Raw genomic sequence first — 72,089 nt, forward strand, 5'->3', positions numbered from 1 at the left:
TAAAATAGCTGTAGTCCTATTATTTAGGCCTACTGTAAACCCTCACATTATGGCAAGGGTCTTTTCTTTACTTATAGGCCGCGTAAGCACATGCCTTTATTTAATTAAGCTTTTTGCGCAATTGTGCATCTTAAGCCTCTGGCAAGCTCAAAAGAGGGCAGCACGCAACTGAGCTTAGCTACGTGAGACCCGTGGTGTAAATATTAACTTTCAGTGTTTTACGATGTCTATGTAAATTAGGCCTACGTTTAGGCCTAATTAAAAAGTGTTTCTTGCGTGCGTTCATTCTCTCATTCCCTCTTCAAAATGTTCCTGTTCTAGGCTGACCAAGTGCATGAACCCAGCATCGGTGCGCACGTCACATGAATCACAATTGAGACAATTGACCTTTCGCAAGTGTTCTAAGACCTTAGATACTGTTGCTACGTCTGTCAAACATTGCGGAATTAACCAGGAAGTAGCCGTAAACAACCATTGACAACAAGGGGGGAGACCGAGTATGGAGGATTTTAATGAAGAATTAAGCGAAATATTTTGGAGAAATACATCTTTGATATCATCGAGAGCAAGGCAAAAGGGTTTGCAGTTCGCTGTGGAGGGCTATATTCACAATTTAGAGTTTACAAACGAGGGGGATAGTAATACAATCCGAGCTAAAGCCTATCGGTCCCAATGTAAAAACGAGAAGCCTCACCAACTTTTTTTACAATATACTAGTAATACTATTGTGGACCAGTCATGTTCGTGTACTGCAGGGTAAGTTAAAAAAAAGTACAGCTGGTCGCTTTCACTTAAAGCATCAGCTAAATGAATAGCTATCTTTGATGTCTGTTACATAGTGACTTAGGCCTGTGCTTGTACTTACGTTAATGATACCGTTAGGCTACAAGTTAGACTAACGGCTACTGTTCTAACAATGTAGTGTCACATACGAGCGAATGAATAAATAAAAAGTACACTACAGTGTGTGTGGCCACACGTAGCTAACCGAAACTAAGGATTTCTATATTAGCTTGCCAGGTTACTGTGCCCATGTTGTGGGTCTGGTATACACGCTGGACCTCTGGCGTGCGAAACAAGAAGAGGTAGCTTCAACAAGTGTTCCACAAACATGGCATCAACCAAGAGGGACCAAAATAGCAGCCACACCTGTAGTAAATTTAGTGGTTGCCAAGGCCAAAATTCAAAGAAAAAGGAAACCAATTGTCAATACCTACACACACAAGAAGTAAGATGTTTCTCTCTTCAGCACATTGTCAAAAACTTGTATTTACAAACAAACAATGTATTAATGTACATGTGAACTTTTTTTAGGAAAATGCTAGGGCCAGAAATATTCGATCTGCTGAGGGAAATTACAGATGCACCTATCAGCTACCTTGTAGATAAAGATGCACCTCAGCTAGAAGTGAAAGGCCAGAAATATGCCTTGGGATGTGGTCTAAGCCACCAGGTGAGAGAAATAACAAAAAAAGATGCAGTATCCAGGTTTATAATTTTTGTTTTATTATGTGTTCTTATATTGAGAATATATACATATATACATACTATAAGCATAGTCTTATTTATCACATTGCCAACCAACACATCACACTCACAGTTGTTACTTTCTCAAAATATGAGGCTGGAAATTGGACAGTACACTCACCACATACCAAATCTGATTAATATTTCCCAGTCTTGTGTTTGGAATTTTGTGTGACACTATTTTAAACTTTTTTATTTTGGCAATAGCCCTCTCTACATGCACCCTATGCTTTGCTATACGCTTTGTTTCAACAACATCACCAGCTGGCATCTGCATTTTGGACTTTGCAAAGGGTGGCATGTTTAACTGAATGCCTATTGAATTGAGTTCATCCTCTATAAGAAATCCTTTGTCTGCCATTACACCATCACCCTTATGCAAGTACCCTTTCTCAATTAATGTTTCCAGCTGTGGAATGATTCCACACTGTTTAACTATTTCCTTGTCCGACACGGAGCCTGTGTAAAGTGTTGATGTAAACATCACAGCGCCACGGGGGTCACACGCTATAAGTGATTTTAAAGTGTTTGTGCTTTTGTAATTTGAATAACTTTGGCTTTGTAAAACAAGAGAAGTCGGGCGTTCAATTTTTAATTCAGTGCAGTCTAATAGAGCAAATGTTGTTGGATAGTCTTCCTTATAATTAGTGGGCATGTTCTGTGCAATAATGTTTCTATGGGGCCAAATGGGCAATTCACCTAGTATGTTGTACATGTAATGGATCCACGAATTGAAAATATTGCTAGCACTTTGTACACTAAGGTTGAAGGACAAGGAAAGGTTTTGCAGATCTGCATTATTGCGTAGTTTCATTAAAACAAAAAGCAGCTGGCTGCGTATGGGCATCTCATCAGTGCTTCTGTCTTTTCTGATGTATGCTATGGGACTTTTCGGTAGACTGCACAGAGGATCTTTTGGAATGCCAAATAGGGCGCACAACTGATTAAAGCGGTCGTATGTAAAACCAGTGCTGTATTGGAACATTTTAGGGCTATGATTGTCTTGTAGCAGTTCAGGTGTTACCATCTTGTTTCGGAGTGTGTGTACGTGTACTGTCAACCTTACAATCTCTTTTTCTTTTAAAACCAATTTCTCCCTTAACTTTTCATTCTCTTCCTCTAACTTCTTCACTCTCTCCAGTTGTTCTTGTTGTTCCAGGGTATCCTGGTGTTCAGACTCTGGACTCTGAAGATTCTCTGGAAAGACAAATACATACATCAACTCCTTCCATTTCATTATATTTACCACTTTTCTTTTCTTTTTCACAGCTTCCCCTTGTTATTAACACAGAAATACCTACTGCTGGAGAATCTTCGGCCCAACAACCTGAATTTCCTGATTTCCCTTTACCACCCCAACCCTCTCATTTCACCACAGTAATGAGTCAAATTGCCATGCAACGCTACAACAAATTAACAATGCCATTATCAGCTTGTAAATTATTAGAATACAACACCAAACCTCAAAGTAGAACAACTCTGTGGTTTGATGCTAGATCACAGCGTCTTACAGCAAGTGATTTTAAAAGAATCTGCTCTAGGAGAGCAGATTATGAAAAACTTGCAACAAGCCTTAAGCACAAATCAGCAGTGCAGACCAAGGCTATGAGAAGGGGCTTGGAATTAGAGAGTGTAGCAGCAACAGAATACACAAAACTAAGTAACAATATTGTGTTACCCTGTGGGTTTGTTGTAAATCCCCATGCCCCACACCTTGGTGCTTCACCAGACTATAAAGTAATAGAGGGAGGACAGAGCAACTGCCCAGAATATGGACTTCTTGAGATAAAATGCCCTACTAAAGACAGCTTTAAAACCTTAACTTATCTTGCGAAGCTGGAAGATGGAAGGTACAAACTAAAAGAGTCCCACTGCTACTATTACCAGGTGATGGGCCAGCTTGGCATTAGTGGTTTGAAGTGGTGTGACTTCTTTGTACTGTGTGTACAAAACTACCACCTGGAGCGGATATGCTTTGATGAGGCCAAATGGGAGCAAATGAAGAACAAGCTTGACTCTTTCTTTTTCAATTACTACCTCAACTAGAGGGGAATAAATATCACAAACAATAAATATCACTTACCTTTGTCACTAGCATTGTTCTCTTCTTCTTCATCAGTAGTGAGGGAGATGGAGGACTGACCATCACTTTTCCATCTGTGCAAAAATAACAACAAAATAACATGTTCTTAATGCCATATTTCTATGTATTTTTTAACATACTTACCGTTTAGCTGGGGGCTTTCTGCAGCCTCCAAGGTCTCTGGTTTGGCCTGGTGTTGCTATGCCGACGGGATTTGGATAATCCGGAGTTGGTCTCCCATTTACGAAATGCTGCAATGATAACACAACACGTTGGTCCTTGTTTCTAAGAGTTACAGAGATGTCCGCTCTTTAAAAACAAGAAATATATGGTTTCGCCATATTTATAATGATACATCCTAGGCTGTCTTTGCAAAAGTTAAATGGTGCAATCAATTAATTGTTTTGACAAGACCAGAATAGATAGATAGCTAACTGTTGGTCTGCTGCAGTTAGCTACAGTTACAGCTGCTACGTTAGTTCATTGGGCACCCACTAGCATAACACTGGTTTCATACGCTAGCATATAATGTTATTACATACTAACTACATTACCTTTTTAACGATGTATAATAAAATCTAGTCGAACTATATGAACTAAACAGTGAGATGACAAGTTAGCTCGTACTATCAACAACTTACCTTGGAGCAGACGTAGGTATTTTTATTTATTTTCGTTGGGTTGAGCTGACTATGCGGTCTCCCACATAGTTTAATCCACTTAAGGCATCTCTCATGTTGGGTTTTGGGTTTGGGGAAGGGGAAAAAACAGACACCACCCTCCAATCTTTCTGGATATCTCGTATCCGAGTGGCAGGTACCGTATGCGCAGCGTTTAGGCATGACCGAAAAAATGTTTGACAGACCTTCCTTGGATGGCGACCGTTGCTAACGTAGGATTGGACAGTACGCGTTCTGAGGCGAAAGGTCAATAGGTTGACCATATTGTACAACTGCAAAGCCTTATCATAGATGTTACATTCATGACATGAAAAATGGAACTTATAGAACGAAAATGACAAATTAGGCAGTCGGCTAAACGTTTTAAACTTGCGCAAAACTGATGAACCCAGCATCGGTGCGTCGCATACATTAAAACACAAATTGAAGCAACACTGACCATAAAACCTTTCCATAGGCATGCAACGTGTATGACATAAGAAGTGGAATATGAACGCATTTCATCACACCTGACAATTAAGCGGAGCTGTGGCTGTTCGCGATTTGACTGATTCTTGAGCTTCAGCGCAGTGTTGTCTGTCTTGCATGCGCGTCTTTTTAATTAGATGGTGAGCGTAAACGAAGGAAAGCCCTCTAATCGGACGGGCAAGACTGACAAGTAGACGGGTCTAGGCCCGTCCGTGGCTACGCGTAGGCCTATATGTCAAACAGATGCTTTCTCTTCGACCTCCACAAATTAAGCTACAGTTAATTCCTTAGCCGTTTGAATAAATTTGCGTTTGCGATTGACAACACGACAGACAACGTTCCCAGATAGCAAATTCATTATGGGCCAAATTTGGCCCAAAACTGGCTTGCCATTTTGGCAGAGTTTTGGATGGATGTACGGCCCATATATGGCCCAAATTAGGCAAGCCAGAATCAAAACAAAAGGAGGCCAAAACTCACCCAAAACCAATTGTGGCATTCCAAAATATGGCCATAACCCACCCAAAGAGAGTCCAAAATCCCCCAAATCCAGCCAAAAAGTAGCCAAAACTGACCCAAAGTGATGCCATAATTATGCCAAATGATTGTTTCTACATTGAAACTCCACTTGGAAATCATTACATTTATTTAATTTTGCATTTTGCAATATGTCTACATTAGTTTCTAATGAATTGCTATGTCCTAGTATCCTAGGCTCATATTGTTAAATTAGCCTATATGTCAATAGAGATTTTTACAACAAAAAAACACAAGATTAAATGCATTTCATTGTAATTTGTATTTATTAAGTCATATCAGCATACTTATTACTGTAAACGGGTTGACTGTGCAGAGCAAACAGGATTTCTTCTCACAGCATCTGAAATTGACAACATACACACACAAAGACAAAAGAAACACAATTACTAAATCTACTCTTTAAAAAGCCTTGGAAATTGTTTAGTGAAGTTTAATTCAGATGCGGTCATTGAGTGTAGGGTAAAAATGAGGCTGTATTAGGCATACAGTGATTGAAACTTACCCATTACTATTGCCTTAAGGTGCAGCTCCACTGAATGCCTTATGCACTGAAAACAGAAGAGAAAAAGGGAAATAAGTGGATGTGTTTATTGAATTAAGTCTGTCTGTGTTTCACCTGCAGAGCATTAAGGTTAACATGTTAACTAGCTATACTTAGCTATCTATATTAGGGCAAAATGAGGCTTTATTGCCATGATAAAAACTTACCCATTTATACTGCTTGCTGCAGATTTCTTCTCACAACATCTGAAATTGACAACCTACACACAAAGACAAAAGAAACACAATGACTAAATGTACTCTTTAAATAGCCTTGGAAATTGTTTAGTGAAGTTCAATTCAGATGCGGTCATTGAGTGTAGGGTAAAAATGAGGCTGTATTAGGCATACAGTGATTGAAACTTACCCATTACTATTGCCTTAAGGTGCAGCTCCACTGAATGCCTTATGCACTGAAAACAGAAGAGAAAAAGGGAAATAAGTGGATGTGTTTATTGAATTAAGTCTGTCTGTGTTTCACCTGCAGAGCATTAAGGTTAACATGTTAACTAGCTATACTTAGCTATCTATATTAGGGCAAAATGAGGCTTTATTACCATGATAAAAACTTACCCATTTATACTGCTTGCTGCAGCTCCACTGCATGTCTTATGCACTGAAAACAGAACAGAAAAAAGGAAAATAATTGGATGTGCAATATTGGATGTGTTCAGTGATTTAAGTTTGCCTGTGTTTCACAAGTTTGCCACCTGCAGAGCCTTTAGATTAACAAACTAACGTTAACTAGCTACTTAGCCAGTAGGCTACGTTAACGTTACACCAGAGCCTGTCTTAGACATTCTCTGGTTACACCTACTGTAATAAGAAGACATGTAGATAAACAACGTTAACGGTATTGTTTCCATAGCGGGCAGTTACAAAGCTGTTCACCAAAACGAAGCTACAGGCATATCTGTTATAGAGCTATGTAGAAACACGGCTATATTTGTATACAAGTTAGACATGTTTGAAGACAGGAAAATGTTCTTACCGTCTGTGCTGGAGAAAGTGAGGTACTAGGCGTCTCTTCTAGAGAAAATTCCCGGTCTTTTGATCAGTCTTCTGGCAAACCACAAAGACGCCAAAATACACCTGCATACGTCAGTGAACCGTCCCGCTCTTTGCCCATTCATCTGGTTAACCAGACATTTGCCATAACTAGTTATCTACCGCTGGCGCCTTTTTATCTATTATGGTAAACCACAATTTTGCCACAGTTCAGCCAAAAGCATTTACTTTGCTGTTTCTATGCCAAAACAAACCCAAAAATACCAAACGTATGCCAGACTACAGCCAAAATGTTTGCTATCTGGTGATAAATAGGCTATAATACTAACTGTGTTCAAAATAGATACAATCAAGTTGACTTTGCAAAGTTGTGTAGGCTACCGCGCCAGTTGAAGTCTGCATGAACAGTTATTGCACAAGCCACCGTTTTGATTTGCTTAGGGGAGATGCAGGTTGAACCCGTTTGAGGGAGAGAGGCGCGGAGAGAGAATGTGTGCTGTAGCCTACACAGCGCACATCTCTATGAAATAGTAAGCCTGTTTGAGTTGTGATTCACTCGGATCTTTCACCCGTATCTTTAAATTAACCCATGAGTCGCGAGTCTCTAGTATCATTAACTCGGATCAGTTGAGTCCTACTACAATTCAATCTAAAACGATAAACAGCGCCACACACAAACCTCTTGCAACATTAGCTAGCCTCCTAGCCCTAGCCATCGTAACTGCCAAAAATTTAACAATTTCGTAGGCAACCACAACTCCACAAATCAACTCAAGCGACTGGGTGAGCAGGCAGTCCGAGATAACTGGTTAACTTCCCGCAGAGCCGGAAACATTGCAGACTCACAGACCATGGGACTCAGAATGGAGCGGCTGAGTAGCAATCCGGGTTAGTCGGATCAGCCGGCCGGTTAGGCTACGTTGAGTACGAGTCAGTCGAATCAGCCGGCTACGTTGTCATGAGTGGATCTGTGAGAGTAGCTCCTCCTCGAGGTAAAAAGCAATTCCACAACAAAAGCCATTTCTTTCACTTCTGAAATAACATTCAATGTTCTGCATGTAGCCTAGACATAATTAGATTTGGTGTATAGATGTAGCATATTAAAATGCAATTAGGTCGTGCAGACAGTCCGAACTGCACGCTCATGGAGCTGCTTGAGTAGCCTATCTACCCGGGTCAGTCGAGTCAGCCGGGCCGGTTAGGTTGTTATGAGTGCGAGTCAGCCGAATCAGCCGGCTACGTTGTCATGAGTGGATCTTTAGAGTAACTCCTCGTCAAGGTGAAAAACAAATCCACAACAAAAGCCATGATTTCACTTCTGAAATAACATGTTCTGCACGCATAGCCTACTTTAAAATGCAATTAGGTCACGAAGACAGTCCGAAACATTGCAAGCTCTGTATGGAGAGTAGGCTAGTCGGATCAGCCAAGCGGGCCGGTTATGTTGTTATGAGTGCGAGTCAGCCGAATCAGCCGGCTACGTTGTCATGAGTGGATCTTTAGAGGAGCGAGTAACTCCTCGTCAAGGTTAAAAGAAAATCCACAACAAAAGCCATGCTTTCACTTCTGAAATAACATATATTCTGCACGCATAGCCTACTTTAAAATGCAATTAGGTCGCGAAGACAGTCCGAAACATTGCAAGCTCTGTATGGAGAGTAGGCTAGTCGGATCAGCCAAGCGGGCCGGTTACGTTGTTGTTATGAGTGCGAGTCAGCCGAATCAGCCGGCTACGTTGTCATGAGTGGATCTTTAGAGGAGAGTAACTCCTCGTCAAGGTTAAAAGAAAATCCACAACAAAAGCTATGCTTTCACTTCTGAAATAACATGAGTGGATCTGTAGACGAGCAAGTAGCCTAGTTTCTACTCGTGTCAAGGTGATAATAATAATAGGCCTAATGAGAATAGTAGTAGTAGTAGTAGTAGTGGTGTAGTAATAATAATAATAATAACAATAATAATAATTTATTCACTGCAGGGCATTTCTACGTTCCTGTTTCTATGTCTACATTGAAAGTCAATTGCAAAGGCTAGGTTAAGACAATAAATAAACAGTCTGGCTCAAACTGCTTACTTTCCCGTGAGTGGGTGGAGGTTTTGATGCTATTATATTAGGCTATTTTATATTATATTATATTATATTATATTATATTATATTATATTAGGCTACTGTGGTGATTTTATCTAGACATAATAATAGTACTTATGTGTGTGTGTGCTGGTTTATTAGAAACATTCCATTTACTATAAAGGTGTTGTTTGTGCAACTGTTATGCAACATTTACTGGAAGTCATGAGACTGAACTGTCAAAGGCTAAGAGTGAAAGTAAAAACAGGGCCTGGGAGAGAAAGGTGCTTACCAGAAGGGCATAAATAGAAGGGGCTAGCAGAAGAGGAGATGCAGGGACCTTCCAGAGAGGGGAAGTGAAACCAAAGTTGAAGTGACACATAGAACCAAATCAAAACATACCCTGCCTGGCAACAGATTACACATAGAACTTGATCACATGTATTCTGCCTAGCAACACACATTTTTTAATGTTTGTATGAGAAGGAGTTTCCACCAATATCTCAGGTCCCAAAACGTTCTGATTGGCTAAAAGGGGCCTGGTGACGTTCCTGGTGATAGGAACGCCTCTCAGGCCCCTGAGAGCATAAAAGAGAGAGCTCAGGCACATTCAGATCAGATCTCATCGGGGTAGCAGCTGCAACTCATCACTCTATTGCCTGACGGTTCAGTCCTGACGCTGTTTGGATTGTATTCTCACTGCAATACGGTGAATAAAGGATCAACAGTCTTCAGCATTTCTCGTCTTGGTGTTCTCCTTCGGGTCTTTGACATCAGAGTGCTAGTTGGATTGGAGGTTTCGGGAAGTGGATAATTTCCACGACACTACCTAACATGATATAGAACATGATTGGCTCTATATATATATAGCTATGATTAATAGGCTAATAATATTAGTTGCCTAGTAATACCTATTAGAATAGATTCCTAGTAGCCTACTATTAGTATAGTAGTGGTAATAAACATTGTAGCAGAGTAGCATTAGACCTAGGCAAATTTTCTATTGTTAAGAAAACAACAACAAATAATTAATTATTATAATATAGGCTACCCTCTCTGTCAATAAGATCAAAGTTTCTGAACATGAGCACCAAAAAGATGAACAATGTGTGGATGCACTTTGACCAGGAGAGCAAAACTCTTAGGCTAAATGGCTAAGTACTGCAAAAACCTGGTTTCAAATCATGGAGGATCCACATCCAACATGAGAAGGCACTTAACGAAATGAAGCACCCCACTGCACTGCTTGAACGTAGGACTGAATTTCTTTGCGATTTAGCAATACTGACTCAAGTGACTCAAGTGACTCGTTCAACCCGGATCAGTTTAGTGAGTGACTCAGAATAACCCGGATCCTTAAAAGGAATCGAGTTTGACAGGCCTATGAAATAGTAGCCTAGGCTATCAAGGCTAATCCATATTTTAAATAAGCAATCATGGAGACAATAAGTTAATAGGCTATACAGATATTGTGAGTAGGCCTAATGCAGGAATGGACGTTACAGTTATTCAGTAACTGTAACGAATTAATGAAATTTAAATTTACCTTTAGACTAGGCCTACTTCGTTTCCCAATAAAGTAACGACATTACATTAACGACGCTATATCCCAAACATAGGCCTATTGAACAAGTATAGCCTAAGTTTAGTTTTGGTGGATGATGGACAGTCAGTGACCTGGCCTAATTTACCCTCGGAAATAATTCGACATTGTCTTTAAAAAATATATTTAACTGGTCTAGACATGGTGTGGTCTATTGGGTTTCTCGTAATTTCAACATACAGCTTTAAATAACAAATATTGATAACATTTTTGGATCAGCGCCATAGGATTCCCACGGTAGCCAGCGTCTGTGACGACACCTGAGCTTATTAAAATGGCGCCCATAGAGTCATAGAACGTACTTCAACATATCCAACGTATTTTCCAGCCAGTAATCCATCTTGCGCGTAGCGCTCTAGAATCTTTGGTTTGTAGGTTTAAGTGTTGTTCTTCTATGTGGTCCACCTACTGGAGGGGAGTGTTTACAGCAGTTCCGTTTCACACATGCGCAGTCTACGCGTCACTTTGACGCGCGGTCTTAAAATTCGGTCGACTCAAAGACGCGACGCATGCTGTAAAAATGACGCAATTCTCGTCACGCGCTCACCAGTGCCGCGTGCGCGGGACGCAGACGCGGGAGCGTACCATAGCCCCAAAAAGGTTGAGAACCTCTGCTCTACGCATTAACTGAATCCCTGTTCCAAACAGTGCTTTATTTTTTTAAATAAGCCTACGGAGGAAAACAAACAATTCAACATTTTAAACATGTGAAGACCGTGACCGTAGAGGACAATCTCTCGCTGCTGTCAGTGCAGCATCACTGCTGAGAACCGTGCGTCTTTTAACGTTACGGTCAGGGCATGAAATTGGCACCCGCCCACACGCCAAATGCGGGTAACTTTTGGGATTGGCGGGTGAAACTGTCAATGTACCTGCCACGTTGGCGGGTAGCCAATAAGACAACACAACACTGAGCAAGGAGATGCACTGTCCAGATTGCCGTTTGTAGGCTCGGAGAAAGCGAGATCAAACCCATTTGCAGGGGTGGGTAGTAGCCTAACGCGTTACATTTTTTTTTCGAGGAACGGCAAACATCTTTCCTTTTTCAAAACGGTAGCCTACTTCTACTCTTACTCAAGTACATTTTTGAGCCAATAATCTACTCTTTTACTCCGCTACATTTCAATTGCCTTACATTACGAGTACAAGTTTATTATTGGAGAAAGTATCTCGAAGAGGGAAAAGCGCACCTCTCCCAGGAGAAAAGAAACAGGGCTTCAGAATGCGTTAGCCCACGATTATAAAAGTAATGCCTGGCCTAGCTAACAGCTCAGTTAACACAATGACGTACAGTTGCTGCATCTTCTGGCGAGGCTGCCAGAGTAGCAACGAGACTAGAGGTAGGCTATGACATGACACGGAAACTTTCACGTATATTAATTTCTGGCCAGCATCGTTAACAATCACATTGGACAAGGAAAGTAGGCCTACAACTTAATTTACAAGCAAATCAAATGCACTGGAAATCGAGCATACAAGTTAGAAAAAGCCTAGCATTCATTTATGTTGCAGGACATGACATGATCCGGTCGGCTGAGAAAACAGATAGCCTGCTCTGTCGCTCTGCCCGAGTGGATATGCCTAGGCTATTATAGCCTAAATATAGGTCTACCCATAATATAGCCATTGTTTTTAGGTTACATTGTCTGTATGGTGGAGTTATAACCAGACTTCTAGCAATGCAAAGCAGAAGAATCAGCTGCAATGTATTGGAAGACTGCTTTTCAATCCATAGCCACGTAATGCTTATTCTGGCTATGACAAAGTATATTAAATAAAATGTATTTGAATTGGGCTTTTAAAATATGTTTGACTATATGATTAGCCTACAGAGGAGGAGAAAAGCAAATAGGCATAAAGGATACTTTTGTATCCCTTTAAAGGTCCATCAAAAATATAAAAATGTAGGCCTACAAAAAAGTAACTTGTTAGACCTACTTGAGTAATTTATTAACAAAGTACTTTTTTACTTTTACTTGAGTACTGTAATGTGTATTCTGTACAAGTTCAAGAACCATTCTTATGCATTTTCTGAGTCGTTCACCTTTATTTTGGGCACAAAATAATTTTGGCTGGTAAAAAACCACTGTGGCAGGTGGATTTCAAAATTCACCTGCCACAGTGGCTGGTGGCCAAAAAAGTTAACTTCAGGCCCTGGTTACGGTTAAACGCCTGGAAATATTAAGCTGCTGCTGTTGTTTTCTTTTCATGACTGAATGATTTAGGCTATTATCCTATAATTGAATGGAACGTTGTGTTTTTAAGCGACAGAATTGACCCATGCAAAGCCACGCCATACAGGCCAAGGCATGACAACTACGTTTTCATAGTTTATAGTCTATGGTTTCCATGTACCCCATATTCCTGTTTTATTCGGAATAATGCCAATATTCAGATTGCACATGAGTCAAATATAGGCTAGTTGTCACACAAGTTTTTTTTATTGTTGTAGGCTAATATTGAATGATTTCATAAATAAAGCCGTGAAAAAATTGTACGCACAGTGCGTACAGGATTACGCCTGCCGGCCACTGCCTCATACATTAAGAAAATGAACATGAAACCAAATTACCATTCAGGGCATGAAAAACGGAAGAAACGGCACGAGAATGACAGCGGGAACAGCAGTCGGGTAAACTTGCTTCGTTCCATGGTTTGATGTCAACATGCGTCTCTCCAGTGCCTGTTGCTGGTCTAGCATAGGCCTACCTAACAGGGAAGTGAATCCCCTGATCTGTCTGCGGCTTGCTTGCCAGCCTTTCCCAGACACAGACAAAGTTGTGAAATATAATCGCATATTCCGTTTGTTTGAATGCGGGCGACTGACATTTAAAAAAAAAAAAAAAAGACCGCATCTTTAAATGCGTTCATAACGTGCAGCTCGGGATGAAACTAGCAGTTTTTCAGCAGAAACATGCGAGGACCCGTCGAAACTAATAGTTGATTTCACTCTTCCCATACATTTTTAAAAGAACTAATTGTTTTACAATGTTTCAGTCAAGCTTTTAGCCTACAACTGAACGTATGCAAAATGGAAAGTAGGCCTAGCCTAATGTATTAACTTTGATTCGCTGTGCTGCATGGACAATAGATGCACATCGTAAATCAGGCCTATATGAAGTATTAAAATGATTGTTTAAAATAGTCTACGTTTGAAATAAATATTGAAATAATAAGAGAATCAGGGGAGCCAGTTCATAGCCTATGTCTTTGGCAAGTAGCCTACAGACACACAGGTGAAGTCAGCCAGTAGGCTACTATAGTCTGTAGCACAACCAGACCCTTACAAAAAAAACCCGCATTACTTCAAGTGTCAAACTGCAGATTTCTGAGTATGAAAACCGCATCTTTGGAGTAAATATTTGCAGTTCTTGTGCAGGGAATGCAGTATTTTAGACACAAAAAACTGCATTGTACTGCATATTACTGTACTTTACTACAGAAATGCAGTATTTTGGACATGAAAATACTATACTGCACCGTAGCCTACTGTGGTATAACTGGACTGTACTTGAAAAAACTGCAGTTATTTTTTGCAAGGGAATATGTACAGCAAGCATTAAAAGCAAACAGCCCAGACACTGAAACTGGGCATTTATTGATGTGTGAAGGTGATTCACACACAATTATGTTTCTTTCTCCTAGTCCTTTATAGAAAAACACTATATTTGGTAACTTCCATAGACATCCAAAATGGGGTGGGATGATTGTATTGGGAGCACTGAGGTGTCAGACGATACTGTAAAAAATGGTTACATTTTCGCGCTCAGAGTTCAGGTAGGAGGGCCCCTTAGCAGGATTTTCACACAGATAACTTTGTGGTTAGTGTGCTAGTTTCCCAACTAGTGTGCTACTATGGAGGAGAAAAAGGAGTCTCTCCAGTGCCTGTTGCTGGTCTAGCATAGGCCTACCTAACAGGGAAGTGAATCCCCTGATCTGTCAGCGGCTTGCTTGCCAGCCTTTCCCAGACACAGTACCTCGCAAAGTTGTGAAATATAATCGCATATTCCGTTTGTTTGAATGCGGGCGACTGACATTTTCGCGCTCAGAGTTCAGGTAGGAGGGCCCCTTAGCAGGATTTTGCTTAGGGCCCCATGGAGGTCTGAACCGGCACTGCTTACAAACGTAGGCGGCATTTCACTGTCAATGTGTGTCGTAGTTCTACATCTACTGAAGATCTTAATAAGCGCTTTAAGACATACGTGTAAGACCGGAGGTTCTGCCGATGTTAAACGGTGTGGCCGTATATCTGAACGACATAACCGGTCATATGGAAGTCCGAATTCACCCGGTGTTTATACTACTCCCGACCTAGTATTTCCTCCGGACATTATGTAAATGTGCTATGTCTGAACGAGGCGTAGAACATGCGGTCAAAATTCACACCTAGTGAGAGGGCGTGTTGGTGACGTTTCTTTCGTGCGTCCATGTGGTTAAATCTGACTTAAATGCCAGTGTTATGATGGAGTGGCATAGTGCTGTCCAGAAAATCTCTGACCTGGAAAGATGCAGACATCACGGAGCTACTGTTAGGGTTGCCACATTTGATTTGTGAAAATCCGGGACATTCATTGCCCCCCCCCCAAAAAAAAAGTTATGATTTTGATTAATGTTAAATGCCTATAATTCATAGTTATAGGCCTACTGGGCCTATTACTGGTTTTAAATAATAACTTATTTACAAATGCCGCAAATGTTATACTGTTTAACTATAAATGGTGCATTCATTGTCACTTTAAGGTTGCTGAGTCTAAACGGTTCTTATAATGCCCTTTCGCCTGCTCTTTTAAATAAGGCTAATCCATAAAACATTAACAATAGGCTACTATGCATAATATTAAGTTGTTACCCACTCCGAAATGTTCACCCTATCGGCGTTGTATAGCCTACTGTGTATCTCTTTTTCTTCACTGCTGGCCCTGACTTTGATTGTAGGCCTATAGCCTATTCTCCTCCGTCTCACCCCCAATTTTATCAAACCAAATCGAACCGTAATTTCTTACTAGGCTACCCTCTCCAATCTGTTGTCTACCCGCACGCACTCACTCTCTTGGACATGCTGCGCGGGGCCGGTAGTTGCAGGTGATGCTGATGGTTAAGGTATAGCCTACTTTAGTTTAGCAGTTCTGCATTAGCCTACAACCAATCAAATAAGCGCATCCCTGCCTCCGACAGCTGGATACAATCGAGATAACTTAAGAAAAATAGTAGGATTGCAGGAGCGGAACGTAGGTTTTATTGAAAGTGAAACTAGGGAATACTTAAAAAAAATAGAAGTGCATTTGCACCAAAAAACGGGACATTTGGTGTCCCGGGAAAGATTATCAATTTTCCGGGACAGACATTAAAAAAGAGAACAATCCTGGGAAAACCAGAACGTGTGGTAACCCTAGCTACTGTCCATGAGGGCATACAACATTTTGATAGAACACATGAAGGGAATGGCACGTTGTAGCCTAGAACTGCATGGCAAGGCCAAACGAATTCAAAAGACTGAATCATCATAAGCAGAAGGCACTGTAAAGGCAGTGTTGGGGTCAGATGACGTCTGTGTTGTGCACCTGTGGTTACTCACGGTAATTGGGTCACATGGTGTTAGTAGCGGCAAAATCATAATATCACCTGCTCACTTGCTAAGTGTTTTGTGAATGAACAGAGAGGGGGTGATGGAGGAAGCCTTACTTTTTGCTGACCGCATTTGATATTTTAACCTGTTGAATGGAATTATTGCTGTTGTGGACTACATGAAACTTGTGGATTTTACTTCTGGATTTATTGACGTTTATGAATTGATAGACATTGAACTGTGTTGGATATTTTCAAGATGCCGATTTTACTACAATAAAGGAACTTAACTTTCTTGGAAGCTATACTGGAAATTATTGGACAGCGCGTCGGGCAAGTTAGTCTCCCCTACTCAGCCTCTCGGCGACCAAAGCTTTGAGTCGCCCACATTTGTCAGCAAAAAACTCGGCAACGGAGCCTTCTACAAACGCTGAGAAACTACGAGGCCACTCACGATTAGGCTACTACCTCTCATCTACAAAAGCGGCCAGTCTGACAGAATCGCGGCAGGCCTACGGAAGGCGGTGGTATGTAGCCTAATCTGTGTTTTATACTAGGCTACTGCTTACGGCTTGGAACGCAGTTTGAATCGGTTACTGCAACGAGAAGACGTCTGTTTGAATAGGCCTGGCGGCTACTACTGCTGCTTGGTGTCGTGTATGCCGCTTTCCTTAAGAACACTGAATATCTGACGTGTGTGTTTTTTGCTTCCATGTGTTGATCAAACAACCCTCTGCTCAAAGATTGCTGTGACTATTGACATTGTTGTTTTCTGTTGAAATTTGTATTGAAGCTCATTGTCTCGCGAGTAGCTTATAAAATGACTGGATCAACAGCTGGTTCAATTGTTGACAAAAATGAAAATGATAAAAATAAAAGGCCAAGCACTCTCACAGAAAAGGCTCTTGCAAACAAAATTGGAGCAATTCAGAAAGAACGTAAAAGGGAAGTAGACAAAATTAAGAGTATAATACCCTTGCTTAAAGAGCTTATGAAGGATGATAAAAATGCTTCACAGGTCAAACTACAGCTCAACAAATTAATGGAATTGTCTAAAAAAGTCTAGTTCATTACATGAATCTTTGATTCCTTTAATTCCCTCTGATGAACGTGACAAACAAAATACATGGTTCTCCAGTATCGCTAAATACAACCAGGATTTCACAGAGGATGTTGAAATATGGCTTTCAGAACTAGATAAACATCCAAGCAGGCCATTAGAACCAACCCAGGATGTAGAGCTACCCCAGAAAGTTCCACCAGAGGCAGAAAGTGGTTCAAAATGGAATAGAAAAGGAACCTCAATCTGTTCTCAATCCACAATATGATATCCAGGATGAAATATTGCCATGTGACAGCATATCAAATCTTGGTAGTGGTTTAAAATCAAACATATCTACAACCTCATCTGCACTGCTCAAAGCAGAGGCTGAAGTGGCCGCCTTGTGTGTCCGTCAATGCATGCTCAAAGAAACGCACGCTCTTGAGGAACAGGAAGAGCAACTGAGGAGAAGGAAGGAGCAGCTTCAACTCGAAGAGGATATAGCTGCATCTGTTGCAAAGGTGAATGTACTGAGAACTGGATCCATTGTCCAAAGTGCCGCTTCACAGAGATCAAACGGAATGGAATCATATTTTCAAACCAAAAGAAAAACCTTTGACACCCTTGATGCTGATATCTTTGTGTCACATGAACATAATGGAAAGAAAAAAGCACCTAATTTAAGTACAAAGCAACAAACAATGACAAGTAATCTCCACAAGGGGCCTTCAGATCCGTCATGGAATGTAATCCAAAATGCTATATCTCCAGAAATTCAACCAAGACCTTCTCAAACACTTAACGGGAACCAGTATATATTGTCTGTAATGGAGAAACAAAATGAAATAACTAGTATGTTGGTGCGTCAACAAAGTCTTTCACAACTCCCAAAAAGAGAAATTCAAACATTTGACGGTGACCCTCTGCACTTCCATACTTTTATGCGATTACTTGAAAAGGTCATAGAGGCAAAGGCTGACAATGCTGACGACTGCCTGCATTACCTAGCACAGTACACCAGGGGGCAACCTAATGAACTTGTTAGAAGCTGTCAACATATGGCCGATGGTACTGGATACATGAAGGCAAAGACTTTGTTATATGGACATTTTGGAAACGAGCATGTCATTGCATCTGCATACTTGGATATAATACATTCATGGAGATTAATTCGATCAGAGGATGTGAAGTCTCTTCAGGCATATAGTCTCTTTTTGCATCGGTGTTGCAATGCAATGGATGAGGTTCAAGGTCTTAATGAATTAAATACTCCCTCCAATATGCTTGCTGTGATTAAACGATTGCCTTATGAGTTAAAAGATAAGTGGCGAACAGTGGCATGGGATATTCAGGAGAAGCATCACCGCAGAGCTGCATTTGTTGACATTGTTGTCTTCCTTGAGCGTCAAGTAAAAATTGCCACAGATCCGGTCTTTGGGAATTTATGTGAAGCTCCACCTACTCAACCAACTGCTAAAGATGGTGTCAGAAGAAGGCACTCACCTCGGCCAAAGGCTAGAGGAAGTAGCTTTGCCACGACTGTCACCTCAGTGGAGAAAGAGCGTCAAACAGAGGAAAATGTTAGAAATGGATACTTACCTGAAGGGAAATGCCTAGGAATAGTATCTGTTTCGGCTGTTTGTGTCCTGGGCACATCAGTAAAGAATGTAGGAAACACCTCTCATGTAAAATCTGTAACTTAAGACACCCAAGTATACTCCACATCCACCGAGAGAGGAATGATGATTATCTTAATCACGATGCAGATCGTTCTCTTGTTGCAGTCCAGACAAGTGGTCTTACTGGGGCCGGTGAGCAAGACTGCAAGCTTGCCATCGTCCCAGTAAAGGTAAAGTCAAAGAAAAGCCAAAAAATAATCGAAACATACGCCTTTCTAGACCAAGGGAGTTCAGCATCCTTTTGCACAGTGGGTCTCATGGATAGGTTGAATCTTTCTGGGAGAAAAACGAGGATTCTCTTGCGTATGATGGGACAAGAAAAGATTGTGGACAGCTGTATTGTTTCAGACTTGGAGGTGTCTGGATTGGATGGCAACTTGTTTTGGGAAATGCCAAATCTTTTCACACAGTGTAGAATGCCCGTTAACAGAGGTAACATCTCAAGACAGCAGGATCTGAGCGACTGGCCACACTTGAAGCAGGTTCATCTGCCTGATATAGAAGCAAAGGTAGAGCTTTTGATAGGTATGAACATGCCCCAAGCCTTGGAACCTTTGGAGGTCATTCAGAGTGTTAATAAAGGTCCATATGCCATCAAGACTGTGCTTGGTTGGACGGTGAGTGGGCCATTAGACAGAGATTTGACAATGTCTAATAATAGTAAGACAGCAGAGCAATGTGCAATTAACTGGAAGAGGAGGATCACCAGGGACAAAGGTTTCCAAAGATTACGCTGGTTTTATGAATAACCTTATATCCAGAGGATCTGCACAAAGAGCACATCATTCGACATGACCTCAGGACTCACGAGACATTACTGACTCATTGATATTTGGCTATGTGCTGGTAACCTCTGGCCAATGACTGACATTACTGACTCATTGATATTTGGCTATGTGCTGGTAACCTCTGGCCAATGACTGAAATAAAAAACATTTAAAAAGCAAACAAAAGGAACCAACAAAAAGAAGAACCACCCTTGAATGTTTTTGTAGAATTTGTGATGTATTGTAATTATTACTGTGTAATAACTGTAATAATTAGGGGCCGGAATGTTGGGGTCAGATGACGTCTGTGTTGTGCACCTGTGGTTACTCACGGTAATTGGGTCACATGGTGTTAGTAGCGGCAAAATCATAATATCACCTGCTCACTTGCTAAGTGTTTTGTGAATGAACAGAGAGGGGGTGATGGAGGAAGCCTTACTTTTTGCTGACCGCATTTGATATTTTAACCTGTTGAATGGAATTATTGCTGTTGTGGACCATGAAACTTGTGGATTTTACACTCTAAAAACTGCTGGGTTGTTTCAGTGACCCAAATGCTGGGTCAAGGCATCTGGATGATGTTTTGGGTATATTTAACCCAGCGTTGGGTTAGAAATAATAACCCAATGCATTGGGTTACACGAAATCGAGGCTCGACCGTTAGGTCTCCATAAAAATCTCCAAAGAAATCTCTGATTCCACCATCTTTTGAATGACTGACACCGAGGGACAGACATGTCAACATTTTTTCCCTCTCCTTCCCTGTTTCAAGTAAGTAAATTCTGTATGTCTATCATATCCATGTCAACATAATTAACATAGGCTTATAATTAACATAGTCTAATCATATTGTGATGTTACTAACGTTGTTGTTAATGTTATTGTTGAAGGTCATCATTTGTAATGTTAACTTAGCTGTTAGCATGGGAATGACACTTGGCATTCACTAATATTAGCTGCTAATGATATTGACACGTTATAACCAATTCACATTTTCTTAAAGAACCCAAAAAGATGTGAATGTAAAATGATGTCAATTGCTGAATAGTCATAGGTTAACTTTAGGTATAAAGTTAGGCTAAGTTAATTAACGTTGCTCAACTGTTTGCCTAGCAAAAGCTAGTTAGACATAGTTAAACCTCATCCAACGTTACTGTAACATTAGGTAGCTGCAGAGAATGTCTAATAAGGGGAGAACTGCCACTCTCGGAAAACTTCCGGTTTCTAAACTGTTCTGAACTGGTTGCAGTTCCTTCTGTGGTTCCACATGAGGGCGCTCGTCCACGAGTGCAGAATGCATGGAGGTCTATGGAGCTGTACCCCTCAAAATCCACTTTTCTCGGGATATAATTTTTTTCCAAGTAATTTGAATATTGTTTTCGAAAGGGGAGGCAAAGAAAATACACTTGGTTGAGTATTATATTTTTTTAACGTCACTTAATTGTTCTAAAAAGCCTTTCAAACGTGTCAATGACGTCATTCATTAGCACAATGCTAGCGTGTTATGGGCAACAACGACCCAACCTGTAAGAAATCAAAAGGACATAAGTACTCGTTCATTCAACTTTTGACCTATAACCCATGTTGAAGTTATACAAACTACAATCAAATCTGAGATTTGTCAACGACAATCAGGTGAAAGAGGCAAATTTAGCCGTCTAGCTCCATTGACTGCCATTCATTCTGCACTCATGGCGATCGCCCCCAGTGGAACTCTGGTGGAACTGCAACCAAAATTCGGTACAATGGGACTTAATACGGAGTGGCAAGGCTCTCCGTAGACGGGCTCTGGTAGCTGCTAACATTAATGAAAATAATTTATTAGCGGAAATCGAATCAAATCAAATCTTGAAGAAGCACTGAAAGGTAACGTTAGTGAACACTATTCTCTGCATGAGTGTCTTTCTGGATAGATTAGCTAAAGTTAGCTTCATTTCCCATGTTTAATAGTTCATTATAATGGTGCGCCGCAAACATAGAAACTAACGTAAATAACTGACCGCAAGTAACGTTAGCCTTGTTATAGGATTGAGGCAGAGATAATTTGGGCTCAAATTAACGTGGCCAGTTTTGCCAATATGGTTTGCCGTTATATTTATAAGATATGCTACCAACATGAGTTTGCTCAGCGACAAAATTTGTTAACAGGCATAAGTTAACGTTAATGCGTGCTCAGGCCAACTAGGAAATTAAGTGTATCGATAGGAAATATGGATGGAGGTGAGGTAACATTAGGTTCACTTGATGCTGAGGAAGAACTTCCCCATGTGTGTCGTGGTAATTTTTTTCAGGCATGTCTGTAACGTAAACGTGGTGCAAAGGAATGAAACCTATGGTGCGATAAGGATAAAACGTGACTAATGTTGCGCTGTTTAATGGACAGGGAAGCACTGCAGGTATTGTGCATATTTAATCAGTTCCCTTACCGCATAAATGTACAGCATAGTGTACTAATCTAATCCTTCTAATCCTTATCTATAACAATCACTAGTGTTGATAGAAAGGGACTGTGGATATCCATTTTCTGGTCTCTATTCTAGCATGTCTGGTTTATTAGTACCTCTTTTCAATCCATTATTATTTGATATTTTTTTGTCATGTTATGTTGGTTTCTTTCTGCTCCTCTCGTGTCTACTGAGGCTGCAATGACCACATTCCTATTAAACCCAGGAAAAAATGAACAGTAAAATTTGACAGTATAACAATGAAATTTACAGTTCAACTTAAATTTGTTATAGTTCTACCATTGCCTTTACAGTTCGACCATGAATATATCATAACTTGACTATGAACTCTCCCATTACTATGAACTTCATGGACGGACGTCTGATGCGGACCTTAAAGTTTACAGTTAATAAGTAATGATGATGATTGACTGCAATTTGTTTATAGTCAGACTGAGGTTTTCATAATTATGAGGTTTACTATAAAGTTTACAGTTCAACTAAACATTTTCAACTTCAAAAGTAAATCACATTTCTGGGATAATACCAGACTGTATGAAATAAAACATGAATTCCCTCTGTTTATATCCTTCACATTCCTGTGCTACCTCTAGGCTACTTTTAAGCCTATGCCATGTTTGATGTGGTCATCAAATAGGCTATGTTTACTTACTCACATGTTAGGCTACTTGTATCGACTAAAGTTTAACAACATGACAGAAAAACAAACTTTTGATTAAAGAACACAGTGTCATCCATTATCACTTATCATGAACACATTAAAAGCGGTCATGGTAGAACTGTTAATAAATACTTCATGGTTCAACTGTAAAAGATCCATAAGTTGACAGTGTTACTATGAACTATCATAGTGAATTTTACAGTAAAACCATCAAATTACCACAAATAAATGAATGAGAATAGCAGCACTCTTTTTATGGAAGCCTTAGCTATGTATGACATCATGTGTGCAGGAAGACCATCTTACTCAATTTAGCTCTAATATTCTCAGGGTCCTTGACTCTATTTAGTATAATAGCACCTGCCAAGGTTAGAAAGACTTCAGTAAACCTAAAACACCATGGAGGAATATCACAACAGTAGAAAATCAGAAGAGAGAATGTAGTAAAGCTGAACGTAAATGAAATACTAAGCTTCAGATTAACTCATCTTCAAAAAGAGACTCCACATATATAACTCTGAGTTATGTATAGGGCCAGGCATTCTTCATTAATTGTAACATTATTAACACATTAATAACTCCCGTGCTCTTTTTGCCATTGTTGATAAGTTAACAAATTCCCCAACAGAGCTACCTCAAGATTTCAAGTCAACAAAAATGTTTAATGACTTTTGGTTCTTTTTTTTCATCACAAAATTGAAAATATTAGAGTTCACCACAAGCCTAGACAAAATGTAGCCTCCTTATCTGAATTTACTGCTATGATGGCCAAACCCTTGAAAAAACTGTGCTGCAACTTCGTTCATCTACAGTACCTGCTGTCTTGACGCTCTGCCTACAAACTTCTTTAAAAGTGTTTTCAGGTGTTTGGCATTTGAGCTTATGCAAATTGGGAACCATTCTCAGCTCAGGCATTTTCCCAGCAGCACTCAAGACTGCAGTTATAAAACCTTTCCTGTTGTGTTTGCGGTCAAATGTGACCGATTGACAATTATTTTCTCTCATAAATATTGTTACCTTATTCTGACTACCATAAGGTGCCATGACTTAATACAGGGCATCTGAACACACAAAAGAATTTTTGATCATTTTCATGACAATTTGAGTGTTTTATTTAACACCCATGTGTATTCCCGGTCTCAAATATGACCGGCCATTAGAAATGAATAGGTGAGAAAATGGTCAGTGTATAAAATTGAATCCAGACACATACTTATTGATTAGATGGACTGTATGTGTGCTTCTGTACATTAAAACACCCTCACTCCCCCTCTTTGCTTCTATGCCAGCCCCCACTGGAACCTTTCCCTAATAGAATCTTCCCCTTTCTGACTTGCATTAGCTCAGGTCAATGAGGCCTACAGGCCATAAATAGCAAATGGAAGTTCAATAGGTTATATCTATAGAACACACATTCATACAAAGGTCTATCACAATATTAGATGATAATATATGTGCTACTATGGATTTATAACAACTTTGGGTGCTGAGATATCATGCAAAACATGAGTACCTTGTCTCACCCCCCACAGCACAGACAATCTCTACTCTTTAAAAACAGCCCCTACAAGATTCTTAGCAATTCTGACCTTTTGATGATCGAAACTATCTCAGGAACAGAGATATGCCCCAAACAGCCCCTACAAGATTCTTGGCAATTCTGACCTTTTGACGATCGAAACTATCTCAGCAACAGAGACATGAAACTGCCCCAACTGGTCCTTGACAATTCAAGAACTTCAGTGCATTCTCCTCCAAGCACTTTGGGATGCCCCCAAATATGTTGCTGGATGTATTGTAAGCCACCATTCTAAGCTGTTACACATGCCAAAGCTGTTTTGTCATTCAAAATAGGGTATTGGTCTTCACAACTGAACGTAAATGCCCCCCCCCCCCCCCCCCCCCCCCCTTAACAAATACAGCTATCCCTCATGTTATGTCGGTGTCTTTCTGCTCCTCTCGTGTCTACTGAGGCTGCAATGATCACATTCCAACTAGGGCTGGGATAAACGATTATTTTTTAAACAATTAATCTAGCGATTATTTTTTCGATGCATCGATTAATCTAACGATTCATTTTTTCAGTCCGATTCGATTTCGATTTGATTATCGATTATCTCCCCATTAATTGACTAATAGCAACTTATACATGTTGATTTACATATCTGAATGAAAAAAACATGAATTCCTTAACATTGGAATATATGTTTATTGCTCTTAAGATTCCAAAATAAAAGACTATACAAGTGCAAAGTAATGCATTCTTAGTCAGATGTAGCATTCAGTTCAGTTCAGTAGGTCTAATTGAGTGCCTGTCTCTTTAAGACGACGTTCGTGAGGGAATCCCTGCAATTAACATTAACACCGTTAAAACGTTGTTGATGTGTGTATGCAATTCATAACGTAGTTAGTTCAAATAACGGTTCGTAGCCTACTTCTCATTGGGACAAGCACTTTTGAGTCTTGGAAAACACTTTTTCATTTACATTGGGATTTTGCAAACATTCAGAGTCAATAAAATGAGCCCTACATGAGTAACGAAATTGACAAGCAGATGTAAGTAAGCATGCTAAACTTGACATACGAACAGTATTCTAACGTTAGCTTTGAGATACTGCTTGATTGCATAACTTAACTTAGTTTGGTCTCCTCAATGTAGGCTACTATGTTGTGATGAGACCTTAGCAGAGTTAACTTTAATGCAGACTAGTTAGCAGGTATGTTAATCCATTTTAGAGTATTTAAGTTTGTTTTAAATATTTATGTTGCAGAGAAATGAGGAGATGTGGCTTTGCAGCTGCTGCCCATGCTGATCCCACCAAGTGTATAAAGTTCGGAGGAGAATCAGGCCTACCACCGTTGATGAGCCTGTGAGTTAAGACAATTGTTACAAATAGAACAAGCACCAACTATTGGCACTCCTGGTAAAATTGAGTAAAAAGAGCTATCCCAAATCGTCCAGCCATATTTACTAGTATCAGTATCAGAGGCGAAAGAATGAATATGGATGGTGCTGTACAGTGTAGTTTGCACTAGGAGATTATAATGCTTTTATGTACTATGTACTTATGTACTTTTACTTAATCATTTTGTGTGTGTGTGTGTTTTTACCTCCACAGACTGGAACGAACATTGCTGAGTATCTCACACGAGCAAAGGCGGAGTACCCATTTGTAATGTACTGTTTTTCCTCTGTTTTTTGACTTGATGCTACTTCTTGGCTGTTTAAGTTAGAGGCCATATCTTGGAGAATCTAGTTTTACCATTTTATAATGACTTTACTTTTGAGAACTGAATGGGGGAAAATTTCATGTAAATTAAAATATCAATAAAAGAATGATTGAAATTTGAATCTTTTCTTTATTTCTTAAGCAGTGCAACATTGGTAATAATGATTAAAATAAAAAGCACCAATAATAATTGGTGATTGTGAATGAATAATGTTAACACATAATTTGGGTTGTAATATTTAACCCACGTATTGGTAGCTTTAACCCAGCAATATAGTCATTATTAACCAGATGCTGGGCAGAAAACATAACCCAACATGCTGGGTTAATGGAACCCAGTGCTGGGTTGGTTAAGGGCTGGGTTAAGATAACCCAATGTTGGGTAGGTCCTTATCTGACTCTGCCGTTGGGTTAAGATAACCCAATGTTGGGTCTGTCCTTATCTGACTCTGCCGCTGGGTTATTTTTGGGTTAGAAACTAACCCAGCAGTTTTTAGAGTGTACATTCCCTATGGCTATTTTGTGACAAATCTATAAACTTTGTATTTTACACATAAAAACATCAATCTTTATTTTAGCATTGTTATTGTAATTACTGAACATAGTTTTACCTTTGGAAGCATTTCAGACATTTTTAAACATTTGAAGTAAAAAAAAATCGGTAGGGACCAAATTGGTCTTGACGGTGGGCCCTACTGAAGAAAAACACAGTGCACGCTGTGTGTGTTCTGGTGGATGATAAATGGAGCGATGTGATGGGCCCAGTGTTGCCAGATTGGATTGAGTGATTTCCGCCCAATCACGTTGGAAAACCCGCCCACTTCAGCAAAAAACCGCCCAACAACGATGTCACAGAAAAAAACATTTAATCTTTGAATAAACATAATGTAATACATTGTTAGGCTTTTAAAAAAATGTAGAACAACATTTTCATCATGCATAAAAATGCACATCATATCAATACCGCAAGAACAGCTGCCAAAACACGTAGCCTAGGCCTAATAGCCTACATTGAAGAATAACCTCCACAACAACTGCCGGGTAAACATAATGTAGCCTAATAGCCTACATTGTTAGGCTTTTAAAAAAACATTGCCAGTATTCAGAAAGCATGTTGTGTAAAATGTAGAACAACATTTTCATCATGCATAAAAATTAACATCATCAATACCGCAAGAACAGGTGCCAAAACACGTAGCCTAGGCCTAATACATTGAAGAATCAAACCTCAGTAACAACTGCCGGGGAGGTCTGAAATTTGCGGACGTCCATTCATTTCTGCGCAGGCCGGAGCGCACCTCCATTAGACTGGACAGGAGTGGCAGTCCCATACGGTTCCTCCCGTCATCTTTCAAGAGAGCCACTTGGGAAAACGCTCTCTCTACGTGGGCATTGGATATTGGCAGAAACAGCAATTTAATTGCACCCAGTGCTAGTTCACACTTATTCCCCCCAGCGTCTTTGAAGGCCTCAATCTCTATCCAAAACGTGTCAATAGCCTGGTCACTTGAGAAGCCAGCTGATGCGATATTTCTCCACTGACAGTCCAAAGTATCGAAGGAGCATGTAAAAAAGTTCATAGGCAACTCTCTGACCCTTGGTCTGTTTATGGTGGACATCACTGACTTAGGGGAGAGCAGCTCCAGTTTCCGCAGCATGGCCAGCGATTCGGGTAAGCGCATTTGATATTGCACCAACAGTTCTTTAATAAAAGCGAAGCACCGCAGAGAGATAATTTCCTTTACTTCAGACGTCAATGCGCTCGCTTTGAGCTCCTCTTGAAATGTGGTGCCCAAGTCTGCGTCTTGGGCGGAGAGGTATATGCTAGTTGATTTTAGATCTAGTTCTCTGAGATGACAGTCGCTATTCACTCGAAAGACACTGGGCTTTGCGACTCTCTTTAGAGTGGACAAGTAAAGTCTCTCAAGATCCCTAAAGACACCCAGTGAGTCCCCTGTCTCCAATTGAAAGAACTTGTTCACTGTTTTTATTTCCACCAAGATTGGCCGAAGGAAGTTCATGTATAGTATTGTAACGTCGGCGCAAAAGACAGTGTTCGCGTTCTCCCGCGCAGGGGATCCTGGGATACGATTTGGGGGGTTTATGTCGTTATTCTCCTTAGTTTTAAGTGTAATGTTAGCGTCTTTAGTGTGACATGTTTCCCTTTTAGTTCTCCCTCGTGTGTGATCCCTTTTGTGTGGGGGGCTGCGACCTCCCCTGTATGTGTGTAGTGTGTGTCTGCTTGACCTGCCCCGTGTGTATTGTGTTCTGTATCTAAGTCTATCTAAGTCTGTCTGTGTCACTGCTTTCGTTCCCAGTGAATAAACCTTTTGATTGGACAACTGTGTGGTTCACTATCAAATCGTTACATTGGTGTCAGAAGCGACTTTCGGACATGGCCTCCACTCAGCAGGAAAAGCTGGGAGCGGGAGACCTCACCACTGGGTGGAGGCCCACGCCAGAGGATCCAGAGAGAGCCCTTGTAAGGGCTACTAAAAAGCTCGAGGCCTTCTGTCGTGACTGCCGCCGGAGGAGAGAAGCTGTTACCGGGACCTGCCTGCTGCCATGGGAGGAGATCTGGCCGGAAGAAGTGGTCGCGGAGAAGACGACGCTGGCCTGGGCGCTGACTCCACGGCGAGCCGCGACGCGTGAGCAGAGCCGAGGGTGTGCGGCGAGGAAGAGGTTCTTAGACGATGGACGGTTGGCGGAGCCGCTGAGGGCAGCGAACTCACGACGGTGGGGCAGCTTCGACGGAAAGACTCTCTAGTGTGTGACTGTTTCGTGTGTGCTTTAACTTTTGGGTGCGTGTGAGGGGCACCATGCAGTGCTAGGCGCTAGTTCTAGTTGGCCTGTTGGCCGGCGCCGTTAAAAGAAAAAAAAAAAAAAAAAAGTTCGTTGTGTGGAGTTCGATAGCACGACCATCTCGGGGGTCGTGCCTTCGCCGAGGCCGCGAAGGAGTGGAACGGGCCGGGAACAGAGCAGTACGGCTCTGCGAGATGGCAACACGAGGAGGGACGCCGAAGACGGTAGCTGCAGCGGGAGAGCTCAGCGCGGTCCGGTTGCTGCGGAGTCGGTGCCTGTCTGTCCTGGTCGACGACTCGACGGAGCGGAGTGGCGTTGGCGCAGCTTCATCTGGCCCCCCCGAACCCCGGTGCTTGGGACAGTGTCGACGGTTGTAAGGCCACCTAGGGCCCCGTCTGGAGAGGAGGAGTGCCGTGGTGACACGCCGCGGAAAGTGCAGCCTGAGGGCGGCTGCTGAGAGGGAGCTGGTGACGAGCGGGTCGGCCACGTGGCTGCTAGCACGCCCGAACTGGATTGCTAGCAGCGTGGCGCCCCGTTGAGTGAGCTCCTGCGGCGCGTGCACCCCACGTGAGTTGGCGGAACTTTCGCACTGAACTGAGTGGCGGGCGACGCGCGCCGACGTTAGCATGTGGCTACCTCGTGGGCATTGCCGAGGACGGCAATGGCTTGTTGGGGGAGCTGTGTAACGTTGGCGCAAAAGACAGTGTTCGCGTTCTCCCGCGCAGGGGATCCTGGGATACGAGAGCGAACATTTGGGGGGTTTATGTCGTTATTCTCCTTAGTTTTAAGTGTAATGTTAGCGTCTTTAGTGTGACATGTTTCCCTTTTAGTTCTCCCTCGTGTGTGATCCCTTTTGTGTGGGGGGCTGCGACCTCCCCTGTATGTGTGTAGTGTGTGTCTGCTTGACCTGCCCCGTGTGTATTGTGTTCTGTATCTAAGTCTATCTAAGTCTGTCTGTGTCACTGCTCTCGTTCCCAGTGAATAAACCTTTTGATTGGACAACTGTGTGGTTCACTATCAAATCGTTACAGTATGTTTGCTTGATCACTGTACATTTCGCTCAACAGCCTTGCTGAGTAGCAGTGTTCTGCACTGGCTGCGAGACTGAAGTGCAGCTTCAGTGCGTCTCGCTGTTGCAAAATTCGGTCGATGCAGTCAGCTACACCTAACCAACGCGTAGTGGACGGTGACAGTACTTTTAGTGGGCACGCTCCATCATTTAGAGTTTCATAGAGAGTTTTGTAGTCAGATTGACGTTTGGCTGAGTGAGAAAACCAATTGTAGGTTTCTCTTATCATATAGTCTAGATTGCTAGGGAGTTGAGCCATGACCTTGTTTGCCACTATATCCAATGAATGACAGACGCACCTTATAAGGTTTAGATCGGGCTGTTTACACAGTAAAGTGTACACAGAGTGATTTTTTCCTACCATAACACTCGCTCCATCTGTGGCGATCCCCACCATGTTTTTAATGTTTAGGCCATACTCTTGCATGAAGGTGAGGATCGCGTCTGTGATGCCCCTGGCATTTGCGCATGTCACTTCAACTAACCCCAGGTAAGAGCTGATAAATTTGCCATGTTTTAGTGACCGGTATTTAATGCATATGCACAGCAGTTTATTGACAGATATATCAGTGGTCTCATCCAAGTAAAGGGAGAATGGGGACTCATCGATATCGTCCTTTAACTCAGATCTGAAGTGAGGGGCCAGCACTGATTTTATGATGACCGTGCACTTGGTGCGGTGCATTTTAAATTCTCCAAATTCCTCCTCTAGGATATCTGACAGGTCGTCCACGGCATTGATTGCCCGCCTTTACAAATGTCTTGCTGGCCATGTTAGGGTGTGATCGCTACATTATAAACCTAAAATTAGAACAACATTTTAATTGTATTTGATAAAATGTATGATTGGGCGGTTTTTGTTTTCACACCAATCTTGTTAAAAGTAGCCCATATTTTATCCGCCCGCCTAAGGCTTTTTTCCCCCGCCCGACGTAGTCAAAAGAAGCCCAATTGGGCGGGCACCCGCCCAATCTGGCAACACTGGATGGGCCAGTTTATCAAACTTCCCAGCAGACAGGCGAACGTACTAGTGGTGCTTTTTCCTTCATCAGCTCTTCCTTCGTTCAGTGCTCGCACATCCCACGTTCTTCTTTTCTTCAGGCATTTCAGGCTTCTTTGGTGGTTGTGTCCTACTTTCAGGCTCGACGTACCGCCCCCAGTTGGTGGGGCAGAGTATCACAGTTAATCCGTAGTGCACAGGCGCTAACCTTAACGATTTAATGCGCATTCAGGACAGCAGAAATTCACCCTTCGCTAAGCCACACCCGAAAACCGCCACAGGCCAATCGTGGCTTAGCAACCCGTCACTAGGCACGGGAGGTCTGACAAGCTTTTCGAGTTTTGCCATGTTAACCTGTGGAGACTGAAGGCCTGGGTCATGAAGGGCACTTATTTGGATGTGTGGTGCCCTAACCCACGTAAAGACACAGTAATAACATGTTACACTATAGAAACATGATATAATTAGGAACACATATTGTTCTAACTATAAAAAATGGCATATTGCATGATATTTCCATAACCGCGAGATACACGCTTCACGATAACGGCAAGAAGTTGTTAACAGACGTTCACCAAGATGTATAGCCCATCAGCAATCTATTTAAAATAACACCTATTTGAAGTACCATTCATGATATGTTGTCAAATATTGAAGTTGTGGGAAGTACATAGCTTAAATTGTATGTTTCTTTTGTCCCCCATGCCTGTTCCATTCATTCTGGCCAGGAGAGTCGAATGAAACAAAATGCACATTCGACTTCTGCTTAAATAACTCATGAACGGTTTTGTTCAGAGATGAAATTCCAACTGTATTTGACAGAGGACAGATGTAGGTTGCTAGTGACAAAATATTAGCTTTCAGTGTGGTACGATGTCTGTGTAAATTACGGAGGGCGGGACTTTGCGAAGGGTGAATTGGAGTATGCTTCATGTCCACGGCAAAATGACGCACGTCTTGGACACGCGCAAATGTGACGCACGACCATACCAGAGCCTTAATAACACTGTCTTTTGCGCCGACGTTACAGTATTTATAGAGAGTGGCTAACAATAAGGTGTTTGTATGGACTTAAGTCTGTAGCACAAGAAGAAGAATTCGCACCAGGGAGCAAGATTAGGATACTCTTGTGCAAAGTTGGTCGAAGTTGGAGACTACCACGCAAGGAATAAACTACTTTGTGTTGTGACCCCAAGTGTATTGACGTGCGTAACATTACCTGCACTTTCGTATGGATGTGGGAAAACCGTCGTCTGACTTTAGCTGGCCTGGAATTTCTGTTTCTGTTCTTGCAGAATGTCGAATGCATATCAGATAAGTGAGTTGGCTTGCCACATTGTTGATGTTTTTATTGTTACAGTGAGTAAATATAATAATATTAATAATAATAATAATAATAATAATAATAATAATGCAAATAATAATAATACGTTTATTTTATATAGCGCCTTTCGCAAACCCAAGGTCGCTATACATAGTACCGATTTTTAATGCATTTATTTCATGTTTCTACCATTACAAAAGTAACTGTACTACTTCAAGTGTCAAAACTGCAGTTTTCTAAGTATCTGCAGTTTTGGAGGGATTCATTTGCAGTTAACATGCAAGAAATGAAATAGTTTGGATGGGGAATAAACTGCATTGCACTGCATAGTATGACACTAAAGTGACTACATTTTACTGCAGAAATGCAATAATTTGGACATGACAATATTATTTGAATTAGATATTGTACTGCATTGTTGTACTTCAGAAATGCTGCAGTACAGCTTTGTTCCATAACTGCAGTTATTTTCTGTAAGGGTTAAGGTGCCTTTGCACAAGCACTCTTTCTTCTTCAGAGTTACAAAGTCTAGTTTAAACTTGCCTTTGTCTTGTCTTGCTGCCCTGCAGATATGTGCAACACACATTCTGGAATTACGATTACACACGTTACCACCCAATGTCAGAGGTAAGTGAGTGGGACAGTGTTTTCACTTTTACAGCGGTCTTTAAAGCCTTACTGCAACTGCAATGTGATGCGCTATTATTTATACTGGAGTTATGGTGCATTAATTTTACTTAGTGTCCAAAAAGGTCAAATAGGCTACATTAGACCTGAATATAGCGGATGATGACATGACCAGCAGGTTTAATCCTCACTCTGTTATGCTCCCCTTGTCTCCCCTCACATTCCTGACACTAGATCAGATCAGATTTGGGCTAGATCTTAACTGTAGTCATGGTTACATACTAGGTGGGTTTACATGGACACTTTTATTCTGATTCTGTTTGACACTGATGCACTTTCAAATATACAGTACCCTCCAGAATTATTGGCACCTCTGCTAAAGTTGACTAAAAAACAGTATATATATCTATATATAAATAATCTGTTGGTGATTTATTGTAATCTCACAATGAAAACAATTAGGAAAAATCCAACCTTGAAGGGAAGCACATTTTTGAGAAAAAGGAAAATCTCATAAAGAAATAAATATTTTTAACAAAAACATGTTGCTCACAATTATTGGCACCCCTGCTTGTAATAACTTCTTAAGCCTCCCTTTGCCAATAAAAGAGCTTCCAATATTCTCCTATGACACTCCATAAAGTTGGACAATACAAAGCAAGGGATTTAAGACCGTTCGTCTTTACAAAATCTCATCCAGATTTCTAGGTCCACACTTGTGGATTCTCCTTTTTGACTCACCCCACTGTTTTCCGATGGAGTTTAGATCAGGGGACTAAGATGGCAATGTCTGAAGTATGATTTTGTGTTCAGCAAACAATATTTGTTTTTATCTGGACGTTTGTTTTGGTTCATTGACCTGATGAATGAGCCAATCATGACCAACTTTTAGTGGCAGAGATTGACAGATTTCCTTTCATGATACCATGTACCCCTTAATTAGGTTCCCAAGGCCTTTGGGAATAAAAACAGCCCCACAATAGCACAGCCCCTCCACCATAATTCTCATTAGGCATGGGGTTCTTTTCAGTATAGCCATTCTTCTATGTACGCCAAACACATCTAAAGTGTTTCTAGCCAAAGAGGTTAATTTTCATTTCATGCCCTCTAAATAAGCTATTAGCAGTGAGGTCACTTTTGAAAGATGTTTTTGGGGACTTGGTGACCCCAAGATGATATATTTGTCTGTAACTGTCCAACCGTGGTTCTTATGGATTTTTTTGCCTATCTTATCATCCGCCATACTGTACATGGGGGCAAGATAACTATGGGTCTTTGTCCAAGCATGTTTGTCACATTTCCAGATAAATAGAACCTTTTCATCATTGTTTTAACTGTAAATATAGGTATTTTCAACAAAGTACCTAGTTGACATAGACATTCTCTGACTTACAAATGTCAACACACTTTCTTTTTATTTAAATTTAGTATTGAAATTATTGAAATTAGATAGGAAAATGCTTCTGTTAGGTTTTGTATGAGATTTTTCAGGGGTGCCAATAATTGTGAGCAACGTGTTTTAGTTAAAAAATATTTATTTCTTTATGAGATTTTCCTTTTTCTCAAAATAAATTTGCTTCCCTTCAAGGTTGGATTTTTTCTATTTTTTTTCATTGTGAGAATACAATAAATCACCAACAGATTGTTTTTTTATACCGGTTTTAGTTTTTAGTCAATTTTAGCAGAGGTGCCAATAATTCTGGAGGGTACTGTAACTGCTTCTCCCTTGGCTAAGACCCGTGTGACATTCAGATGCAGTCTTCCTTAAATGTCAGGTGTCTGTGGCGTTGTGATGGTGGGACCGCCTCCTCTCTGTCTCCTCAGATCTCTGATTGGATGGAGCATGTGGTGTCGGAGAACTCCGAACTGGTATCCACATCTGTGTACGGAGAGACCTTTGAGGGCAGGAACATCACATACCTCAAGGTGAGACCTTTCCTCCTGTTCATCCACTATTCCCCTTAACATTCATTCATCCGCTCAGAAAGAGGATATCTGTACTCTCACACTATGAAAACACACAGATTACGTCAGATGTGAGTGTGATTTGATAAGAGGTTATTTTAAGATGAAGTCATTTTGAGGGGTGTCATTTTGATTGCCTGTTGAGCTCAGATGTCCACAACCTTTCACAAAACTTCCGTAGACTCTGCATTTAAAAAAAAATGTGTTGTGTTGTGGAGTGGGTTGGATGAGACTGCACTGACTGCTGTGTGTCATATTGGTCTAGTTTAACATCTCTCAAGTGTATCTGAAATTGAAAGTATAATGCTTGCGGTGTCAGATTGGCCTAGGCTCAGAGGGAAAGGAGAAGAAAGCCATCTGGATGGACTGTGGCATCCATGCTAGAGAGTGGATTGCTCCTGCCTTCTGCCAGTGGTTCGTTAAAGACGTACAAGAGAATCAGCCAAAACACATTCCCTTATATGTATAATCATAGGGCTCCATCTTGCTGATCTAAAATGCATGGTCAGTAGCGAAAAGCTTAAATACATTTAGGAGTGTGTCCAGTCCACATTCGGGGTGGTTTTGTTATTAAACGTCGGGCGCTTGCCGCAAAAAGGTGGTTCTTATGTTTCTCAATCAGTCATGGGTGTGTTTTGGGCGTAACATCCTTTAAACCATTGAGAATGACATCTGTTAATTGCGGCAAGCAGCACAACTTCAAACAGCGCATCGGTATTTTGATAGTCAGCGGCGCATTTGAAGGAATCTCCTTGCACACCAGACCGTATGGAACAGGTTTTTCACTAAACCATGCTTTACTAAAACCTAGCAGAGTATAGCCTATACGCATCTGCACTCGTCTATTATTTGAACTCATTGGCAAAGTGAAACTAACTTCGCCGTGGTCTCAGTCAACAACAAAACCGTTCTACACAGTTAATTACTTTTACTATTGACTGACAAGCGGTTACCATACCCTAAAACATACCCTAAATAAAACAACACTTACACCAAAAATGTTCGAAAAATCTAAGGCTATTTATCCTATAGAGAAGTTGTAGAATAGAATAAGCTTTGCGCTGCTTTATTGATCATCAAAATAGAGCCCATAGTCTTTAAAGTTATTGTCTCAACCAACAAATCACCAGATTAGGATCTGCGGTGAAATAGAGTGAAATTGCTAAACTGGCTGCCATTCGAGTAAAATGCAGTTCTTTATGTCTGCATAAACAATGTAGATTCTTTTCTTTTTGCTCAGATCTTGCAGCGATATAAAACAGACAGAAAACTGGCAGAGATGTTGAAGAACATGGACTTGTATGCAGTGTTGGGAGGGTTACTTTCAAAACGTATTCCGTTACAGAATACAGAATACATGCCCAAAAATGTAATCTGTAACGTATTCCGTTACGTTACTCAATCTGAGTAACGTATTCTGAATACTTAGATTACTTCTGCATTGAATTGCATTTTATAAGTGTAGGAATGCAGCCATCAAATCCTGCTTAGGCCTACTACTAAACAGGCCTATTCTGGTGTGTTCTTCTGTTCCAAATGGCTGAAGTGTTAGGCCCACATAGGAGAATGTAAAGTCAACTAAGCTACCTGATACAACTTTAAAATAGCAAGTTGACCATTAAAACTACAGCAGGCGACTAGGCTAATTAAAATAAACAAATAAATAGGCTACTTTAAGGGCGTAGCCAGAAATTATTGATCCAATGTGTGTCTCAATTGTCCCCCGCTGACCACCTCACACATTTCTCTAGATTTTGCAACGACCTTACATGACACAATGCAATAAAATATGCCAGTTTTTAGGACACATAATAATGTTTGTAATGATACCAGTTACGTTTAACAGTAACATAAGTGTAATGAGCTATTCATTGTCGAAGGTGCATGGTGAAGTGAAATTCTTACTTTGGAAAAAAAAACATTTGCCGATATCCTTGGATGGGAGATACTTGTGTCGTTCAAATTGGCACTAATACGCATGTGCATAGCAAAAATCACAACTTGGGCTTGCTGTGCAAGCAAGATATTTAAGGTGTCTCAACTGTACACATGTCTCAATTGTACTCAGTCTACCCTAATTAAGGTGTGCCTGTGAGATTTTTCGGTGGCATCAACCCAGTAGGCTACAAGTGAGGGGCGCATATGACAGGTGGAATGCAAATGACCTGTAAATGTAAACACTATGGGCTAGGCTACTGTATATCAGTGCTCTCAAAATGAACGTGATCGCGTAATGACAATCAAAAACCGCACGTTAAAATATGCTAGGCCTACTTGCAAGAATAATTCTTCAGAGGCTGTACCATATAATTCATTTTAAAACGTAAATGTACATCTAGAAAAATCATAATCTATAAAGCTATTTTAAGTTAGAATAAAAAACTTAGAATGCAGTGCCTATTTTAGAGATTGGTTTTATTGTAGCCTCTAAATCAACACGTGAACTAGGCTTTGCTTATTGCTTAGCAAACTGTGTAACTGATTGGCCGAAGTAGCTGAGCTATTAATACTTGGGAAAATATCCTTTGAACAGACATCAGGAACCATGATCAGTGAGGAACAGGAGTTACCTCCACTTACTTTACTCAATTTGCTGTGCAAACAGTCATTTCAGGGTCTCCGATGACGCTTCCATAATGCGCGCTGGCTGCGTTTTGAGGCTAGTGCAAGACGGCAGGGCTTGGATTTAAACATGTAAAAAATTTCATCATAGCTTTCAGGAGCTTCTGGGAAATGGAGTTGCCTTAATTTATTTAGAGAGTGAACAAACTTATGAAACAGATAAGTATCGTCATGTAATCCATTGATTTCAACAATGTAACTGTATTCTAAATACCAACTATTTAACTTGTAACTGTATCGGGATACAGTTACTCATAATTTGTATTCTGAATACGTAATGCCGGTACATGTATTCCGTTACTCCCCAACACTGCTTGTATGTCTCCCCCGTTGTGAACGTCAATGGCTACATGTACAGCTGGACCAATGAGAGTGTGAGTTATCCAAAACACAACAAACATCTCCAGCATTATTGTGTGCATACCCTATGCTCCCCTGTTATATCACTTGGGTTGAAGCATCTGCCAAGTAAACGTAAACCTAAATGTAATCATAAACATCAATATGTATGATCGTAACTGTGTAAAAGTGCAACAACATGAGTATCTACACTGAACAACTCAGAAATATCCTTCTATGGGGATATTGCAGCCACTTCTGGTTTTGGGACAACTTGGTGTAAACAAACGCATAAACAACTTATGTGAATTCAAAAATGGCACAGAATCGGCCATTTAGTTGGGTCATTTTTCCATGAGCCAGCTGGTATTTTGTAGGGGCAGGGCACTCACTCAATCTTTCAGACTGTAAGTATGTTGTTGTTTTATCTAGCTCATCAGAATAGTTGTATGACCTCTTAAATTAATAGATATTTGATTTTGTTCTCACTGAGTGCAGCCCATAGACAGTGTTATGTCAAGAGGAAATGATGATGCGCTTTCATCCTCTATAGCAGGGGTCGGGAACCTTTTTTGCCTGGAGAGCCACTTTTACCAATTTTTTTTTTTTTTAATCTCAGAAGAGCCACATAAAGACGGTTACAAGAAAAAGTTTAGATATTTAACGTACATTTACTTTCATTCAACAGAGGATTTTTAAATACATATTCTACTAGTTTTAAAAGTAATGTGCAAGTAACTTGAAATGTAAAGTGGAATGACAGAAGTATAGGCCTTAGGCTTCCCATGTAGACTAAACACCACCCCCTATTTTCCCAGTGTTCTTTTGGTATGCAAAGTAACCTCATAGTTAACAACACAACACTCAATTTTCATGACATGACATGTCATTGGCGAAATTGAACATTAGGCCTACTGTACCAGAGATTAGATTTGGTGATGGCCTTGGAGTCTGGCTGGCTCATATTCAGTGAGGTGAAGTTTCATGCAAGAATTGAGGCTGTCATCATTTAAGGGCAACTCCACGCAAAACTGTCATATATCCATAACGCCAACATGGCATTGTGTTGGCATTATGGATGTGACAGTTTTGCGCGGAATTGCCCTTAAACGTGAGCGCAGGTTTGTCTTTATATTTTTCATATGTGAGAAAGATTTCACATAAGTGGAACCGAACAGGGTTAACACAGCAATACTAACTCGTTGCAGTGTGCGATATATAACGGGCAGTTCATTTCGCGTTTTCAGAATCAGTCTTTGGATGGAAACTTTCCCATTTCAGCCCGCTTGTGTTCGCGCTCGCAAGCTGTGCTCACTGACGTTTCCTTTTTGACATTTTCCTTATCTAACCTACAGCAAGCGCACACATCAACAATAACAATTAAAGTGTTCTCGTTCATCTTTTTTTCTCTTCGCCATTTTCTTTGTTTTGGATACAACCGTTAGCTAGCTGAATTTTTAAGTAAAGCATCAGCGGGTGGAATGTTATCTCGGCACAGCATTGTCCAATAAAAAAACGCGTTTTTCATATCTGTACAGTAGGCTACATCAACGTAACCGTGAATTTCAGCGGTAGAGAACAGACATGGGATGGATTAAACTACGTGAACATATATTATATTTCGAACACTATTTTAACATTTTGATTTCAGTAGGTCCATTTTTAATTTAATACAGTACCAAAATTATTCATGACTTATTGAGTAAACAAATGGCAGGTTTGTCCGAGAGCCAGATGCAGTTCCCAAAAGAGCCACATGTGGCTCGCGAGCCATAGGTTCCCGACTCCTGCTCTATAGGTTGTTATGTAGTGCCTTTACAATCTGCTGGACTCTGATTGGCTGTCAGTGTTTGTACTTCATGCAATCACTGTGGAAGTGATGCCCAACTAGTTTGCTTGCTGTGCTAGTTATAACGTGCAGTGTGGACACTTTCGTTCTCATGAGTAATTTTTTAAACACTTATCGCTCCGGTTGTTGTTGGCAGTGTGTATAAGCTTGTACAGTATATTTCATAGCAAGAGAGCATCTAAAAGTGCAGAATATGTCTAACTGTCTCAGTGGCCAAACTATCCATCCAGACTCGACAATGGAGGAAGTCCAGGTCAACTCCCCCAGAAGGCTGTTCCTGCCATGGCGTGGATCTCAACAGGAACTTCAATGCAAACTGGGGCAGTGAGTTTCAGCATGGTTTAGAGAGGAGCAGTTACCCTGTAAATACACGGTACAAGGGCAGTGAGTTTCAGCATGGCTTAAAGAGGAGCAGAAGCAGTTACCCTGTAAATACACGGTACAAGGAGAGACCTTTAAAAAGGAGAGACCTTTAACAAGTTTGCTTGTCTGCACTGCAGTAACTTTGGAGTGAGATGCACAAGTAAATGCTCACAATCTCATAAACAAACAAATTACTAATCAATCAATCAATAAATGAAGAATTAAATAAATAAATAAATAAACAAGCAAACAAACAAATGCTCTCAAACTCACAAGATTGCTCTCTACTTGTAGAACACAGATAACAAATATGGATTTTGCAGCCATGAGTTTGTCATATACTTATTAGGGCACATCTGGACGTATGATATTGTTAAAATTTTGTATTTGTAAAATGAAAGGAGTAAATGCATCTATTCACCTTCAGTAAACAGACCTCAACAAATGAACCTGTCCTCAATAGCTATTGCAATAGCATGTTGTATTTAATTTACATGTATTCATTTAGCAGACGATTTTATCCAAAGCAACATAATAATGAATAAGCTGCAGTGCAGAGGAGGAGTTTAGCTAGGCATTACTACTGCATCAGTTAGTACTAGAGGAGGAGTTTAGCTGGGCATTACTACTGCATCAGTTAGTACTAGAGGAGGAGTTTAGCTGGGCATTACTACTGCATCAGTTAGTACTAGAGGAGGAGTTTAGCTAGGCATTACTACTGCATCAGTTAGTACTAGAGGAGGAGTTTAGCTGGGCATTACTACTGCATCAGTTAGTACTAGAGGAGGAGTTTAGCTGGGCATTACTACTGCATCAGTTAGTACTAGAGGAGGAGTTTAGCTGGGCATTACTACTGCATCAGTTAGTACTAGAGGAGGAGTTTAGCTGGGCATTACTACTGCATCAGTTAGTACTAGAGGAGGAGTTTAGCTGGGCATTACTACTGCATCAGTTAGTACTAGAGGAGGAGTTTAGCTGGGGATTACTACGGCATCAGTTAATACTAGAGGAGTCGTCTAGCTAGACATTACTACTGCATCAGTTAATACTAGAGGAGGAGTCTAGCTAGACATTACTACTCCGTCAGTTACAGTTTTTTTCAGTCGCTAACAAGCGTTTGTCTAACCAGTTTCATTTTCAAAATTCTAAACACAATTAGCACAGCATCGGTCTTTTGTGGCCATACCATTCACACATTTCATGTCGTTTTCACACAACATGCAGTCAGTGAACACATTTCCACTATGTTTACATTTTCTTAACAGACAAGCTATACCTCCCAACAAAACTATGGATTGTTTTTGTAGTATTTACGAATGTTAACACACAACATCCCACAATAGCAAACACAATATTCCAAACCTTAGATACACTATCAAAACCTCTGCTTCTGCTACCAAATGGTTTTATCTCAGGTGCATCACCTTGGATAATGCGATGTTGATGAAAACATGTGGCCTAACTCTGAAGATCGCAGAGATTAGATACAGTAATGTTGTAAAACTTTTTCTGTTCTATCATACTGTAAGCAGTATTTCTACTGTACCTCCTATAGTAAACAGTAAAAGGAAAATAATGATTTGCTTTTTACTGGAATGCAAATCATGAATGTGGGCATACAGTTCCCAACCAATAAATTTAGTGTAAAACTGTGGATAGAGCATGTCTTGCATGCAAATACCTGTAAAACTGAAATATAAAAGTCTATACAGTTTTTGTAATGTCAACAATAGCCAGTATTTTGAAACCTGGTGTACTTTGATTGACTGCATGTACCTTGTGAAGTGAAAACAAGTGTTATTCTTTGACAGAATAATTTCATTTTGAGTCAGATTTCCAGTGTTTTTGTAAAGTTAGTGTGTGCAGAGAAAGATGTGTTCTGTTTTGAAATGAAGAGTTAGTATATATTTAACAAAATGTGTTTTTGAGAAGAAAATTATCCATTTGGCCAATTGTGTTTTATAGGTGTGAGTCTGTGTTAAGAGTTTAGAAAAAGTATTTGAAGTATGGGTAAGCGCTTGTTAGCGACTGAAAAAAACTGTAATACTAGAGGAGGAGTCTAGCTAGGCATTACTACTGCATCAGTTAATCCCTAGAGGAGGAGTTTAGCAGGGCATTACTACTGCATCAGTTAATACTAGAGGAGGAGTCTAGCTAGACATTACTACTGCATCAGTTGATCCCTAGAGGAGGAGTTTAGCAGGGCATTACTGTGTCAGTTACAGTTTTTTCTGAATGCTTAAACACAACTGTGATTCTTATAGCACACTTTCTAAAACTATTAATACGTATAGCAAAACCACTCAGAGAAAGCAAAAGCCAGATGTGTTTTTTATTCATACCATCAGTGTGTAGTTGGCACATTGTGTGCTTACTATTGTGATGGCTTGTGATTACTGTTTGATACGAAAACACCATTCACAAGGTGTGAAGAGTTAAGCAAGGTGTGTTAGCTTTTGCAAGAGAACTACAATGTTTTGCTGATTGGGTGAAAGCTTTTCCTATTTGTCTGTAGAGTTTTGCAAAAAAAAAGCCATAGTTACAAGCAGGGTTCTAAATTAACACCCGCCAACCCGCCAAATGCGGGTTAAAATTAATTTTGGCTGGTGATAATAAAAACCTACTAGCCAGTTTGGCCGGTGATGCATGAGGCATTAAATGCATGATACATAAGGCTCGGTTTTCGGTCATATATCCCCGGCAGTACTTCCTACATTTCCCATGACCACTGTGCCGTATGCTACGTCGGCTGCACGCAGTTTGCAGTGAAACCAGCGCGAGAGACCATGGAAACGAACGGAGCGTCTACCAGAAAACTCAAGGAATTAGAAGAACGAGCGGAGCCAGAGCAGGATGCATAGACTGAAAGAGGGAGGGAGTAAGCCAGTAAAGTAAAGTAAAAAGTACCTAACACATGTACATAACACATATGCATAATACATTACGAAATATTAACGCAATTAACGCATTGTGTTTACCTATTTCCTTTGTGGGGGGCTGATGTCATGTAACGGAGGCCGCAAAACCTGAAGCAGCAAGATCGTTTATTTTATTGTCTATGGAGTTAGCTAAAGATGGAACGTGAGGAGCTTGTAGGCGAACATTTTCAGTTTTAAAAAGGTAGCCTGATCAGTTATCACCACCACCACACGCATCACGCACTGTGCATAGGGCACCAAGAGACAGAAGAGGGACCAACATTTAGCCAATAAACAGTAGCTGTACTGCAAACTGTTTTTCACTCTTGTTAGAGAAAGTAGGCTATACAATGTCAACATGCACCAACAGCATGTTACATAAAGATGATACTTTTCGGGTCCTCTCTATAAAGATCCAACTTGAACATAGGCCCTATGCTACTCCATTTAATTGAGAATGCGTCTGAGTGTGCAGGAGAGGGAGAGAAAACGAGTGGCAGGTTCTAGCTGGCTTGTCATTGTTGATGATAATTGATATCTCCTTTTTATTAAGTTAAGATTAAACTAAATGTGGCAGTGGTTGGTACAGACTGATGGGGGCGAGAATAGGAACGAAGCAGGGGATGAGGATATCGACAGAGAAATAGATAGATAGATCCCAAACATGAAATGAAGTGAAGTGCACTTCTGTGTATATTTTGTGGTATGTATTCATGCCAACAATGTTAATACAATGACAAAATGCATTCAGTGACACTCATCTCATAAACTCATAATTCTCTTATTTTCACCGGAAAAAAAAATGGCTAATAGAAATTCTAATTGGCTAGTAACTTTAGAAAGTTACCAGCCACATTGGCTGGTGATCAAAAAAGTTAATTTAGAACCCTGGTTACAAGCCATAGTGCTTAAGCAATCAGAAAAAACTGTAGTACTAGAGCAGACTCTTCAACAGTGCAGAGGAGGAGTTTAGCTAGACATTACTACTGCATCAGTTAATACTATCCCTAGAGAAGAGAGCAGACTCTTCAACAGTGCAGAGGAGGAGTTTAGCTAGACATTACTACTGCATCAGTTAATACTATCCCTAGAGAAGAGAGCAGACTCTTCAACAGTCCATAAGGGTTCCATGTGCTTGCCTTAAGATTTGCCAACAGCACTATGCATTTCTCTGAAGCTACATGAGTCGAGTGTTGGTTGGTTGCAACATTATTTGTGTCGTGATGAAATCCGTAATCCCTGTATCCCAGCTGTGGGGGTGTCCAGAGACTGCTGTCAGAACACGTACTGTGGTTCTGGAGCCGTGTCGGAGAAAGAGGCCAAGGCTGTGACCCAGTTTGTGGGCAGCAGGGTGGACCAGATCCTCTGCTTCCTCACCATCCACTCTGCAGGGCAGCTGCTGCTTATGCCTTATGGACACCCACAAATCTCAGCACGAGCTGGTGAGACAACTACACACACACACACACACACACACACACACACACACACACCACACACACACACACACGTATCGGCTTGTATATGCTTATGTTATTGTTACTATTCTGTTAAATTCTTTCAGCTATATGACTAATTTTAAACTGTTACTGTAATAATTTTAATGTCATTGTAATGTTTATTGTAGTATTTATAAACATAAACATATAAACATATACACATGGACATAAACATATACACATAAACATATAAACATAAATGTAGCGTGATGATATATGGGGCAACTTTTTGAGCAATGTTGCTGAGCAACCACATAACCAGCTCACTGTATTCTGAGTGGACGGTCGTGATAATTTGCCTATTGATGTACAGAAAAAAATATTGTCCAGTATCAATGGGAATGTGCCAGCAGTACTCAGAAACATTGCCCAGCAGCATTGCTCAAAAAGTTGCTTTGTGTATCGTCAACTTTAGTGCAGTGTGTGTGCTTCCTCCACAGAAGGCTGTGGGTCAGGCTGCTGCTGCAGCCATGAAGGCCGTACACGGGATGGTCTACCGAGTGGGAACCCCTCCTGAGATACTCTGTAAGGGACTAGACTGTAATGTCTGTCTGTCTGTTTCTCTGTCTGTCTGTCTAGCTTAATGCCTGTCTGTCTCTTCTGCATTTTGTCTGTCTGTCTATCATAATGCCTGCCTGTCTGTCTGTCTTTCTTAATATCTGTCTTTCTCCTCTCTGTCTGTCTGTCTCTCTCTCTTTCTTTCTTCTATGTCTGTCTCCTCTCTGTCTGGCTGTGTGTCTATCTATTGTAATGCCTCTCTGTCCATCTGTCTATCGTAATGCCTTAATGTCATTCTCCTCCCTTCTCCTGGTGTCCAGACGCTAACTCGGGCTCCTCGCGCGACTGGGCTCGTCTGATAGGGATCCCCTTCTCCTACACCTTTGAGCTGAGGGACACGGGCCAGTTCGGCCACCTCCTCCCCGAGGACCAGATCCAGCCGGCCTGCGAGGAGGCCTTTGAGGGAGCCCGCACCATCATCACCTACGTTCACGACAAGGCCTTCCACAACCGCACCCTGACAGAAGGGTCAGGAGGAGGAAAGAGAGGAGGGAAGATGAGGGGAAGTAGATAAGTACAGAGGAAATGCAGGACAAAGACAGAAGTATAACATATATTTGGAGGCAGATATGAGCAAATGCAATAAGTTCATTCATATGAATATTTTGTTATTCAGACCATATGATCTGATGGGAAATATGAAAAATATGAAATAAAGCAAACATTGAAATATTGCCAGAACAAAATTAAGATTGAATAGATCAAATGCTGTGTCCATTGTACTACTGATCTGAAATGGTATCTGTGGGAAATCAAACTGCTCCTGAGGTCTCTGACAATGAATGGGTTATCATGTGATTTACGTCCTCCTAGATATGCATGTGTTGTACATCATTGTCCTTAACAGAATCCTTAGCTTTCAATGAGCTCATGTTTATTCCAACTGACTGAATCAGACATGAACAACCCAGTCAAATAGACTAAAGATGTGTAAACATCAGGACCTCAGCATGTGCCTAGCTCTCATCTCCCAAGATTTGGAATCACTCTGTCACTAGGGGGCGCTGTTGTCCCTTTCAATGTCAAGCTGAATACAGATTCATCAAAGTGGTTTGTTAGTCATGTTGGCACTGCACAAAGAAAGCACAACAATTGCCTTCAGGTGTCATTGTGATCCTACTCAGCACGACACAATGCCCTCAGTCACAAAGTAATTTCAGACCACAATACAAGGGGCAGGGCACTGTGTGGTTATATGTACTTCTCTACTGGAAGACATTTATGTTATGAGGTTAAGTTGTTGGCTGTGTTCCAGTAATTTGCCTATGACCATTTTTTTCTCTATTTGAACCTCATACCTTTAGAGTTACTTAGGTTTACATTACGAGAGAGAGAGAGAGATTTTTTTTCCATTCCATTGTGGATTAGCCATAGAATTTTAGAACTTTGATATGGTGGTATTATGATAATGTATTTTGGCATACAAATTTGAAAAACACATTGATGTTGTTGCAGTAATTTGGTCATTTGGAAAACAGGTCACGGCACCGACAGTTCTACAAGTGCAACTGCTTCCGCAATAACCACGAGCAGGAGTTAGTCATGTTCTGACAGCATTCTGTCCAGAACAATCCATACTAACCATGAGGGGCTTTGCTCTTGGTGTCAAGGGTTGCTATGCGCTCCAAACATTCCCACTTTCTCACACAGGCATGTAGCTGAGGTGTCAGCTTAGTGGTGCTGCTGAGTAAGGCTACAAACAAAAAATCTGATCTGAGCAAAATGGCCAAATTGAGCATTAAGACTTGCGGTGTGTGAACGTAGCCTAAGAGAGCTATGAGGTAAGGACTCAGGCAGATATGAGGTGTCAGCTTAATGGTGCTGCGTAAGTCAGTTAGATGAGGACTCAGTATGAGGTTGTGCTGAGTGAGTCAGTTATGAGGTGAGGAATCGGTGTGCTGAGTAAGTCAGTTATGAGGTGAGGACCCACAGATTCAAGGATTCACATGGACTGCTTCATTTGTTTCTAAAACAAACAAACCATATATCAGACATCCATCTCTTGCCCTCATGCTGTTTTTCCTCATTCTTTCTGAGATCAGGAGAAACACTTGCACATGACAATCCTCTTCCTTTCTTCTTCCCATGAAGTTACATTGCAGCTTTAAGTCTTGATCTTTTTAGCACTACCATGGATTTCTCCCATTGTTTTTCCTCAATCTAAATTTACTGTAGTTTGTACTTTCCTAACAGCAAAATGCACCTTTAACGTATTTATCTTTCCACTAGGGGGACCTCTTGCACTATGTAAATGTATCTGGTCTCTCTCTCTCTCTCTCTCTCTCTCTCTCTCTCTCTCTCTCTCTCTCTCTCTCTCTCTCTCTCTCGAGTGTGTCTGGGTGTGGTCCTCAGACTCTCTCCCCTGTACTAACTTGTCTCTCTCTCTCTCTCTCTCTCTCTCTCTCTCTCTCTCTATCCCTCTATCTCTCTCTCTCTCTCTCTCATTCTCTCTCTCTCTCTCTCTCTCTCTCTCTCTCTCTCTCTCTCTCTCTCTCTCTCTCTCTCGAGTGTGTCTGGGTGTGGTCCTCAGACGGAGGCTTTGTCTATGGTCTCGCCTTGTTCCTGAGTCCACCAGTCCGACAGGAGTGAGGTCAAAGTCTCATCCTGACCCACGTATCACCAGGCCCGCTGTGTGTCCTGTCTGGCCGGCACTTATGACCTGCCTGATGGGGGTCAACTGTGGACACACCTCAGCGGAGCTACAGTACCCACACAGCCTCCCGTGCTCCAAATCTGTACTGGGTGTCAGACCAGGAGAGGGTTCTATAAGAAGGTTCTGTCTGACCAGGAGAAGGTTCTAAAATAAAATGGATTCATCGAAGACACCCTAAGTTACTGTAAACAAATCCAAGTGGTGTCATGGCAACCCAATTAAAGGCATGAGTGATTGGGACACTGGTATTCCTAGCCTGGAAACCAGACTCTCTGACTTCGCAGAGAGTCTGGCAAGGGGGCAGGCGAATTCCCGGAAGTAGAAGAATCGACGTAGGCTGGAGGGACCACCTCTCTGCTAACTCCCATAGAAGTCCATTCATTGTAAGATTTTTTTGAAATACCATAACTTCATATAACATATATCCTGTGCTGATATTGTAGCTTCTGTGTAATCCACATAAACACTACAAAGGCAAAACAGACTCCACTAGCTCGTCCGTAACGTTGGTTACCCATAAGAAGAACGGTTAGCTTGTTCGGTTGGAGGGAAGCTAGCTTTGACGTAATCTCTCTTTCGCGCCGTAGGGAGATAACCGTATTGTTTGGATAAGAAGCTCAGTCCACCTTGTCTATGACGGTAACTCATAAGCAAAACCTAGCATACACGACCGTATGTTAAGGTAAAGCATTACACAGAGGGAACCTAATAATAATAAAAAAGTAAACATAATTTTTAAAAAAAGGGCACTAATCATGTCAGAGGTTTTCGATGGATTGACCGTAGGTCGGAAAAGTGGAAAAAAGATTAGCTTCAAGGCTATAACTTTGTTTTGTTTTAGCATGACTGTTTTTGAAGATGATCATGTAGGCTATGGTAGCTTCAACATTAACTCGACTTGGTGAGGATGATATTAATAATAATACATAAATAAATGTTTAACTTTGATGACTTTGAAGGCGAAGGAAGTGTAAGAAGAATTTCTGTGTATCTATCATATGAGTTACAAGATTCAGTTGGATGGCTAACGTCACGAAGTTAAGTGTGAGTCTGCGCAGTACTGGGGGGACCAACTGAAAAATCGTTCTATTTGACTCAGTGCCCTCCCATTGAAAACGACGGAGTCTGTGAACAGTACTGCGCAGACTCACACTTAACTTCGTCAGACTCTGTTCGTCCATTTCTTTTACTGTCTATGGAGTCTGGCCTAGATCCATAGGCGTTCGTATATTTCCGGGTGGGAGGGCACAGTTTGAGGTTTAAAATCATTGGAGTTCCTTAGAACCGCTTTGAACCAATCACTAACAACCGGCATTTCGTCATACAGAGAAGTTTCTCTGCAGCACGCCCATAACAAGCACGGGTGCATCTTATCAGCAAACAATCACACGTTTTATCTGCGTAACTCTCGCCAAAATGATCATATAGGGTGTGTTCGAAACGGGAGACAGCTGCCTACTGCCTCCCTCCCTACATAGAGAGCTGTCTAACTAGACATGACTTTGGATTAAATGCATCTTTTAAAAATGAGCGTAGCACTCTAGAATCTTTGGTTAACACTACGGTATGACGTTAGCAAAGGCCTGACGTTAAACTAAATTAGCTTACGTAATCAGCAGGCTAACGGTATAAATTAGTTTTACGGCCGGCAGATATATCAGACCAGACGCTATTAATGGTTACAACAATGGCATAATCAGATAGTAAGTTGTTTATTTTTCATCTCTTTTCTACAAATCTAAGCAAAATAAGGTCACACAAATGACATTTTAAACAGATTCAGCAGCCATTACCGATGTCATCCGCCATGTTTGTTTACCTTTCACCATAGATATATACACTAGATGTCGCCTTGACTACTGCTGTTCATTGGAACGAATGCGTCAATCGAGACGCCATCTTGCTTCAGTGATCCACTCCTCTATAATGCATTAGCGTCAATCTGGGCAAAGATCTAGCGAAAATAAAATCACCATAAATCGTCAAAATCTCAAGCAATTATCTAATTTTTTGGGTTGTTCCAACTGACAGGCATGTATTTATGGTTGAGTCTACAGAAAACTAAGCTTAAGACGATAATAAAGATACATTTTACCCGTCTAGCCCCATAGACTCCCATTCATTCTGCACTAGCTAGCGGCGGCCCCTAGAGGAACAATGAGTAAACTGCAACCAGGTTCGATACAATGAAAGTAAACAGGCTCTTCGTAGACAGGCTCTGGTTGAGGCCACATACCCCTCGTCTCGTTTACTCATGTAAGTTGTAATCTCACCAGAAGTTGCTGTAGATCTGTAGAACATTTACCTCTGCTACTACATAGGCTACGCCAGTCGTTACTTTTATAATCATGGGTCAGTGCCATGGGCAAACGAGATGTAGCTGAATTCATAAATGACAAAGCCATGAGAAAGGTGATTTTCTTACGTTTCAACAACAAAGAAGCCGATCTGCCATCATTGTGAGAAGTTCCCAAATTTGTCGCTAATCGCTAAAAAGGTTTTCTATCGCTGGGGATGGCCAAACGTCGCTAAATAGGTAACGCTGACAATACAGGAGAACTAGTTTAGCGATTCAGATCCCTGTACAAAGATGGCGGCGGTGTTGACGCATGCTGAGAAGCAGAAGGCGACATCTAGTGTATATATCTATGACCTTTCACAGCTGTTTCAGACGTTGCCGCAAGGGATTATGGGTAGGAGGGAGCATGAAGTGTGCATCGATGCTGCCTTCAAAAATGACCGTTATTTGGGAATTCTAAAATATCTTAAAAGGCAGCAGAACCACACTTGCTGCCTTGCTCCCCAGTTAGATATCTTAAAAGGCAGCAACTTTACCCGTTTGGAACACACCCATAGTGTCTTGTGAATGTACCCAAGTCAAACTTTCATATAAATGCATAAGTATGTCCAAAGTGCCACTTTTAAGCTTGTATGCGTTGTCGTTTTCGGGTGAAATGACCTTTTGAATGGGATTCCTATAGGGCTACTACTTTTTTGATACAATCGCGTCAAAATCGCTATTTTTCAAATACTATGAAGGCTCGACACAACATGAAACTTTGATCGAAGTATCATCAGTGTCTCTACACATGAACTCGAGCATTGAGAACATTGTTGGTGTACACAGAGTTTACTAAAAGAGAGGTTTTGAACAACTCACTTGTTTTTTCTGCTCGCTGCCATTTTGCCGTCTTGCAAGGAGTGAGTTGTCCAAAATATTTCTTTTTAGTAAACTATGTGTACACGAACAATGTTCTTAATGCTCGAGTTCATATGTAGAGACACTGATGATGCTTCGATCAATGTTTCAAGTTATGTCTATGCCTTTCTTAGTGTTTGAAAAATAGCAATTTTGACCCGACCATGTAGCCTACTAAACTACAGTTTGACTCGGGTACGTTCGTAGCCTATTTCAAGTGACAAAATCTATGACTAAAGTTTAGCTGACGATATAACATCCTACTCCACTGTGACTTCGTTCATGACACTCCTGTTAATAGGCTAAACTATTATTATGGATCTGCTCGAGGTTTCTTCCTATATATATCTCCAATTCTAGGGAGTTTTTCCTCGCCCCTGTTACCCATGGGCCTCTCTCTTGCTTTCCTTTTCTTCCTTTCTTTCCTTCTTTCTCTGATTGCCTACATTCTGTAAAGCGCCATGATACATGAGTTATGTTTTGGCGCTCTATAAGCACAATAAATTAAATTAAAATTAAATTAAATTTACATTGCTCAAAGATTTCATAAGTATAAGTCCTTTTCGCTCCCTACGTTGATGTATTCCAAGCGATGTGCTTCAGGGGCGGGGACGTAGTAATTGAAACACCATGCCTGGGTAGGCTACGTAATCGCTCTCAGGGACGCCCTCTGTTCGCTGGTTGGTCGGCTGCCCAACTGCCGAAGTAAACGAGCGTGAATCAACCTATTCCAGACGGAGTACTGTAGGGAAAAGAAATCGACCGGAAGTACGTAGACAGGCCAAGGCCAGGCTATGGTATTCCTGGTGTGGAATTCAATTAGCAGCCATCGTTAGTGTCACAGTTCTTAAGCTGGCTGTAATTGATGGATATTTATGATGGATGGGGAAATATCATTGTGTTTGTTTGTACTCCAATATAAAGTCATTTAGTGTTCTTATAGTCACCTGACTACTGGGTTGACTACAACCCTTGTTTTACTCATTGTTTTTTTATATATATTTCATTCTTTTTTATTTCTTCTCCCTCCCTTTTTCTGATTCTTTCTTAGCAGTCTACTAAACTCTCTGAAAATATGCTTAAGTGACTGTGGAGATTGTCAGTGCAGCAGCATCTGTGTGTGTGTGTGTGTGTGTGTGTGTGTCTGTAGACTGCTGTGATTTATAACTGTGTGTTGTCTGCATAATGACCTCTCGGAGTCGCCCCTTCTCTGTCACCCACTCCCACGATCCCACAAAACCTGCTCAATACAGATGATCGGCCCCTGACTGATGAGCGTAATCAATATCCCCCTCCGCTCCTCTGGCTGGCTGATCGTGGGCCGGGGGCCGTGTGGTCAGCGCCCAGGGCCGATCAATGATGTGGTCATCATGCAGAGCTGGTGGCTAAGACTGCGTCAGTGCAGCCACACACAGACGTCTGTCTTAGGCTCATTTCTGGAACATTGGAGGAAACAGTGGAGGAAACGCACTGTAAAACGCTTCGCTCAGTTGGACACACAAAGGCTGGGAGCTACCGATGTTTTATAGGCTATTAGTGGATTAGTAGTAGCATATACTCACATGGCTGATTCTCACTCAAACAGCTCCTTTCAACTTCTTTACCTTCTCTGATTGTAGACTGCGAATTTATTTGGAGGAATATAGTAATTTTAACAGGTTTATCAAGTGACTGTGTTATCAGATTTATGAACGTTTTTCCTGAATCTTTTGGAGGGCTCCTCAGAACCAAGTGGGGAGCTAGGGGTAGCTGGCGAGCTAAGCATGATATAAGCGATGTTGTATGCCAGGGTGTTCTGTTATAGTGGGATATATGACATAAATGAACTGGAATGCCTTTCATTTAGCTTCCATTTGAAGGTTCTGTTACAGAATTACCAGGTTGACATTCCATAGAATAACTAACCTCAGTCAATGCATTATTGCAAATCACCACACAGCATGGTCTCAACACACTCTTCAAAAATAACAAGCAGTCAAACAATCTAATTTTAAATAGTGTGTATACCTCTCTCCACGCTAACTAATGATGGGAGAGGTTTACTTCCATTTAGGCGGGACGATTGGTCCTGTTTTTCCCACTTTGGAGGATGTGTTATTAATTTAATAAATGTGATAAATTACTGGAGCTCTGAGCTCCACCAAGGAGGTCTCAGGGAAAAGGGGGAGGAGAGAGAGAGATGGTAAAAATCTGTCAGATACACTAATTAAATTTCTCTCCTCCATTTCCACCCTGAGTGTTGGGTAAGATCTTAATTAGGCGAAATGGATAAAACAGGAAGAAAGAGAGAGGGTGACGATGTGAGGTGTAGAAAAAGAAAACTCTCCAGCCCTAACAAGACCCATCGGGTCCACATTTGTAATCAGGCTCTGTGTGTGTGCATTTGTGTGTGTTTGTGTGAATGGTATTCTTTTTAAATGTACTTGAATGTGTTTCAAAACCTTTGAACCTTTGAACAGTTTAGCAGAAAGTCATTACAACAGAAACAGCACCCAAAGTTTTCTTTTTGCTTTCCACCTGTCAGGGGAAACATCTACTGTACATTACACTACAAACGTCTACATTACAACATTCTGCATCCTGGCTGTCAAGGACACACACACACACACACACAACTGAAAGGCCTGTGTGTACTGGTTTGCATGCTGAGATACCACCAATCATTCCTATTTAATCACAACATTTTGAACACCTGCTAATATGAACACCAACCATCTTGGTGACATGTGGCCGCTGTTCATCACTCTGTTCTGTGACTTCAGACTTGGCACCACTGGCTCATACATGTTGATGAACTGCATCTGACTGTTATGGACATTATGGCCAGTCACTTAGTGAAGGGCCACTAGAGCTCCCTTGGTCTGTCTGACTGTGGTTGATTAGTCATGTCTGATTGTCAGTAAAGACAGGATCTCTTGGATCCTCACAGCCCTCTGCTCTCCCTCTCTTTGACCCCTTCTGCTGCTTTCTAACAATTGCCAGAGTTGAAAGTTTTGTTTCTCTCTCTCTCTCTCTCTCTCTCTCGCTCTCTCTGTATCTTTTACTCTCTTTCATCCTCTCTCTCTTTCATTCCCTCTCCTTCTCTGTCTTTCTCTCCTTCCTGCAGCGTCTGTTTTCCTGAACCCAGAGAGGCGTTTCTTTTGGCCAGCGATTTACAGCCAAGTCTGATCGTGGCATGGCTCGGTGGTAAATCAGTTGTGGTCAGCGGCGGGGTCTGTGTTGTTGGCGGCGGCGGCGGTGGCCGTGATGGCGTCAGGTCTGGGCCTCTCTCCCAGCTCTCCCGCTGTGTGGCTCTGAGAGCTACTTACTGTCAGAGCTCCGGCTGAAATATCTCCGTCCAAATATTTCCCCTGGCAGTGGTCCCTTGAAAAAAAAAAAGATCTTTCACCCAAGAGCTTCTTAATGAGCGAGAAATCAGCTCAGGTGCTGACTAATTCACCCTCTTTGGCTTTTAGAGTCATCTTTCTTCTCATGTCTTTTAATTTATTTTCTTTTAGAGCCATTTCTTCTCACTTCTTGTCTTTTCTTTTCTTTTAGTGAGGCCAGGAAGGAGTCCTGCTGATTCTCTGTGTGTGTGTGTGTGTGTGTGTGTGTGTGTACGTGTGTGGACTGTGTCTCCCTTTGATGGTGATACACAGTTCCTGTTTTTAATCAGACAAGAAGGAGGGAGAAGTGTTCTCATCATGTCTGTGTGTGCATGGCTGGTCTGGTTTTGTGATTCTGGAGCCAGTTCAAATAGCTTTGCTTAAACAACCTCTGCTTTGATACAGAGAGCGTAAAGAGATATTATCTAAGTTCCTTAATCACATGTATAAAATGGAACGTTCTCTGGTTACTAACTGCTCAACCCTTAATGTTGATTTCTGAGACATGTCACAAGGTAGTCTGAATTTGACTCTACATAGCACATGTGCAAGTGTTTATACAATACACACCTTATACATGGAGAATATATTTTATTTCTTGTTGTCTGATCAATGTAAAATGTATTATAATTTATGTTACCACTGTGATAGACATCATCGTCATCCTCATCATCATCATCAACTTTATTTATCTTAAGTTATGTTGTACAGTAAATCAACATTACTCATCTTGCCACAAGATGGTAATATTCTCTCTCTCTCTCTCTCTCTCTCGCTCCCTCCTCCTCCTCCTCCTCCTGTGTTCTGTTTGTTTCTTCTTGTCTCTCTGGTGACCGCTGCCGGGCTCTTCAGGACAGATCCAAAACTGCGCCAACTGCGCTCATTCATTTAGTTCATCACCTAGCTAAACTCCAAAGCCCATAATGACCAGCCTGTGAGGAGATATGTTCCACTGGAGAAGCTCACCCCTGGCTTCCCATTGGAGAACGAGGCCAGACTGGAACTCCCCTGAATGTTCCGGAACTGATTTATCTGCGGTTCCATTCTGGCTGGTCTAGACCAGAGCCTCATAGATAGATATCTCTCTACAGGACTGTGGCCTCAGGCTTACATGAGAATGTTCCGATGTCAGAACTCAGAACGCGCTGTGGTTCTGTTCCAGTTCCCTCATCAGTCCTGGTGCGCCCACTGGACGGCTCCTCACCTGCTGCTGGACGAATTGAGTGTGTGAAGAATGTCCATACACACATGGACAGACATACAACGCACGTGTTCTTTTAGCTGACTAGTGGAAGCATTTGGAATTGATCCCATTTTGGCTAAACATTAGCAGTCCATATTTCTTGATGTGTAGCTGCACCAACACTAGACTACAGAAGAAACAGTGCTAGCAGCATAGCAAAGAGTTCTGTTACAGTTATAAGAAGCTTACACTGTTGCCTGGCATTACTATCTTGGATTAGTGGGGACACAGTCAAGGTTGAATATGTTCACAATAGGAGCTGATTTCTTTCTTTCTAATGGCTTAGACACTAATAAATGGTTCAAATGTAGTAGAGCCAATGGCTTATAGGTAATAGGGGCCAAGTAACTCATGTTTATCTAAAATGTTGCCCGCCCCCTTTTTTCTCAATCTCCCCTCACACACACACACACACACACACACACACACACACACACACTCAGATTTCGCTAAGTATGACTGCATCACACCTTTCCTTTGCTGTGTGCTTGGGTGTGGAGGAGTGTGAGAGAGTGTGAAGGAGTGAGTGAGTGAAAAAGAGAGAGAGAGAGAGTGTGTGTGTGTGTGTGAAAGTCAACGCCTCTCCCGCTTAATGAATACTGTTATGAAACCAGGGAGAGAAAGAGCTGATTAGAGCTGCTTCACACAAACCTCTCTCTGCCTATCCCTCTACCTCAACCACAGGTGTGTGTGTGTGTCAGTGTGCGTGCGTGCACAAGTGTGTGTGTCTCTGAGTTTATAGTGCACAGGCCCTCAGTTGTGCATGGTTTCAGTTTTATGTTACAGTGTTTTGTCTGTTAGCTAGTCAGTCAGTTATGAAGTGATATTTCAGTCATATTTCAGCAGTATTTACAGCAGTGTTTGTGTGTGTGTGTGTCTGTGTGAGTGTGTGTGTGTGTGTGTGTATGTATGTGTGTGTGTGTGTGTCTGTGTGTGCTCGCTCCTCCATGCGTGACTCTCACGCCTATACAGGTGTCGCTGTAATAACACTCCTCTCTCCTCTCCTCTTCTCCTCCCCTTTCCTCTCCCTCTCTCTCTCCTCCTCCATGCTGTCAACACATGGGCTGGCAGGAGAGACTGTGATGCGGCGGCGGTGTCAGCACCAGCAGAAGCTCATCATTTTCCCATCATGCCTCTTCATACAGTATGTAGGCTCTATTTCTGTCTCTCTGCATGGAGCAGGTGAGTTCTCTCTCTCTCTCTCTGTGTCTCTGTGCGTGGAGATGGTGAGTTCTCTCTCTCTCTCTCTCTCTCTCTCTGTCTCTGTGCGTGGAGAGCATGTGTGTGTGTGTGTGTGTGTGTGTGTGTGTGTGTGTATTGGTGATATACTCACTTTTATGCAGCATGCTTTAGGTCCTAGGTGTGAGAACTAATAGATTATTCTCCTCCCTCCACACACACACATACAGAGAGAGAGAGACAGAGAGAGTGTGAGGCCAAGACAACAGCAGCCATGGCCTTTCCTCCAGGTTGATTGGCGCACATCACACTATGTAACTGTGACTCAGCCGATAGAATATGCATCGAAACATGTATCGTCTGTTCACTGTGTCAATTATGCAGAGTTGCTTGCCATCCATCTCTCTCTCTGTCTCTCTCTCTCTCTCTATGTCCTTTTCTCTTTTTCTTTCTGTTCATTTTGTTCCCCACCACGTGGACACAAGGAAGCTGGTGTATGTGTGTGTGTCTGTTTGAGGGCCGGCTGTCTTGTTGTTGTCACCTCAACTGTGTGCAACTGTGTGCATGTGTGTGTGTGTGTGTGTGTTTGTGCGTGTGTGTGTGTGTGTTTGCGTGTGTGTGTGTGTGCGTGTGTGTGTGTATTTGCATGTGTGTGTGTGTGTGTGTGCGTGTGTGTGTTTGCGTGTGTGTGTGTATGTGTGTGTGAGAGAGAGAGAGCTGTCTTCATCTGGCTAGTCTTGACGCCCGCACAGATTGAGGCTCAGACTGGGAGGACATTAACATATTCATACACTCTCCTTTTTCACAGCCTTCTTTCCCTCCATCCCTCCCTCTCTCTCTCTCTCTCTCTCATGTCTGTCTGCTACTCTCTCGGTCTGTCCCAGCGCCTCCCCGTCTGGCCTCTCTCTCTCTCTCTCTCTCTCTCTCTCTCTCTCCATCTTTCATTGCCTCCACTTCACTGGTCTTTCTTCCTCACTAGATCTTCTCTCGTCCCCCTCTCATAACTTCCACTCTCTCTCTCTTTTTCTCTGTCCTCCACACTCTCTCCATCCATAATTATTGCTTCCACATTCTCCCCCGCTCTCATCTTCTTTCCTTTCTCTTGGATTCTCTCCCCCCCCTACCCCCCCCCTCTCTCTCTACCCCCCCCCTCTCTCTACCCCCCCCTCTCTCTATCCCCCCTCTCTCTCTATCCCCCTCTCTCTCTCTCCTTGCATATTTTAATCAGTATTTCACTTTTTTGGTCCCTCTCCATGTCTCCTTCTCTGCCATTCTCATTCCTTCCCTCATATTCTATTCATCCCTCCATTTTATATCCCTCTCTTTCCCTATTCTGTCTTTCATTTTCTCATTTTACATCTCTCTCTCTCTCTCTCTCTCTCTCTCTTTCTGTCCAATTCAGATTCATTGGCGTAGTTGTTCCAAAGCAGTGATGGAGAAGCACACATTTTAATACCTTTGAGTACAATGCCTATTTTTCTTTTTAAATCGATTATTGTCTTTCTCTTTCTCTCCGTCTCCTTTTATACCTGACTTGCCCTGTCTCAATTCATATCTCTGATTCTTTCTATCTCTCTTCTTCCCTCTCTCCATCCCTCTCTCCCTCCTTCCCTCCCTCCTCAGCTCTATTACTGCGATGGCGGAACACTGAGTTAAGATATCATCTGTGCTGGGCTCTCCGTGTAATCAGAGGCCCTGGCCACAGAAATGGGATCGCTCTCCCCATAACTAATTCCTTGCCCTGATTGGAGAAGAGCCTGAGCTGAGAATTGAAATCAGCTAAAGGGCACAAGAGTAGTAGTCTAGTCTGGAGAGTAGTAGTCTAGTCTGGAGAGTAGTAGTCTGGAGAGTAGTAGTCTGGTCTGGAGAGTAGAAGTCTAGTCTGGAAAGTAGTAGTCTGGTCTGGAGAGTAGTAGTCTGGAGAGTAGTAGTCTAGTCTGGAGAGTAGTAGTCTGGAGAGTAGTGGTCTGGAGAGTAGTAGTCTGGAGAGTAGTAGTCTGGAGAGTAGTAGTCTGGTCTGGAGAGTACTAACCTGATTTGGAGAGTAGTAGTCTGGTCTGGAGAGTAGTAGTCTGGAGAGTAGTGGTCTAGTCTAGTCTGGAGAGTAGTAGTCTGGTCTGGAGAGTAGTACAGTAGTCTGGAGAGTAGTAGTCTGGAGAGTAGTAGTCTGGTCTGGAGAGTAGTAGTCTGGAGAGTAGTAGTCTGGTCTGGAGAGTAGTAGTCTGGAGAGTAGTAGTCTGGTCTGGAGAGTAGTAACCTGATTTGGAGAGTAGTAGTCTGGTCTGGAGAGTAGTAGTCTGGAGAGTAGTGGTCTAGTCTAGTCTGGAGAGTAGTAGTCTGGAGAGTAGTAGTCTGGTCTGGAGAGTAGTAGTCTGTAGAGTAGTAGTCTGGTGAGTAGTAGTCTGGTCTGGAGAGTAGTAGTCTGGAGAGTAGTAGTCTGGAGAGTAGTAGTCTGGTCTGGAGAGTAGTAGTCTGGAGAGTAGTAGTCTGGAGAGTAGTAGTCTGGTCTGGAGAGTAGTAACCTGATTTGGAGAGTCCACTGCAGGTGATGCTGAGACCAGACTCATGTCATTGCGTGTGATCCAGGCCAGATGTGTGTCATATGGTAGCCTGGCTAACATCAAATCCCATTTCATAGACATTAATTTTCTCGTATTTGAAACGTGGTTTACGAATGCCCAGAGCCGTTTATTGGGTGCTACGAATGTCTATGCGTCTGTACGTAGCTCATAATGGCTTCGGTGTGTCGTCATCGTCTTGCTGCCCCCACTTAGTTCTGTGATTGGTTCCTTTGTTGAGGTGAAAACGAAGTCCATGGAATCCAGGCTGCCTAGCTGCGTGAATAAAATCGTGCGTAAGGCAGCATGGGAAAACCCAGGCTAGTCATATAGTGTGTGTGTGGGGGGGGGGGGGGGTAGTCCTGACTGAGGAGTTAAGATCTGTGTAATTTTAACCTTTACTCAACATCCCTCTACTCAGAACATGATAAAGGTAGTTGGAAGGCAACATTTTATTTTGAAATCCAGGAAGATAGACAGATAGATGGCAGAGAGCAACAGAGGCCTAGAAAACATCTCAGAGAGCAATAGAGGCCCAGATAATATCTCAGAGAGCAATAGAGGCCCAGAAAACATCTCAGAGAGCAACAGAGGCCCAGATAATATCTCAGAGAGCAATAGAGGCCCAGAAAACATCTCAGAGAGCAATAGAGGCCTAGAAAATATCTCAGAGAGCTGGTGTTGGACTGATAACCATAGAGAGGGCAGTAAAGAGAGATGATCAGCCCTGCCTGGGCTAACAGTTCAGAGAGCTGTTCAGCCCTGCCTCGGCCAACAGGATGGAAGTGGACTACAGTATGGAGTAAGAGCCATGGAGCCTGGCCATCTCAAAGATAGCCAGGCTCCTAGATAAAAAAAAATCGCAAAGCCTCATTCACTTCCATTCGGGCACCAAAAGTGAAAGTCAGTAGGGGAAGTGCAAACTCTGTTTACGTGGCTGCAGCGCTGCACGCGACCGGCACCTGAGCTGAGCCTGCATGAGCGGCCCTAGAAGGAGATTGTCGCGGTTGTCGGGTGAGACGACTCAACGTTGTCGAAAAACGTGAGTTTGTGATGTATAACAAATGAACGATCATCATCAAGTTTATGAAATGAATTAAAGTCTTCATAAATCCAGGCTGAGTTTGCCACGTTTAGCCTAAATAATCAGACAGATAGCTTGCACACAAGCAGCCCGTTATCACATAGCCTATAGGCTACTATTTTTTTGGTAGGCATTAGGCAAACTAAGCTACATGTCTGCTGATAGTTCTCACATTTCGCTTTAGCAAGAAGAATGAGTGATGGAAGAAATGTATCACAACAATTATTTATTCAAAATGGTTAATGACTAAATCCTATCACTATTTTGGGCATTGTTTGAAGCCAAGATGCCCACTGAAAAGAGGCGGATTGGAGAGGGAGAGACAATTCAGGGAGGCAGCAAAGGGCTGCACATCACTGCAGGGTTGGCTGAGAAAAAGCCAACCAGCAGGTGAGACAGAGACTTTGCCCTCAGTAGTTAAGGTGATTGAGTGCTGTATTTCAGTGTTTTACTTCTTAGTGTATATACAGTTTCGGCAACTGCCCCTCAACTGCCCCTCAAAATTCCTGTGCACGTCCCTAATCTCAATGACGCAGTCCCACTATGACACAACTCCAAAGGCCAATCTGGGCTAGAGCCACTGGCAGGAAGTGGTCACAAGGTTTAGAGCACTCCATCAAGTCAACCACCAGACCTTTGGTGCACGCAGTGACAGGTCGGAAGAAGGTCATCCTTTAACCCTTTCAGTCCTGTTGTTATGATCTTTGGTCTGATCTTGGGCAGTTTAGGGACAAAGCCCACACATTGCTCACATGTTTGTTTATTTGTTTATTTACAAGGGGCCGCTCTCTTTGATCAACAGAAACATGAGTGTAAATGAGCCAGAGGCAGCTTTAGCGGTGCCAGTTCTTTAAACTGCGACCTAGAATTAAAGTTAAAATAAAACGACTGGAAGTGCCCTGTCTTCCACTCCATTCTAATTTACTGTAAATGAGTCCTGCCTTACTGACACCAACTCTGCAGGACAGTGTGTGTGTGTGTGTGTGTATGTGTGTGTGTATGTGTGCATGAGTGTGTGTATGTGTGCATGAGTGTGTGTGTATCTCTGTGTGTGTGTGTGTGTGTCTGTGTTTCTTCTTAGGCCTGGCACAGTTGATTTGTAAGTCAGAGATCCTGTGCCGGTTTAAATTGGCTCAGCAGGCCTCCGCGGCACGACTGCTCACACTCACACTCTCTCTGGTCGAGCTCTCGTTCACACTCACACTCTCTCTGGTCGAGCTCTCGCTCCTGAAGGCCAGTGCGGAAAATGCCAAGATCCAAGTTAATTACCGAGCCGAGTGTGTCTGGCAGCGGAGTCAAATTAGAGTTAGCGGTGCAATCTCAAAGAGCATCACTGTTAGCATTTCTTTTAAATCCAAGTTTCACCATCGCTGGAGACGGATGGGGACGGGGACGCATCATTTTGGTAGTCTGAGACAACGTCGTCCCCCCCGCACAAAATGGCACCCTGAAGATGCTAAATCACCCGCAAGCCGCCACAGACGTGATCTATTCGCCCTGGATTAAGACAGAGAGCCGCGGAGTCCCTGTCTGCTTTCTGAGCGCAGATTAGCGTTCCAGGCAAATGAGATAGAGAGAAAGAGAAAGAGAGACATAGCGAGGGCTACAAAATAGAGAAAAGAGAGCGAGAGAGAGGGATGATGGAGGGAGAGATTGAGAGATGGCATGCGTGAGGGAGCATGTCTCTAATTCCCTGCAAAAGGCTGCCTGGTGCCTGGGTTTTCCTAGGCTGTTTAGCTGTGCCATTTTGGTGATGTATTTGCACATCTTTGGCTTGAGAAAGCACACTTTGGGGGGCTATGTGTTTGTGTGTGTGTTTGTGTGTGTGTGTTTGAGGGTGGGACCCATCCAACATCTAAACCAGCCATCATCCATCCATCCACACACCCCTCCCTCCCTTCCTCACCCTAGGCTGTCATTTGTTATCGACCTCCTACTCTTTTCCCCCTCCAGTGTTCATCCCTCTCTCTCTCCCTCCATCTCTCTCTCTTTCTATCTTACTCTGGCACTTTTCCCTCTCTTTATTTCTCTCTCTGCCGTTCACGCTGCAATCATTAGTCCTTATGGATGAGTCGTCTGACATTTCCGAAGGCGTGCATAACTTAAACAAATCGCCTGCGCCTCATGCGAGCTCGCGTGTGAGCGAGCGCTGGTGTTTCGCCGGGACAAATGGCCCACCCTGGCAGCGCGGTCTGCGGCAGGCTCCGTCCGGAACACTCTGTCTTCCTGGCGTGGCGCGTTGCGATGCCAGGCGGCGCTTCCGAGAGTCGTGATGGGCGCTGTCTGTCTCGACTCCCGACACACAGAGGACCCAGAGTGCATGATCGATTGTCTTGATGTTTTTTTCACAATGCCAACCTTCGCTTGTCATGTATGTGTGTGTGTGTGTGTGTGTGTGTGTGTGTGTGTGTGTCTATATCTGTGAGTGTGCTGTTTGGATAACATCTCATTACAGTGTTTTAATTTCAGCCGCCTCATTCATTAAAGTGGCAAAGCAGGGGAGTAATTAGAGACTACAGGGTGGCCCCCCCCCCAACACCCCTCCCCACACACACACACACACGCTCCTTTAATACACCTCAATGCCAGCAACAATCTCCACCAGCACATATTAAAAAATGGAAAAGATGAAGATAGCGGCAGGCACACAATCACTCCATTATCCTCTGGGTTTGTTTAATAAAGAAAGAAAGTCTGCGAGTCTGGGGAGTTGTCTTGACGGGTTATTGTTAAAAGTTTAACTTTCTGTTTTATCTTCCGCCTGCTCCTGCATTAACTCTTTATCTCAAATCACAGCGAGCTGGTTTTTCATTTAGCAGACAGTCTTTTATTCACAGTGACTCACAGTGCATGTCAGATGTATCTTTAATCAGGGAGTGTGCAACACTGCGGAAGTAAACCTGTCACCTCACTCTTATGTAACAGAGCTTTTCCCAGGCAGGCACGATACATACAGACCAGGGGGTCAAGAGCGTGCAGATTAGCTTCGGCATGTTAGCATACGCCATTTTCAAGTATGGCGCCGCATGGAGCTTTTGGAACCAGCTCCATGCACGAAAATCCGTGTTGGGCACGAGCTCTCATGCGCGTACATGTTGGTGGCTACAGCCAAACGTTATTCAGTGCGCATTTCTTGAGGAGCCTATGAGAAGATGTGTATATTATGGTTATTTCTGCATCATATGACAAATAAAGAAAATTGTATTGATCTTGTTTCGTTGTTGTTTGTCCCGAACAAAAATAGCCTAAACATGATTAAAGACAATGAATTACACAACAGCGGCATAAAGCCTTTGTCTCGTTACACCATGGGTCTCCAACACCTTGCTCTCAAGCTACCCATAGCCGCCCCTTTTTGAGCTTGCCAGAGGCTGAAGCAGTACGCTACTACATTTAAACAATTGTTGCCGCGAGGCATTCCAGCCTACAAATTTAATAAAAAGTAAACCATGCATAATTAAAAAATAACTCAATTTAGGCTACTTGGCTACGCAATAAGGTTTCCATTAGAGCACAGCGCACGTACAATGAATAAGTGAAAGGGACTGCCTTGTCTCACACAGCTGGAAACTCCAACACTTTTTCAACTACACAAAACTTTACAGTGATCATCAAATACCCCCTAGATTTAAGTGCCCATCAGTCTCAACATTTAACTATATAATTAAAGTCCAAAAGTAAATTAAATCTCATACCAAAACCGAAAATCGTCTGCTTTTGATAGCCTGGTATGCCGCTCCAAACGAAACGCATGTCTCACAATAAAACACACAATGTAAGAAATAAAGGTCTGCCTCGAATAAGCCTGCCCCAAATAAATACCTGTGCTTTGCGCAGCCTAAGTAAATAGCAGACGCCTGGCAATGCTCTGGCCTACTACTGTGCCTCTGACTCCGCTGCCTCATTTGGATGGTAACTCCACAGGTGAGCGCGAAGATTGGATGTCGTGGATGCGTATGTAAACTGTTTTTTGCAGAGTCCGCAGACTACATTCTCTTTAACGGTTACTTTACCATCTGCGGTGTACAACCCAAAGTATTTCTGGACACCACATTTTAGATGAGTTGGGGACGTAATTGTCCGCTCAGGCTGGCCGTTCTGTGCGTTATCTTCCATTTTCGAAACAGGGTGTCTATTGAGGGCTCTGGCTCCAGTCATTATTGTGGCTACTGGCTATTATTGGCTTGATTTGGTCATGGGCCAACGCTAGAATACGTTTAGAGCACCCGCTATGAGATGGCAAACAATAAAATAAAAAACAAACTAATCATAGACTGTAAAAATGTGCTACACATGGCACTAAAAACCGAATAGATAATTTATAGTTGGACTACGGATATTTCACGTCATGTTCAAATGCATATTTGCAGCAGCAGGACTGCAGGCAGACTGCTCTTAGTTACAGCCGCTGTTATCCAATGAAATTAAGTTGCGCTTCAGGGCGACTCCACTCGGACTCCACGCGCGTTCACGAGCAACTTTTCTTCTTCTTGTTACGTGGCAAGCAATGTATGTGCAGGACTTAGTCGTTCTCTCCAGTTATATATAATACCTCCATGATACAGACCATGTAGTAATGAACCAATCGGCAGACACGATATATACAGACCGTGTAGTAATGAACGAATTGGGAGGCACGATACATACAGACCATGTAGTAATGAACGAATTGGCAGGCGCAATACAAACCGTGTAATAATGAATAAATCGGAAGGCATCTTTTTTGGGATCTTGCCATTTATTAAAGAAACCATATTAAAGCTTCAGAGGCAGGGCCAGGTTAAGGTCATCTGGGGCCCGGGGCATTTATATTGTGGAACTGTTAACCAACATACAATTGTACCAACATACAAAAAACAAGTAGCCTACAAACATGGGGCAATGCACAAAAAAATCAACCATGAAATATGATATTATTACCATTAATGAATTACTTAAACTAAGGCTTGAAAAAAACGGCCAGTGGTAACCAGGTCAGCCTAAAATGTGCAACTCCCGAACTCTGAACTCATGAAACATTGTAGCCTAGAGTTTGGCGCGTACGCACACAGCCACATCATGATACATTGTTAACACACAGCCCTAGCCAGCCACGACGTCAAAAACATTGAAACGCGCAGTCTAGCACACACACAGCCCAGCCACATCAAATACAAACAAGGGGGGTGTTGGAGCCGATAACGGTAACGTTGTCAGGGACAGGGTTGGACGTGGACTTATCACTATTTTGATCCTCGTTTTGAAAAAAGTGGACAAGGCGCCTGCAGGAATGAATGCGATGGTATGCACACACCCACCTAACTTTCAACGCTTTGGTAATATTTGTTAAAATATCAGTTAAAAAGTAGTCTACATAGTAGGCTAATGACATCCACATGCAATATCTTTACAACAACAACACCTAACAACGACCTATTTATTTGGACAACTTTGTATAGCCCTATAAAGGCTAAAGTTACCTTTAGTTTTGTTCTAGCGAAGGCTACATTCACGTATGGCTTTAAACAGCGGTAATGCTAGCCATTTTGACAAGCACAATAATCTTGCCTACCTTGTGCTTGCGGCTTGCCCATTTGAAATAACTCCTCTCGCGTTGCTGTCTCCATCCTTTCTGTTTTCGTTGTTTAAAAAACGTGGTATATCCATGATGAGTCTCGAGTTAATGAATTAGCTTATAACATTGTGTGCTGATAACCAGCATGGATAGTAATAGAAAACAACAAGCTAGCCGACAACTTCTGTAGCATGCGTATGTAGGCTCTCCTGCTCAAACAAAAGGTGCACGCGCGCATAGTTCTGCATTAAGTTGATTTTGATAACGTGTTTACAAACTTACTTTACATAAAATTGTAAATAGCCCACTGTCATGCAGTTAATGGAATACTGTGCAGAGTTGGGAAGTTATGGTAGCCTAGGCCTATTTGGTGTGAACACACAGGGCAATTCTCTCTCGAGTAGCCTGATGATACGCACAGTGCGTACTTGGGTACGGCCGTGGTTTTGGCGCGCCTTACTGAGAACGTCTGGCTGCCGCTCTCTCTTTTTTCGAGCTCCGCTTTCATATTTCCTAATTGTCTCATGCGAAGCCATTGTTGTCTGTGATAGCATGCATTGATAAAGGGAAAAACGTGACGATAAGACATTTGTTTTCTTTTTTAAATGTCCCGTGCCGGGGCCCCCTAGTGGCCGGGGCCCGGGGCAGCAGCCCCTTTGCCCAATGCACAAACGCGGCCCTGTTCAGAGGGTTCTCTATGGTTCGGCAGCGGAACGGTGGCAGCTTTAGCGTAATGCTAGCGTTGAACAAGCTGAGCGTTGAACTTGGTTTAGCTTTCAAAGCGCAACGCAAGCGTATTCAATTGTCAGTTTAGGCAAATTGTTTGTGTTAGCCTACTTAGGAACGAGGTAGAACTTACTATGGTAACATTCCATTCCAGAACATTTCATCTACTTAGGGACCGTTCGTTATTTATAAACGGGGTCACCGGAGGGATTTTGAGTGCTTCAATCAAATGTTGCATGACCCTCCCCTGCCTGCAAGAAAATTTTCAACGACCCTCCAGCAGTCTGTTCAAAAAAGACATGACCCTCCCCGACCAATCGTCGATACCTAGCACTACAGAGCGCTATGAAAACACAACGACATAAGCAATAGTTCTAAATTCACCCTCTGCTTTCTGATCTTACACATCACACTTCACCAAGATGGTGGCCATTTCTGTAGATTTACTCACTAACATTGTTGTGGAAACACAATAAGCATGGAAACTAAATGCACACTTCCTGCAACTGCATTAGCCTACTTGAAATAATTTACTCCTCTAGTAAGTATTCACATGAAATAAAACAATAAAACATTGAGACCATTCAACAAAGCACACTGGGTAATAACAAATTCAACACATGAACTTGTTGCTATGGACTCGTCTCTAGGCTTCCTCAGTCATTGTAAAGCTGCCGAAGCTGAACATTATCCAAAACTCAATTTCTCAGACGAGCGTCAATTTGGGAGCTTGCTACACTCCTTCCTTCTCAAATGACTTGAAAAGACCGTTTGCACAATTTCACAAATAATCACAGGGACCGAAAAATACCTAACAAGCCAACTTTTTCCGGGTTTAGGCCTATCATTTTAACTTTTCCCCGCTGTCTTGCCGTTTTAATATTTTCCCGTAGAATATCCCATATTAGGCTACTGTAATACTCTCATAACATTAGTCCTGCATTCTGGCCTGTCTCTGTGTTGTCCTGTTGTTACCCCTTGCCCTTCCAGAGAAACAGATGTATTCAAATCATCTTTTTGCTTGCTTGAATGCGAACTCAGAGTGATGTTAACCTACAGTAGGCCTATTTAAGTTAACGACGTGGTTGTTGTGAGAGCACGATTCATTGGAGCTTGCAGTGTTCGGCCGTAGGCTATGTCTACGTGCGCACCTGCCAAGAGCCAAAGAAATCCCCCTGTATATTCACTCCAAGTTGGCCTACCATAACTTACCAACTCTAGCCTACACTGTAGACCATAAACTGGCTATTTATATGACCAATGTATTTGTATTCTGTATTCTGCTTTATGAAGCAGAATTACGCACTGCTACTTGGAACGTAACACATTTTTGTTGGCAGGAGAGAGAATGACAGCGATTAACAAATTGCACTTGTTGCTGGTTACCAATAAATAGGCCTAGGCTACTATATATTTTTTTGCAAACAACAAAAACAGAAAGGATGGAGACAGCAAAGCTAGAGATGGGCAGGAACAAGGTCAATTGGTAGAAATGCTTGTCAAAACGTTAGGAGCTGGATGTGTGGATGAATGAAGCACAAGTATGCTTTATAAGCATGCACACTGTTTAAAGATGAACTGAACTGAAAGAATCAACATTGATAATGTGTTGATTATGACAATTAAAAATAAATGACACTAAAAAAATAATTTAAAAAAATCAATACGTAGCCTTTTTTAAGCAACACCAAAATTGCGTTTGTTAGTATTAGAACGCTGCCAGGTTCAATGACGTCACTGGCATGGTAGGACCTGAGAAGTTCTATAGGCAACAGCTGCAGCATATTATGTATACACGAAAATTTGTAATTTTAATGGCATGGGTTACAAATTTGAGCCTGTGAGGGACAGGCCTGTAGTGTCTTGACTACCACTAGATGGGGTTCAGGCTCCAGCTCAACCTTCAGTAGGATCATTTGGGTGAAAATGACTGTGTGGGCGCTGCCGGAGCATGGACACTGGAATCTATCTGTTGCAAAGCAGTGGCGAAACGTAGGGAAAATGTTCAAGGAAGCCAAAGTGACGGGAAAAATGTGTTTATTTATGTATGTGTTTATTTCGGGGGGTATACATTTTGTGCAATGTACAACATAGATACATTTTGTGCGGCACAACATAGGCTACTGTAGACCTAGGTAATGTAGAAAACTGGACGAGGGGCGCTTGAGACAGCAACACGCACGCTGTCTCTCTGTCTCCCTCCATCCCTCACACACATACATTGCCTACTGTACATCCTCCACACAACTGCATACTCACTCACCACCACTACATTAGGCCTATGCGAAGGCTATGTGCATATACAAATAAGCTATATAACACGCATTGTCACGTCAATGTAGGCTAACGCAGTATGGACTACTGGCACTAGTAACAGCAACTCACACGGGCTCTCTCTCTCCCTCCCTTGAAACTGTTAAAAACTTCGTTACCCCAAGTTGACCCCAGATACACGGAGGATACACGAGTTTGCCGTTTATTTTAGGCTAACGTTAGTGGAGAGTTTGCAGATTTTTACCTTGTGGATGTTGATATTGCACGAGTCTCTTGGATAGCAGTACTGCGAGTTAAACTCCCTCGCATCAACAATCTGTCCTGAGACGGTGAACAACTGGCTTCAGGGTGAGTAGAAAGGGACATTGGATTCTGTTTACAGACCCGCTGTGGTTTAGTTACCAGCTAGTAAAAGCATTATTATCGATCTGTGATATCGTCGGAGTCATGGTTTATACTCTCTATGGTCGGAGTGCTAGCTTGTGGAGTTTGACATAAGAGTGTTTCCAAGGTGTTAGCTGCTAGCCCTTTCCTAGGTTGGATCGTATGGTAGCCTATCTAACACTGGACCTCACCTGAGGCTACTTCGAGATATTATTCCAAAGGGGACAGATAGGCTCCTGCACTTAAAACTTTAAACGATTGAACGAACCTTCCCAGACTTTGTAATTGCGACCAGTGACTGCATTGAATGAACGAAGCCGAAGTTGAAACTTAGGCTCATATGGCACATAGACTGTGGGCTCGCCTTTCTATGAATTGAAAAAGACTACAAGCTGTTCCACCGAGTTTGCGATAAAGTAAGCAAGAAAAGGGTTTTTTAAGTCAGGATATGGCAAGTCAATGGCATTTATTCGTCCAAAGTTACAGACCAGTTTCCATAGTGCACATCTTATCAATAGTTTGAATGTCGTGTGTGTTTCTGCTCATTGACAAAATAGCGGAGAGGCGGTTAGAGCCGAAACTGTACTGTACCGTACTTTTGTCCTGTCCTCTGTCTTGCGGATGTTGCGTAGTGTCTCGCGGCACTGTCTTGCGGAAGTCGCGTACTATCTTGTGGCACTGTATTGCGGAAGTTGGCTAGTGGTATCAAAGATTCTAGACAGATCACGAACAAAGCTATTTTTTGTCTTTATTTGTTTCGTTGGAAAATACAATTTCAATGTCGGGATGTTAGGAAGACACGTGGCTTGTAGAAAGTGGGTTATTAACTTACAACGCTGAATGTAGGGCGACGTCTGGCCAATATTATTCTGCTGTAAAACATGTTTTTGTTTATCCAGCATTGTCTTGCTTAAGTTACGTTGTGCCTTGCAGAACTGTCTTGTGTAAAGGTATGTGTGCTAGGTGTGTAGCGCTGTCATGATGGTTGTCTCGTGGAAAGTTAGGTAAAACGCCAAATAAAAACACAAGTATCCGTTGTCGACCTCAGTTGCTTTGGAAATGTTTTGTTTTGTTGAAATGTTTGTTATGCCACCTAGGCCTATTAGGCTACCTTCCACCTCTTTCTGTTCTATTTGTTATTAACTTGTAGGCTAGCCTAGGCTACTTGTAACCAAGAAATATATAAATCACTTTTTACTTACAACAAATAGCCTACGTATATTAAACACTTAATGTATATTGTTGATATTCCACAAGCAGCATTAGTTCAAGTTCAAGTAGTTTATCGTCATGCACGCATAAAGGGAAATATAATTAATGAAACTCCTTGTGCCAGCAAATATTTTAAGAATAAATAATAATTGTTTAGATAATTATTATAGGCAAATGTGTAAATATTTAGGCATCTTACCAGGGGGGTATTCCAAGTACGAGGTTTAGTGACAAACCTGGGTTAGTTAACACAGAGTAGGTGGTAAACCTCCTAATAGAAGAGCTGTATGGCTTCATTCTCCTAACAAAACAATACCATAGGGCTCTTGTTGTAGGAGGTTTACCACTTACTCTGAGTTAAGTTACCCAGGTTTATCACTAAACCATGTACTTGGAATACCCCCCAGGTCTGTTAAGTCATAGGCTTGCTTAACCAAATGTTGTAGCCATCCATGGGTAGATGATCACAAAAACAGACAACTGGACAGTTTTGGAGAACACATTTTAATTCTATACATAAGAACAAAAAAACCTTTTAAACAAAAAAGCTTTGTAAATCTAAATACGGAAAACCTTGCATGGTTCAGTTTTCTCTCAGAACAAAATACACCATAAACTTAACACCAAAAAAAATCAAATTTCCCCAGTACACACATATAGTAACAAGTTTTAAATACCTTGGTGTCCACATTACTGAAGACTTAACATGGACTGTTAACACTCAATATGTTCTGAAGAAGTCCAGACAACGACTCTACTTCCTTCGTCAGCTAAGGAAATTCAAAGTTTCTACATCCATCATGAAGGCCTTCTACACTTCAGCGGTTGAGAGTGTTCTAACTGGTAGCATCATCACCTGGTATGGGAACTCCACAGTTAGAGATTGTAGTACTCTGCAGAGAGTAGTGCGCTCAGCTGAACGTACAATAAGAACTCAACTCCCTGCTCTACAAGATATCTATTCCAGAAGAGTACTCCTAAGAGCCCAAAAGATTCTGAAGGACTCTTCTCATCCTAACAATGGATTATTCCTACCACTGAAATCAAGAAGACGCCTATGTAGTCACAAAGCCAGAACTGAGAGACTTAGGAGAAGTTTTTATCCCCAGGCCATCCGAACTCTGAACTCACACTATACTGACTTTGCACACATTCACTCCTCAGCACTCTCAAACATTTCCCAACTCTGAACTCACACTATACTGACTTTGCACTCATTCACTACTCAGCACTCATGACCCCCCCACCCCCCACACACACCTACAAGACTTTTAGCACTTTTACATCCCTCTCCCTAAGCTACAGACCTTTTATTTATTTTATTTATTTTACAAACACACACACACACACACACACACACACACACATATCTGACTTTCTCCAACTTTTGCATATCTCCATAGAACTTTTTATTATTATTTTTGATTTCTCCTCCATCTACCCATGTCCTTGATTGCCTAGCCTTTCTGCCCCCCCACCCCCCACCCCACCCCCATCCCCAACACACACACTTACATCATCACTGTCATCACTTCACATACATACAGCACACTGCTTGCTACAGTAAGCCTCCTCTACATACTTGCTGCACACTGCCCCCCCCCCCCACACACACACACACCTACAAGACTTTTAGCACTTTTACATCCCTCTCCCTATGCTACAGACCTTTTATTTATTTTCTTATTTCATCACACGTCAAAACACACACACACACACACACACACACATATCTGACTTTCTCCAACTTTTGCACATCTCCATTGAACTTTTTATTTATTATTTTTGATTTCTCCT

The 72,089-nt window shown here is 42.0% G+C and overlaps 1 protein-coding gene and 2 long non-coding RNA genes across 4 annotated transcripts; 2 read left to right on the plus strand and 1 right to left on the minus strand.

Annotated features, from left to right (window-relative positions):
- Window positions 1-5,103: 5,103 nt before the first annotated feature.
- On the minus strand, window positions 5,104-7,778 carry LOC143100207 (uncharacterized). Its single transcript, XR_012981871.1, has 6 exons — window positions 6,830-7,778; window positions 6,412-6,454; window positions 6,206-6,251; window positions 6,007-6,059; window positions 5,801-5,846; window positions 5,104-5,638 (listed from the first exon to the last, which is right to left on the minus strand). It is a non-coding gene; the product is annotated as an uncharacterized LOC143100207 (long non-coding RNA).
- A 12,347-nt stretch (window positions 7,779-20,125) lies between these two features.
- LOC143100210 (uncharacterized) lies at window positions 20,126-26,007 on the plus strand. Of its 2 annotated transcripts, none has more exons than XR_012981875.1 (3): window positions 20,126-20,341; window positions 25,468-25,566; window positions 25,816-26,007. It is a non-coding gene; the product is annotated as an uncharacterized LOC143100210 (long non-coding RNA). The 2 variants fall into 2 exon arrangements; XR_012981874.1 differs by lacking the exon at window positions 20,126-20,341 and adding an exon at window positions 21,725-21,966.
- Window positions 26,008-31,803: 5,796 nt separating this feature from the next.
- On the plus strand, window positions 31,804-45,535 carry LOC143100204 (carboxypeptidase O-like). The gene is made up of 11 exons (XM_076263174.1): window positions 31,804-32,115; window positions 32,691-32,748; window positions 34,573-34,674; window positions 35,033-35,140; window positions 35,954-36,009; window positions 37,649-37,709; window positions 39,754-39,847; window positions 44,055-44,236; window positions 44,551-44,571; window positions 44,747-44,828; window positions 45,122-45,535. Exons 1-11 carry the CDS (start codon window positions 32,033-32,035, stop codon window positions 45,373-45,375), a joined length of 1,101 nt encoding a protein of 366 aa, XP_076119289.1. The 5' UTR covers window positions 31,804-32,032; the 3' UTR covers window positions 45,376-45,535.
- Window positions 45,536-72,089: the final 26,554 nt, after the last annotated feature.

This window comes from Alosa pseudoharengus, unplaced genomic scaffold (genome assembly GCF_046254945.1).
Source record: "Alosa pseudoharengus isolate Yale_2024_CS ecotype anadromous, Long Island Sound unplaced genomic scaffold, YU_APseudo_1.1 YU_APseudo_1.1_scf_3, whole genome shotgun sequence".
NCBI classification, from domain to species: domain Eukaryota; kingdom Metazoa; phylum Chordata; class Actinopteri; order Clupeiformes; family Clupeidae; genus Alosa; species Alosa pseudoharengus.

Excerpts from the sequence above, each read along its gene's own strand:
- LOC143100204 (XM_076263174.1), top strand. The coding sequence starts at position 32,033 with ATGTGGGAAAACCGTCGTCTGACTTTAGCTGGCCTGGAATTTCTGTTT. Across the intron at positions 35,141-35,953 it reads GCCAGTGGTTCGTTAAAGAC|ATCTTGCAGCGATATAAAAC; the intron begins GTACAAGAGAAT and ends CTTTTTGCTCAG. Across the intron at positions 39,848-44,054 it reads CTTCAATGCAAACTGGGGCA|CTGTGGGGGTGTCCAGAGAC; the intron begins GTGAGTTTCAGC and ends CCTGTATCCCAG.